Raw genomic sequence first — 72089 nt, 5'->3', positions numbered from 1 at the left:
TTACTTGCTCGAGCTTCTCTAATGTGAGGATTTGCTGCTTATTTCTGTTTTGTATCATCGTAAACTGAATATCTTTGGTGTTTGGATCGTTGCCCGGACAGAACAAGCTATCTGAAGACATCACCTGGGAACTTGTGATGCATTTTTATCACTTTTAAAGACTAAAAGACTGGCAGGAAAACAAATTACCATATAAATCGATAATGTAAATATAGCAATAATACATTTTTCTATGTTTTAGTTCCTTTGGGGTAGAGGTGGGGCGTCTGTGGGTGGTTAAAGTAATAATCTCAAACATTTTTATTTAAATAAACGTCTGTTGAGTCACTATCTATCACTGAATGATGTAACACATTGGTGACTGAGCCTTTGGCCCACTGAGGAAAGCCTTTGCATTTGCAGTATTATGCGTATTAAGAACTTGGTGTCTGTGGTGACATTCCCGCCATGCATTCAAAATCACAAGCACGCAGTTAGTGACGTGTTTTCCGTCTCACCCAGTGGTGGTCAATCCACCAGAGGGGGTAGGCGGAGCTAACTCAACAGCGTTTTTTTTCTGGTCTCTGCTGGCGTGACGTCACACAGGCGACACCTGCAATTACCGCTTATCGCCATAGGTGCCGCCAAAGAGATCGAACCTGAATCTTTGAGATTGTTACTTTAAGACACAACATATAACATTAAAGTTGTCAGTTTCCTTTATTGCAAAACAAAAGGACAAATCATTTTTAAAAAGTTTAGAGTCGGTGTTCTGCTGGATCAGGACTTGAAGTAGAATAAAAACAGCCTCCAAACATCATCTGGAGAAGCAGGAAGTGGTGCTTTGTGTCATGATGATGACAGTAAACGTGTGTGCTCACGACAACCTGCCAGAGTTGTAGAAGACGAAGTTGTGAGATCACAAGATGTCACAAAGCCAGGAGAGAAGAAGAGTCTGTGGAGTCGAGGAGTTCAGGGTTCAGGTCAGTCACCTGTTCATGACAATAAATACACTATTTATTTATTTTATCTTACAAATTCTTGGCTTTCTCTTTAGAGCACCAATGTTTTCCTGTTAGATCTCTACTCTGATTGGATATCTGACTCCCTCTACACTGTGACAACCTCACTTTATTGTTTTGTATTGATTATAAAAGAGAGAAGAAGTAAATCAGTGATGCTACAATTCCAGGGTTTGCCAACTGAAGTCAGTGAAGGTAACATGATATTTACAATCAGGGAAAAAATAGATTTTCTTACATATTATTTTGTGTTTTTTGAACAGAGTGAAGAATGAGACAAACTGAAAATCTAAAATTATCAATATTAGAAATCTGCTCCTTAAAAAACTACAAAAACCATCATCATAGCTGACTGACAGAGAATGAATTGAAAGCTATTTTGATCAATTTGATTGTTTTGAGACATTTTTTAAGAAAAAAAAATGCCCAAATTCTCTGGTTTCAGCTTCTTAAATGTGAATATTATCTAGTTTATTTAGTCTTCTACGACAGTAAACTGAATATCTTTGAGTTGTGGACTGTTAGTGAGGACAAAAAAAGACATCTCAGGTTGCATCTTGGGCTTTGGGAAACAGTGATCAACATTTTTTACCAACTTCTGACATTTTGTAGAGCAAACAACTAATCAATTAATTCAAAAAATAATCAACAGATTAATCGATAATAAAAATAATTGTTAGTTGCAGCTCTAAATGTGTAAAATGTGTTTCGGTAGATGAAGTCTTGTAGTTGTTCAGGAGTTCTTATGATAGTTATGAACATTTTGAGCGATTTGTATAAATTTAGTTCTGTCTTGTTCATGTAAAACCCTGATATTGATTTTCTGTGATCTTCAGTCAATCAACCTTTGATTCATGTTTTCTGTCAGCAGTCAAATTACACAACACACCCACACATCCAGCCCACAGTTCTGCTCTGTTCTGTCTGATGAGGCTCAACAGGCGTTTGATGGAGACGGACGTCATTTCAAACTGGCTGCACAACAAACGCCTGACAACTGCTGCATTCTGAAGACACGCCGACGCATCGCTCGCCGAGCTGTCACTGCCTGTACTTCCGATTTTAAACCGTCAAACACATGGCTTTTGTTCTGCAAACTTCTATCAAATTTAGCTCACAATAATTGATTATTGAGTGCGTATCAAACCTCAATACTTTACTGGTACTGACCGAAATGTGCAGTATAGAAAGTACCAAAAAGATGTCATCAAATGTCTGATCATATTCAACGTCTTGTTTACTTTTTTGATCAGACATGAATTTGAATTTTGCCAATTGTAGACTTGTATTTTATTTAGGAATAATACAAACCAAACCACAACCGTAACCAGCCCTGTTGACTGAAGCAAAACCTCCATGCAGTAGCATCAAGAGGCGGCAAAGTTACTGATTATCTAAACCGCTGTGCAAAACTGATTGATTGGTCCAATTTCTTCTCAATCGATTCTTGCTGAATAGTTTCTGAACTAAAATCTCAGATCTTGCATGAACAGAATTTTTTTGGCCACTAGTTTTCAGCAGAAACAAGTAGTGAACACAACACTGACTCATCATCAGCTTTTAAGCAAATATGTTTAACTTGTTAGCAAACAGTTGCTTTATTTCCACATCCAGCTGTTACGGAGCAACATTATCATTCATGTGGAGTCGTGTTTCTGTCCAGCTGGTGAATGTGAGTCCAATATTCACTCTCTTTTAGCTCTGTTTTTACTCTCTACCAACTCCTGAGGGAAATATCTGGCTCTTTAGCTGCTAAATGCTCCACTATGTTCACCAGCTAGTCTACAGCTAACTGTGTCTGTTTGGTGCTGAGCAGGTAGTGTACAGCAGCTTTTTACAGCTTTTTCTCTGAAAACGACGCTATGAGAGCACTGAGAGTGAACCAGAACAGTAAAGTTGCAGCCGGACAGATAAACAACGAGCTGAAACTCACTATAAAGCTCCGTAAAGCTGAGAGGAGCTGCAGAGTCTCTGATAATTCTCTGTAGGTTCATCACTACGAGCCAAACACATCACACACTGACAGATCAGACATTGTTACTATGAAAAATATTGATTATAGTCGCTTTAAAGCTTCAAAAGTTTTATAATCCACAGTTGTTAAATTCAAAATTTTTATCTATATAAATAAATCTTGTGATCCACTGAGCATCACCTATAAGAACCAGTAGAGAACCAGCGTTTCACATACATTCATTTGTGGCGGCCCACCACAACATCAGCATTGCCCACCACATACTGATTTTCTATTTTTGGAGCTGCGTGACCCGCTCTCCCGCTCTCATCCTCTCACAAAGAAATGACAACAGACCCATCTGTGAATAGCATGATATTACAGACTCCGGTGCAGTAGGTGGTGGCGTGCATCTTTAATGTTGGTTTGTAGTCCGCAGTAAAACCAAAAAAGAAGAAGAGGGGTCTGAAAAGTGAAGCCAATGCGAAAGTGACTTAAATCTGCATTCTCTATAATGGCCAGCAGGGGGCGACTCTACTGGCTGCAAAAAGAAGTCCGATTGTATGGAAGTCTGAGAAAATGACCCTACTTCTCTCTTGATTTATTACCTCAGTAAACTGTTTCCTGATGAGTTTATGGTCTCAATCAATAGTTTCAAGTCTTCTTCAATGCAGCATGATGTCCATTTTGTATATTATGGTCCCATTTAGAGTGAAATAGATGATAAAGCAGGATATGCTTTAGGGCGTGGCTATGTTGTGATTGACAAGTTGCTACCACGGCAACAACGCTGGTTAGGTAAAGTAACCATGGCATAATCCCAGAGTACAGCCGTAGCCGTTGCACATTTTGGTCACCTGAAAAAGTTTTGTGCAGTGTTTGGTTGAACTAAAAGACCCTCTAAGGAGTCGGATGTTCAGTTTTTCCAGTAAGTACATTTTGTTTTAATGGTTTTAAGCCTGTTTTTCTCTAGTGAAAATTAGCATTAGCATTACCACAGTTAAACATAGACTGTAAATGCACTGTGCTAACCAAGCTAGCGGCTAGCGTTCGGGTTAGCTCCAACCCCTGTCCAAATATGGTCACTTCTGGCTCCAAAAATCAAAGATGGTGACGTTCAAAATGCCAAACTTGAGGCTGAAAAGTCAGAAAATAGTGACAAATCAGAATTCCCCAGATTCAAAAGTAAGAGCACAAAATTATTCAATTTTTATGTCACTGACAACGACATAAAACTGTGAAAAGCAGTAAATCCTCACATTCCAGAAACTGAACTCAGCTTTAAGGTTATACTACCGCTAAAACATCTCATTTATAAATCAAGAGACGTTCACCTCGCTGGAAATTTGCCTCCAAAAACACAGCAGCTTTATAATCACTTTGTTTCATTCACTGATCAACTGTAAGTACACAACATAGAATAATTAATCATGGATTATTCATGAACACCCCTTGTAAAGATGGTAATTTTGCAGTGTGATGCACTGCAGATACAGAAAAACAAGCCTACACTGACCCTGAATGCACCGCTTTAGGGCACAGATGCACATTGTTGTTGTTTGTATGCACACACACAAACACAAACACACACACACAGAAACCTTAGCTGCACTGCTAATGGAGAAAATATAGAAACTGCAATATGGCATTTTCCAAAATCCCCAAATCCGCAAGAATCTAGAGGTGAAACACATTTCTCCCTCACTGACTCAAATAAATATTCAATACAAAAAAAGCAAGATTTGATACGATGTGAAATATTTAGCAGAGGAGAAACTGTGCCGTCACTTTTACACCTGAGCAGCACTTTGTTGATTAAATATGCATGTGTGGACATTCCTTCATTTTAAATCAGTTTCTCTTTGTTTGTCCTGGTCAGACAGTTTAATATTTAACACCTTCCGACTGATCCCACGAGGTTTTAGCAAAAAAACCAGTCCACACAAAAATCTCCCAAAGACATCAAACACACCAAAAGACTATTTTACAGCTTCATCATATGAAGACTTTAATGGTTACTTTGGGGTCTGCAGGACATCTCAGCGCTGATGTTTGCTGCCTCTTGCTGTTTCTCAACCCCGTAGAGCAGCTTTGAAGTCGACGCAACCATCCTGTAACAGAAAGCTCGCCGGTTCCCTCCCGTCAACATCCAACAAGTCCATGGACATCTCAGTTTGTCTCGTCTGCTTTCTCTGCTCGCTGCAAGTCACTGTGCATATGAGCGCCAGCTAAATGCTCCCAAACGCTGGAGAACGGCGCCTTAATGCCTAGAGGTCACGGTAATACGGCAGAGATGAACTAAGCGAGGGAGAGGCTTATCTGCTTCAGCTCGGCTGATTGCTGAGTTTATCTAATAAACAGGTGGAGCACCGGCTCGTCTTCTCAAAGACGAAGAATAAAAAGTTTCATCCCGCAGCCATACACATCAAATCTGACAGGAAATTGTTGCCCGAGGTTCGTTTCTCTGCTTCTCAATAACAGTAATGTTGATGTCCTGTAACACTTATTGGAGAGCAATGAAAACTTTCTTAATCCAGCAGAAGACTTGTTTTACTTTCATGCCAGCAGGCGTTTGGTAGAAGGTCTCAATTTTGCTGAACTGTGACGTGTTTTAGCTCTAATGAGTGACGGCACTGCTGCTGAAATAATAAGTCAATTATTAATCACTGGACAACAATTTTGAACATCAGTTAATGTCATTTATAAGGCAAAAACGTGAGACTTTTTCTGATTCTAACTTCCCAAATGTATGAATTTGCTGCTTTTCTGTTGACAGTTTCTGTTCTTAAACTCTTTCTGAGTTTCAGGATATTCTTGAAATTAATGCCAGCATCCTAATCTTCATCTGGCAGGATTTCAAGATGTTTTATTTAATTCAAGAAAAACACCAAAATTGGGGCAATAAAGTTATGATTTTTCAAGCAAAAATGACAAACATTCTCTTATTCCAGCTTCTTAGATGTGAGGACTTGTCGCTTTTCTATGTGTCATATTAGTTTAAATTGAATTAGGACTGTAACTAACAATTATTTTCATGATTGATGTATCTGCGGATTATTTTATCGATTAAAATGTCAGTAAATAGTGATAAATGCCCAATATAATTTCAAAGAGCCTAAGGTGACGTCTCTAAATAGCTTATTTTGTTCAGTGAACAATACAAAACCTAAAGATATTCAGTTTATTGTAACAGAAAACTCAGAAAACCAGCAAACATCCACATCTGAGAAGCTGATGCATTTTTGACATTTGTTGCTGTCAGTTGACTGATCTATTACTTGACTAATTCAACTCTAAATTCAATATCTTTGTTTCCTTTGTAAGACAAAAAAGAAGAGCTGCAACAATTAGTTGACTAATTGATTAATCATTCAATAGCAAATTAACCACCAACTATTTTGATCACTGATTAATCATTATGAGTAACTTTTTAAAGGGGACCGATTACGCTCATTTCCAGGTCTATATTTTTATTCTGAGGCTCCGCTAGAGTAGATTTGTATGATTCACAGTTCAAAAAAAACTCCTTATTTATCTTATACTGGCCCTTTATGCAGCCTCTGTCTGAAACAGGCTGTTTCAGTTCCTGTCTCTTTAAGGCCACTCTGTTCTGATTGGCCAGCTTCATGAAGCCTGCCCAGGAGCAGCCGTATCAGAGTCGTGTTAAGTTACTGCCGATGCAAACCCAACATTTCCTGCTTTACTGCCTCATATTAAAGGGTCTATATGTAAGACTTTTGAAGCAATTTACATGTATTAATCTCTTTTTATTGCCAAAGAGAGAACAGGTTGTAACGTAACTTAAAAAATTACACCTTCCTTGACTTTCTCGGTTGTCTATAACAGCCTATGGACTGATTTCTATGTGAAGGCCCCGGGCTGGATTTTCCAAAACGTTTTTGCGCCCTCCCAAGTGCTTTGCCTCTCTCCCACTAACGTCAACAAACGGCCGGCATAACGATACAACAACACAACAAGAACGGAGTGAGAGATGCTTTGCTGAAACATGGTGCAAAACACAACATTAGAAACCTTCTATGTTATTATGAGAGGTGTAAGCGAGGAAAAAGACAGCACCTGCAATAGACTCGAACACAAGCAACAGGATGTTGACTGCAACAGCCACCGGTGTCACTAATGAGAAGGAACTTCTGATTCTTACAAATAGAACCTTCAAAATCTCTTAAATGACAAAATAATGGGAGACTTTTATTGTGAAGAACTTACAGGAAATGAAACGTGTTCCTCACCGAATTGGCGGAGCTTCATTAGCGGCGCTAAAAACCGGGTGACACAACAACATATGGAGATATTTGGAGCTCTTTGTTCAGCGGATCAGTAAGAGATTATGTAGGGAGGACTAGTACAAGCAGAAAAAGCCACAGCGATGATGATGTTTGATGAAGAGCTGCAGACGACCAGCACACCTCCAACAGGTAATGGAGTCATGGCTAGGCGTGACTACCCGCAAAACAATGGAAAAACACCATGATGTTAGCATAGCGGAGCAGATGACCATATAAAGAAATCCACCACCTCACTTTTACATATGTTTACCTCATTATTTGACACTTTGGCCACATTTAATATGAACATTGTAACATTACATATATATGATTTAAAAAATAAGGAAAAGTATAACAGGTCCCCTTTAAAGTAAAAAATACTAAACTTCTCTGGTTCCAACTTCTTAAAATATAAATATTTTCTGGTTTCTTTAGTCTTTTATGATGGTGAATTGAATATCTTTGGGTTATGAACTGTTGGTCAGGACAAAACAAGACATCTTAGGTTGCATCTTGGGCTTTTGGAAACAGCAGTCGACATTTTTCAACATTCTGACATTTTAAAGATTAGACGACTGATAGAAATAACAGCCCTTTGAAAAAAGCAACCTGGAGACATCAACCTGAGCTCTGGAAGCTTCTGATGGGCATCTTTCACTGTTTTCAGATTTTTTTTGAGTATACGATGAATCATTTATTTTTTTAAAGCTCTATACAAATGAAAAGGCAAGTTAAAAACTGAAAATAAGAGACTGTTTTTCTTTCCCTCCCGATTTTAAGCCTCTTTGAAAATATGCCATCCATTTACACGGACTCATTTGCAACCGGCCGTGACCGCACACACCATCAACACACAAACCAGTAGCCGACACCTTCTCAGCCTCTGTTTTGGTGATCGCCAGTGACAGACACACACACTGACACGTCCATCACACTATCAGGAGGCCCGTCAGGCTTCTTCTCACTGTGATCCACCAATAACCCTGTCAGTCCCACACACACACACACACACACACACACACACACACACACCTGAATGTTTGGAGTATTTCATGCGGGTTTGACGTTCGGCCATGACGTTTCCACTTCCTCCCACCGTTTCCATCATTAATAACATCTGCCAGCAGCAGGTTCTGCTCTGATAAACACTCTCGGCAGGATTAGGAGCTCCTATCGGCCTGCAGCTGCCTCGGTGTGTGTGTGTGTGTGTCTATGTGTGTGTGTGTCACTGCAGTGAGAGAAAATAAAAGCTTTTATGAATGATGAGGCTGATCAGAAGGAAACGGGACAGTTTGATGTATAGAGGTTTGACTAGTTTCAGGGATTTCAAAGGCTGGGGCTGATGTTTTTGGATTAAAGCTGCGGATTCTTGATTGACTGTGCGCCTGAACGTATAAATTTGACCCTTTTCATGTTAAATTATGCAGCATTTGCCCCAGAATTTACACCCCGAAACCCGGCATCTATTCTACAGACACCGTGGTGTTATTTTCAGCCGCACATCACCGCAGGAGAGGCTGGTTTACACTGCAGGTTTTTGCAGACCTGACAAAAGTGACAGACGGGTAAAAAAAAACTGAATCTCCGTCACCTTCAGCCGCCCAGTATTTCATTTTTACTGCAAAGCAAAAGCAACACACAATTAACTCCAGTCTGAGTGTGACAAACCGCAGTTAACACAAATCTGTATGTGACTCACACACACACACGCGCACACACACACGTTTATCCACAGGAAAATGCACATTTCAGGCAACAAGGTGGCTCACATCCAGCATGTATCTAGGCTTCCTCTCTCACAATGTAGGCCTTCCCGAGCCGGTATGAATAAAATATGCCATCCCCATTATATAAGGGAGAAATACCCTGTTCCTATCCGAGATGGGATGTATTGCAATAACGGCAGGGTGGATTGCTGTGATTGAGATTCAATGGCCCACAGAGAGAAATAGAGAAAGAGAGAGAGTGTTTGTTGTATCTGTGTATGGAAAGAGAGGAAGGGGAGGTGGAGGTGGGGGGTGGGGTTGGAGGGGTGTGTGTGTGAGGAGAGGGGTGGGGGGTGGGGGGGGGGGTGAAAAATATTCCCAAGCATCCCTCCTCATCCTCAGCTGCTCTGCAGGCCCAAAAAACACAGAAGCAGGAGGCTGAGATCACGGGCATCAAACGCCAAACTGTCCCTGTGTGCTGCTCTGTCACGCAGCGTTGCATCGCAATGCTATTATTAAACCCGACCACACACACACACACACAAACACACACACATAAACACATGCATGCATGCAGGTAGGCTCCCCCCCCGATTATGTCAACATCTCAAGGTCAAACAACGGGCTGCTTTTCGGACCCAAAACGGGCGAACGTGCCGGTTGGGTGTTGTTTTTTTTGACTGCACCGCCGCTGAGACAAAGAGCAGCGGCCGAATCCCGCAGTGTGTTCCCGCTCTGCCCTCATCCTCTCCCGGCTACAGAGAGCTGGCCAGGCCGGTCCCTGGCTGACAAACATCTGGATGGGAGGAGCGGGAGGGGACGAGAGGAGGAGGAGGAGGAGAAGGAGGAGGAGGAGGAGGGGGTCGCAGGAATGAACGGTTAGATTCCGTTAGTAGGTAGGCTCCCGGTGTGGACGGTGATGATGATGATGATGATGATGATGATGGTGGCGGTGGTGATGAGATAACGGGATAACGAGGGGAAAGAGGAGGAGGAGGAGGAGGAGAGGGAGGGAGGAGGGGGGGAAGAGGCTTTTTTTCGCACCCGTTTTATTAATTTCTTACCCTCTGACAGCTCCAGCTCCAGCTCCGCCAGCCGGGCTCGGATCTCCAACGGTATCGGCGACGCCTCACGGTCCGCCATTCGGCTTGTACCGTAGAAAACACCTCCCCGGTTTAACTACCGCCGCCGCCGCCGCTGCTGCTCCTGCTGCTGCCTCCTCCTCCTCCTCCTCCTCTCGGAAAAGGGAGAGCTTCTCCTCGGCGGCCCCTCCTCGGCGAAGACTACGAGGCGTCGAGGGAGAACAAAGAGGATAAATCTGGGTCTCGTCTTTTAACGGGGGCCCGCCATGGCGCCCGGCTCCTCGAAATCGGTAAAGACCCGGCGGTTTGCTCGGTCGGCTCTCTACGCTGCCGTTGCGGTGGTTGTGTCGGGCGGTAGTGATGATGATGATGAGGCTCGCGCAGACCCCGAGTCAGCGCCGTTTGCAGCTTCTTGCCGCTGGGGTCACGTGACTGTACGGAGGAGGGCGGGAGGAGGCGGTGCCGCTCATCACCGGCAGGGGGCGCAGCGAGCAACCACACCTACAGTTACCGCATTAACTACACCTGAGTCAACTGTTTATACGTTTAATTACAGTTTTAATTAGAATTTAACTTATTTTAATGTGCTGCACAGTCTGTTCTCTACTTACTGTTTACCTTTTTATATTGATGTAATTTTATTTAGATTTTTGGGTAGTTTTCGCCATTTTTATAATTTTATTCCCTTGCTTGCTCAAATCTCTGAGTACCTGTTGTCTCTTCTGTATCACCTAAGGAAAGGATGGGTTCACAATTTTTCAAATCTGTTTTAAAACAACAGTCAGGTGTCTAAATGAGCATTAAAACATGTTTTTCTTGCTGTAATCATTCCTCCTGTTCATACTGACCATTAGAAGATCCTTTCATAATGCACTTACAATGGAAGTGATGGAGGACAAAATCCACAGTCCTCCTTCTGTGCAAAAATGTATTTAAAAGTTTATCTGAAGCTAATATGAAGCAGTGTTTTTAGTGTCAAAGTTCCTCTTTTTGTTACTATACTTCCACTGCAGCTCAACAGGGAAACACAAAGAGGGAATTTGATGCTAAAAAGACTGTAAATGTGTCAGATATCCACTTGATATGACTAACTCAGACTGCTGAAGACTCATATAAGCTTCACATCAACTTTTAAATGCATTTTTTGCACAAAACTGTGGATTTTGGCCTCCATCACTTACAATGAAAGCACATTTGAAGGGGATCTTTTAATAGCCAGTATGAACAGGAGGAATGATTACAGCAGGGAAAACCTCTTTCACTGTTCATATGGACACCTGACTGCTGGTTTAAGACACACTTTTTAAGACACAAAAATTGTGAAACTGTCATTATTATATTTTCATTTAAATAATATATAGGTCTAATAGGGATTACTCATTCAGTATATCACATACAGTATTTATGAATGTTTTAATAAACTCTTTTTTTGTTTTGTGTAATATGATTTTAAAATAGACCTTGGTGGCTTTGAAAAATGTATTTAAAAAATGTTCCCAAAAATGTTTTTCTTACACTCCAACTACACCTGTAGCACCTTTACTCCATCTGAAACTTCATCTCATTGTAGGGATTAAAACTCATGTCAATGCTTACACTTCAGTTTGAACTGTAGCTGTGATGGAAAAGCAAATTATTCACATTTTAAAACATTTTAACTTAATTAATTAATTTTTTTTACATAGTTTCAGAAGCTCCGTATATGTCAAGACAATTAAACTGCTTCAAACGTTCCAACTGCAAATTCTCAGCTGTGAGATCATCTACATTTTCTTCAGATAATTTAGCCTTTTCTAGTCTTTGATGAACATTTTTCATTTTAATCGTATATATGCTGCATTATTAATGCTGTATATTTATATACAGCATGTGCCGGTGAACTGTTTTGTGTTTTGTGACTATTTTTAAAAGCTGTTTAAAATAGGTGACACGTTTCTAGCTTTTCAAAATAAATATGTTAAATATGTTTTAATCATTATTTTATTAATTATTTATGATTTTCCAGACCACAAACTCACCAGTAACTTCTAATTGAGCTTAAACACAGCCAACAACATGTAAAAATATATATAAATAAATCTCACTGGAGATGTTCTACAAATAAAAATTGCTCACAAATTTCACTTTCCTACAGTTAACACGACTCATTGTTTATTCAACATCTGCATGTGGAACCTGAAATGCCTGATGTGATTAAAATTAAAAGTCAGACTGTGTTTAATTGAGTCCAGTATGACAAGCCTAATGTGACAGTGACACAAACTGTTACGTGTGCACCACTTTGTTCTTGTAATACTCCGTATTTCATTAGTAGTCTTCATCGCATTCATTAGGCCTATTGCCTACCAGGAATCAAATCTTCTTCATTCTAAACAAGTGGTGGGATCACATAATGGAGTTTATGAGCGCTGTGATGTGACACATGTGCCATCTGTTGGCTGTAAGAAGGAACCACAACCAGCAGCATGGACGTCATCTGTTATTTACTGAATGTATGATGCTTTTTCTATGTGAGAGGACGTTCAGTGCTTTGTGATGATCATGATGAAGAAGCATCCATGTGATGTTGGAAGAAGTATTCAGATCCTTTACTTAAGTAAAAGTACTAATACAGCACTGTAAAAATACTCCATTACAAGTAAAAGTCCTGCATGAAAAATCCCACTACAGTAAAAGTACATAAGTATTATGAGCTTGATATAGTTAAAGTATTGCAGTAAAAGTACATAAGTATTATGAGCTTGATGTAGTTAAAGTATTGCAGTAAAAGTAGTGGTTTGGTCCCTCTGACTGATATATTATTATATATGACATCATTAGATTATTAATAGTGAAGCATCAGTGTTAGAGCAGCATGTTACTGTTGTAGCTGCTGGAGGTGGAGCTAGTTTACACTACTTTATATACAGTTAGCTAGTTTAGTCCAGTGGTTCCCAACCTAGGGGTCATGGCCCCTCCAAAGGGTCAGCAGATAAATCTGAGGGGTCGTGAGATGATTAATGGGAGAGGAAAGAAGAAAAAACAAAGTTCTGATACACAAATCTGTTTTCAGTTTTTGGACTTTTTCTCTAATCTTTGATTTTTGCTGAAATATTGGATCATTTGAACATTTATTGAAATGAAAGCATGTGAGAAGTTTAGAGGGAAAAATCACTATTTGGTGGAGCTGTTAACAACTCAGACATGTGAAATGTGACCCCGACTACACACTGCTTTTTGTAAGACGTCAAAAGACAAAAAGGTTGGAAACCACTGGTTTCATCTTTAACAATGTGTTGTATTTTAAAAGCTTGTTATATTATCCATTGTGTCAAATCTTCATCTGAAAAGTAACTAAAGCTGTCAAATAAATGTAGTGGAGTAGAAAGTACAATATTTCCCTCTGAAATGAAGTGGAGTGGAAGTATAAAGTAGTATCAAAGTATCAAGTTACTTCCCACCACTGATGTTCAAAACAACATAAACACAAAACATATTTAACTTCAAAGGCACTTCTTTAATATTTGCTCAATATTATATACATCTGTACAGACAAAGTAACATGTGCCACAACCATAGCTGCTGTCTTTCTCCATGACAACTGTTTTACATTTAAAATTTTATATTTTAAACAAAAGAACATTGGACTCAATACAATCAAATTCAAGTTCTCAAATACAATTCTTAGTGCGGAATCAGCGCTTGCTTACAGACACTAACTAACCTGCCCAGCCAGAAAAAAGCATGCTTCCCTTTATGTGGCGACCTGAAATGAGCCCACCTGTGTCCAAAATCCAGCTCAGTGTCACCTGAGCAGACGGAGACTGGGAGACTAAATGGTGACATCAGCTGGACTTAATTTGTCAACACAGGTACAGATGTTTACAATCGATAAAGCCTAAACACACAAAAGCACTCATCTATCATAAATAAAAATATCACATAAATTAAATCCTAAAATGAAATTTAAAAAAAAAAAAAAAGAAAATCATGCAGAGATAAAGGATTGATGTACAGTGCTTTTCAAATCAATACAGAGATCTGATCCTTCCGATACTCACTAATACATATTGGACCTTGGTTCATTACAGGCCTTGACGTCTCACCAGCATTTGAAAGACTAATAGAAACAAACTGGGTGACTCCTCTGGTACTAATATTTAGAGAAAAAGCATCATGTGTGCCCACAGCCGCTCTGTAGACGAAAGAATAACACAGATGTATGAAAAAAAAAAAAAAACATCAAAACAAGTTCAGAATCATGTCGGAACATCCTGTACAGCGAGAAAAACATCCAACGCACACAAACAGCAGGAAAAGAAGTGCCGCTGCCACCAGCTAAAGAAACGAGGCTGAATCGAGATGGAACCTGGTTCTCTAAACTGATCTGAACTATGAACCCATAAATAAAACTAAACAGAAAGTAGCAGATCAAACTGAAACGTTGGGCTTCGATGTCCTGAGTGGTTAAGCGACCCGGGGACCCGCATCAGCCCATCCTGTCCTGAACCAGCCAGCAGTCAGACCCACCCAGTTCACAGCAGTACATGTCAGCAGTATTTATCTGGGGTTCAAGATTCAGACCGAAATTTAGTCGATTTAAAGTTGATGTTCAGTTCAATAAATCCCGACAATCTGCCCTGATTATTACACCACATGTTAACAGGCAGCCCGTTTGTATGATTGGACATTACAACAATACATTCTAAGCTTATACAACACTCATAAAGAAGTTCATAAGTGTCTTTTTCTTCGTCCTATGTCATCACCGTGACAACAGAGCGGGGTCAGAGGCGTTCCCCGGATAGGTCGGGATATGCTCTGTCTCGGAGGAGGCGTGGTCGGTGGGCGGAGCCGGCTCAGCGGGCGGTGCCGGCTCACTGGGCGACGCTCTCTGGCAGATCTCGGCGTAGCTCGGCTTCTTGGACTCCTGGCCAATCAGAGCACAAGGTGGGGTCAGTCTGTGTCACACCTGTCTTCTTCTGCACGTTAATGGCTTTCAAGCAGAGAGCTCAAGCTGATCTAACATCTCCTCTATCCTTCTAATTTTATTTACCTTATCGCCTTGGTTTCTGAGCAACAAGACCAAAACACGTGCATGTTAACGATCATGTGATTTAATATCTGTCTTTTGTTGCTAGTGGCCTTCAAGTGTCAGACGCTGCTGCAGGTCTGTGCATCCTACTTCAAGTCATGTAATCATGTACTACATGTTCTCAAAAGAGTTGTGGATTATTAGTCTTTTTAGCTCTGAATGGTTCATACAATTTTGGTAATTAAGTTTGGCGATCTGATGGTTTGATGCCCATATCCATTATAACAGTATATCACATATTACTACTAGTACTAAAACTGGATACTTTTCACTGAGGTCAAAAAAAGCAGTTTTGTTACACAGAGCCATCGGAGAAGTCGAACTTGGAAATTTGGAAAATACGTGGCAGGTGATTGGATGATCCATCTGTCAATCACCGTCTAACCTCGTGAGGCAGCTGGTTTCATGAGATCATGTGAGAACGCTCGTAGGATGCTGATCGGTCCGAACCGCTGGTGGTTCAGACACAAGCGCCTAACTTGAAGCTTCACAAGAAGGATTCTCACATGATCTTGTGATGTCGTGACCTCGTGAATCCAGCTGCCTCACGAGGTGACGGACGGATGGTATCGAACGCTACGGAGTTGTTGAAAGTGATGCTGAGAAGTCTTACTGTGACTGGTTCCTGTATGAGCGGAGCTGGTTTGGCCTCGTTGGTCGTCTCTGTTCTCTCCTTCACATTCCTGCGGAGACAAAGATCCAAATAAAAAAAAAACACTTTCACACCTCTGCAACAACATCACATGTACATCACAAACCTCATGGCAACTGAAAAACTGCCACATGTCCACATATGAAGGACGAATAAGGAAGATAAGTGGGGGAAGCTTGTTGTGCTGTGAACTAACCTTGAGGGATATTAGAGAATGAATCATGACAGTTAATGCAGCAAACTGCTCTGCTGGTAAATCATCATCCAGCTGCTCTCTCAGATACTTACTGCTGGGAGACTGGCTCAGGCTCTCGTGACATCACTGGTACTGGTGTGCAGAGGCTGCTGCTTTTGATTGGACTCTGATGGAATAAAGTCAGTTTAACCATTAATGCTTGTTTGTGTGTGTGTTTGTGACCAATGTTAAGGCTTTATACAGTGAGGTTTTCAGGACTGTGAGTATGAAAGCTCGAGAGAGAGAGAGAGAGAGAGAGAGAGAGAGAGAGAGAGAGAGCTGGTTACCTTGACGCTGCCGTTTGCTGCAGGTAGCGTTGCTATGGCAGTGTTTGCCGGAGGAAGAGGAGGGAAGCTCGTCAGTCCAAGTTCGAGAGGAGGAGACGGCTGACGAGGAGGTGACTGATTTGGTGCATTCTACACACACACACACACACACACACACACACACACACACACACACACACACACACACACACACACAGAGAGAGTCAATGCACAGTTTCAGCAAAGTGAATATTACAAACAAATGTTCACTGGCTGCTTACACGATTGTTTCCAGCAGATCTGTCCCATGACCTCATGTTCTCTCTCCTCCTCTGGCTGAAGTTTCCTCTCCTTCAGAGCAGAGATAAAGCAGAGGGGTGATATTACTGCAGCTCCAAGTAAATACTGATTTATATTTCTGCGCTAAAGCATCACTCAACCTACTGTATGCTGGAGGGTTTTTCTGTAGGTACAGCTGACTTAAAGAAATACAACTTATGTAGGTTCGTCTTCTCATATAACTCTGTAGACGATACATCACTCTATACTGCAGCACCCACGGCTGTAACTACGGCAACACCTCCATGATGAAGTACAATTCAGGCTTAAATCAAATTCACCAGCTGTACTGAAAACTTTTACTGCCTCTATCATGGGTTCTACATTTTTCCTGCTTATTTTGGTTTCTATTTGCATGTTTACAGTTCGTTTGCTGAATCCTATTATTACCTTTGATGCTGCTTTGGCCTAATCAGATATCACAATGTGCTTTGTTTTTAACAGCCACAGGTTTCTGCATTGACACTCATGTCCCAACCTTCTGAGAAATGAGTTGATGTTTCGCTACCTTCCTCTATCGGAAGTCGGTGGCACGAGTTGCTTGTGGGGCTCCGTCCTTCCACCTCTGGTCTGACGGCGCATGTTGCCCCGTGACCTCCCTCGACCCGACTTCGGAGAAGAGGAGCGTTCCTCTGGCGTTTGCTCAGACGGGTGAGAGGAGTCGTTCTGATGGACCTGCCAGCGTTCTCCAGAGTTCGACCATCTCGAGCCTCTTCTGCAAGAGATGAATTATGAATGCCAGCCGGCGCATGTTCACACCCACATTAAGACATTTTAACAGCTAATAAAAGAGGAGGCGTGCAACTAGTTTCTTTCCTGGCAATTATTTAAACAACAGAGACAAGACAGAATGACAAGTAGCTACCTCTGCCTGTGTGGGTTGCGAGGTTTGAAGTTAGAAGCTGCTGGGAACCCATTCATGAAGTCATTCATCATCTGTGGATGCTACAGACAAAAAAAAACAACAGCTTGATGGAAACTGAATCACACTGCTTATGAACTATTAGCCAAAACAAGGTGAGAAGGGACCACAGAGTTACTGTTCACACATTAAATGAGCCATAAGCAGCAACAGTATCCACAAATCAAAGAAAACAAAGATGGAGGAGCAGAAAATCATTCTTTCTAAGCATGTTTCTATATAATAAGCTCTTCTTATAAAGACAAATCGTTAAACTATTATCCTACAAAAGAAAGTCAACATAAGAACAAACCTCAGCACACTCAGAGTATTGTGATGCAGCTGAAGGCCACACCTCGTTGGTGAAATCATACAGCTGTTGTGTTGGCATATGAAAAGATGTCGGGGGAAAGTAGGAGCCGTAAGGATTGCTGCAGTTGTCCAGCTGGGCGGGTCTGTAGCCGTTTTTTGGAGCATAGGAAGCGACTGCCATGGTTTTGGCCTTTATCCTCGCCATGATCGGCTTTCCCTGGAACACCCGAACCTCCTCTCGCAGGTATTTGTAGGCCTGAGGACAAACACAGAGCACTGCTAACAGGTGCTTACAAACATTCATATGAAGTTCTGATGCTCTTCTGATATATTCTTCATATATGTTATTAATGTATCTAATAGGGCTGGGTTAAAAAAAATAAATAAATAAAAACGGCCACGACATCTCTCCTGTTGCACAAACGCTTTGTGAGACAATGACAGCAGAGTTTATGTTTTCCAGAGGTATTAGTGATGTTTACAGCCGCCTCATTGACACTGACTGCCTGGTGATTCAATTTAAAATAGAAGTTGTTGTTTATAAGCTGCAACTAAAGAAAGCACTGATCAGGTGACTCAATACTCACTAACTATAGAGTCTGATGAGTTGCACTATATTCTGTTGGCTGTTGTGTGTTCATGTTTAAAAAAATTACTTTAATGTAACTGCTTTGGGGTCAATTCTTAATGTAAACATTCATATTTTTAATTATGCACCAGGTAGAAGGTTCCCTGTACAATTTACAGCATTAGTTCTCATATTCAAGCAAAGTTGGTATTGTAACTGATCCCCGACCCAATCACTATTGAATGGAGTCAGGAATCAAATCAGGACCTTGTGAATAGGAATGAAATTGATTTGGGAATTCCGAATCGATACCCAGCCCTAGTATCTACAGATATTCATCTGTAACATCATGATTTTATATATTTGCAGTTTGCTATCTGGTTTATTCTGTACAAACATCTATTTGTCCAGGAGGCTCTTCCTGAAGTTTCCTCCATTTTTTACCTGTTCAAGGTATTTTGGGGAGTTTTTCCTTATTTAAATCAAGGGTCTAACGTTAGAGGATGCTGTACAGACTGTAGAGCCTCCTGAGGCAAATTTGTGATTTGTGATATTGGTCTATATAAATAAAAATCAAACTTCTAAAGCACAAACTGACAATTTTTTTTTTTTTAAAAAGGTGGACAATTTGAACATTTCATTCTAAAATGATCATTTTGTTCCAGATGAGAAATACTTTGTCGGTATTCCAACGAACCTGTTAATTTACACTCAAACTTATGTATTTCGATTGTCCTGATAGTCCAAGAGACACAAATACATGTCTGAAATAAAGCTGCTCATCTTCACAGAATTATGTTCTTGTCTCACACCAAATATTATCAAAGTTTTATCTTTAACTATAAGGAATATTAATTAGAAAAAGTATGTTTAATAGTCTCTGTTGTTGTCTACTCTGATGAAAATTTCTAAACATTAAAGCATAACTGCAGTGATATACAGTACATAAACAATAAGATGACAACATGGTCAGCTGTATTTTACCTGTTGTGCGTCGGCTTCTGATTTAAAGGTGACAAACCAGTTATCGTTGCTCACAAACTCACAGCTCAGGAACTTGGGCAGGTTCTCTCCATCAAAAAGAGCCTCCACCTCCTGCACAACAACAGAAGTTAATATTCCACAAACTGACAAGTGTCAGTCTGTTGTAAAAACAGCAGCTGAATAAAGACTGAGAGGAGAGGAGTCTGGTTGTGTTGGTGTGGTGGACGGGCTCTTGCCTCACGAGGTGTGGTGTCAGGGATCTCACGCAGGATGACGACACATCGACTCTGGCTGGGTCGGACCTTCTCACCGCACGGAGCCACCTGGACCAGCGGCAGAGCTGCCAGGCAGAGAAAGAGAAACAATATGTCAGAGACAACAATAAACCTACAAATAATTCATTTACAGTTTGTGCTGTGTAGAGCAAGAAAAAATCTCTTTAATACTAATAGTCCTGATTAATTAATAAAACAAATACATTTGAATAAAACAATAAATGTAAACACTGACATTTCAGAATGTCAGAGATGAGGTTCAGGTCCGTGCTGAGACTCTTGATCTTGTCGAGGCTGGCCAGCGTTGAGATTGAAATGTACTGGTCACTGTCCATCTGAGATTTGAGGTACAGGTCGCTGCCAAGGTGCTCTCTGTGGAGGGACACAACAGCTGGTCAGAAGAATCCTCTAAGCAGAAATGTTTGAAGAGGTTACTAAAGGTTATGACAGGTACACAAACATGTTGGACGGCCAAACAAAAGAAAAGACAAGGAAATGGGGTCAAATAATGCTGCACGAAGGGAAAAGACAACCAGATCAGACATAGCATCAAGTATTTTTTGTAGTTTTATCAAAGCTTTTATTATGTTTTTATGCCTCTGATATCACATTGTGTCCCGAATGAAAACTGTCAGTCATCATCTAAATATCTGATGATATGACTTCTTCAACAGGACAAACAGAGATGATGTTCAGAGTTCTTACCTGGTCAAGCAGGACTCCAAAACGGTCCTCAGCTGTTGTGTGATCTCATCTAAAAATCACAGGAAGTCATTACTACATCTGATCTGACAGTCAGTGCTCCTGATTTGAAAACTTTTTTTTTTTTACTGTGGTATAATCTGGGGAAAAAAAACACCTAAACCGGACAGATACCTGTGACAGGTGGGTCACTGGGCTCTCCGTTAACTAAGGGAGCTTCAGCAGCCAGCGTCTGGTACTCTGTTGTGCTGGGATCAGTCTCAGTCAGGCCCATGTTCTCCAGCTGAAACTCTGGCACGTATCCTAAAAATGAACTCATCAGTATCTTATCACCACAGCAGTACCACAATCTGCAAACACTGTTAGATTAATGAAAATCTAACATTGAAGACAGGATTTATCCTGGTTCAGGATGAAAGTAAAAGAGTAAGTTGAGTCTACCTTCATGATTGATCTGATCGCTGGGGAACTGCAGCCACGGCTGCTGAGCCTGTGGGAAAACTGGGCCAGCGACGTCCAAATTAAAGTTGTGATTGGTCCATACCTCAGCGTCAGGGTTAAGGCTGGGGGCTGCAACGGGTTCCTGAAATGAAAAGACACAGTGTGCATAATATTAATCTAATATGAAACATTAAGTCGGATATATACAGAACATTTTGACATGAGAAATTCAGAGAACGGAGCAAATGAATATAACTGTTAACAACAGATGTGCAGGTGATTCAAGTCAAGAACAGACTGAAAATGTCTATTAGCAACTCTCACTGAACCTGATCAATCCAAAAAAAGAGTAAAATACACAGAACTAAATGATATTCAGTCTCACTCTAAACTGAAACAGTAATTGCTGTTTTTTCTTCTTCTTCTTCTCTCATTGTTACAAAACTGTGAAAATCATCTCTGTATAAAAGGTCTTGCAGATGTCTGTGTGAATGATCACTTGTTATGTATCATCTTTGTAACAAAGAGTATAAAAGACTGTCTGCTAACATCCAGTAGAAGATATTTAGCTGTTCAGTGCTTGTCTCTGCTCTATTCATCAGTGTATTAATTAACTGTGTCATCTATTGAGTAGAGGTGCGGACGTGGACGATTCAGCATCGATGCAGTGACAGAACATAATCTGGATAATGAGGCCTACATGAAAAACAAAAACACCCCCAACCCTTCTGTTAATTTCTAATTAACAGATTTCACTGTGACAATAAAGTTGTAAAGTTTCCTTCCAGGAGTAACGTCGCTCTCTTGCATTGAACTGTGGGTGAACGTTAGGCTAACGTTAGTTTTATATATTGGGAGATATGACAGGATGAGGCAAAGATCAGAAGCCAGTGATAAAAAATACACCAAGTATTTTGAAAGCAGACATCTGGGCACATTTCGATAAAGAATACAGCGAACCCAACTAATCAGCCAAGAATTGAGGAGGCCCTGTCAACTCTGACGTACAACTGGTCCAAACTGGGTCACACAGATACTGGTATTGAAGGGATGCAGCTTATTATATTATAGACTGGAGTAGTCTGTTTTTTGAAAGCACTTTCTAAATAAAAAGGGAGCTAAGATTTATCTGACTGCTTGTATGCATCATGAATCATTGACAGGTGAATCGTAATCGAATCGTGAGGCCGCTGAAGATTCACACCTCTACCACTGAGACACCCTGAACCTCAAGTAAAGTCTGTCTTTCCTCAACAGTATCACATAAAAACAAAGACAGCAAACTGACTTCACTCAAGCTGTCTCATGTGTTGAGTGAACACTTACAGACTGAGTGCAGTCTGTGTGCCAGTCCCACACACAGGATCCCTGAGGCATCACAGTACTGTAGGGATAAGCTCCCAGCAGAGCCATGGAGGGCTGGAGCTCTGAGACCGAGGCCGGGATCAGCTCCGCGTCGGCGCCCGTCTCGCTCTCACCCTGGCCGGGCTCGGCATCGGACGTCCCCTGGGCCCACCCCCCGCAGCTGTCCCCCAGACCCAGCTTGATCCAGGGGTGGGGATAGAGGCGGCAGACGGAGGAGTCCGCGTCCTCTCCCAGCAGTTCGGACACCATCTCCCTCATCCCTCCTTCTCTCTCTCCGTCCTCAGCGGCCGCTGGCGGCTCGTGACCCAGGAAGTGAATCACGTAAGACGGAGTTGAGGCGTGCACGTCGATCTGACCTGGATCCACCGTGATTATGTTGAGGTCCTCCTGGCAGTCTGAAATCGGAGCTCTGTCGTCCTCATAGATAATATCATTAGGAATCATGTAAGAGTCACAGATGCTGGTGTCAACGCAGACCTCCATGCTTTTGGGCAGCGTCTGAGTTACTGTAAAATTCTCTGGAGCAATATCGCTGTCAAGTGCAGGTTGCTCCTCTGGTGACATCTTCATCTTGTTAATTTCATCCAAGAGATTTCCATTTGATGAATCTGAAGGTTCAGACAAACTATTAGAGGCTTCGTGCTGTAGGATGAGGTCGACATCTGGCTTCAGACAGTCAGAGGAAACACTGGAGGGAAATATTTCAGAGGTTGGCTGATTGTGGGAAAGTTCTTCTACTGTATCTGCAGATTCAAGCTCGACAGGCAATGAAAAGTGTTGATCAATCTCCTGTGCAACTGCTGCTTCTTCTTCTCTTCCCTCACATACTGGTGGATTTACCTTCAGTTGGATTTGGCTGCATCCACTCTCAGTAGTAACTTCAGTCTCTGAATTAAACCTCTGCTCACTTTCCTCAAAAGATGTGCAGGAGGAAGACGGAGGCCGAGAAGAGGAGGTGGTAACAGAATGCTCACTTTCAGCAGCAGGAGGTTGTGAAAGAGGACTGTGACACGAGTCCTCAGTGCTGCTCTCGTGGTCCTGAGGAGAGATGCTTGTATTTACAGCTGTGCAGTCATCACAGTGCTCAAACGTCATGTTACATTTTTCATCACTCGTCTCCGGGTGAGGGCTGTTTTGTGCTGTTTCCGGTAAACCAACTGTAACATCACCACTCTCAACATGTTTGCTGTCCTGACACATTTCAGGTTGGGGCTTTTTGGTGACCTGTCTGTCATCTCCGCTCATGAGGACGTCCTGAAAAGCCTCATTTTTAAGAGAAACCAGCTCACCGTCAGTTTTTACATCACCGCCGTCAAACTGTTTGTCACAGTCGTCCAACCTGGAGTCGCTTTGCTCAGCGGATTCGACGTCTCGACCGGGAGGCTTAACGCTGCTCAATTCAAACGTTGGATCGTTGAAATTAAAATCTAATTTGTCAGATGTGGTTTTAGTGAAGTCTGAGAGAGGCGTCGGATCTGGGTGGCAGGAGAAGGCGGTCAGCTCAGTGGGCAGTGATGACACGGCGGAGATGGTGGAGATTGACGACACCTCGGTGAGGCTCGTATCTGCTGTGCTGCTGTGACCGACGTCCTCTCCCTCGCTTCGGCTTCTGCAGATACTCACAGAGATGGCCTCGCTCTGCGGGGAGGGTTTATCCGGCTCGATCTGTCCTCCAGGCGGAGGCAAACTGTCCTCCTCCTCCTCCTCCTTGTGCGGCGCTTTGAAGTCAAGCTTTGAAGAACTGAGGCTCTGACTGGAAGTATCCGACTCAGAAGTTTCAGTGGCTGGCTGTGAACTTTGGATGTGCTTCTCTGGTATGAGGTCGGACTCATGCAGACAACTGTCCGGAGGATTAAAGCCAGAATCTACAATCTGATCCGATTCTTTCTCCTGGAAGCTGACTGATGTTTCCTTTGTGGCATTAAAGACGTCGTCTGCAGCTCTGCGGTCCTCCAAGAACACACTCTGCTCCTCTGAACACACACAATCCTCTGTAACTATCTTTTCTTCTGACCTCTTCACACTCTCGGCCTCCGCACATTCATTCTTCTTATCCACACATGTATTTTCATCTGTGTTTGACGTCATTAAAGTGTCACTCGTGGATTCATCTGTATCCTTTGCAGCTGTCAGACAGTTCAAATCTCCAGTATTATCAGGGCTGTCCGGTTCAATCACCTGAGGGTCCTCGCTGGTTATGGGACTGCTGGTCAGGGGCAGCGGGTCGACTAGCTGTGGGGATACAACAGGAAGTGGTACGGTGGTCTTTGACAGGACAGTGGAGGCCTGTTCTGCGGCATGTGACTGTGTAGCTGGTTTCTCATCATGTGACAGTCTGGTCATTTTAGATTCTGTGGCATGCTTCTGGTCGCAGGCTGTGGATGCCTCTGTGTGTGATTGGCTGAGGACCGGAGACTCCACTATGCAGGGCAGAGCAGCTGTTTCTACTTCAGCTGTGTGCAGTGAGTGTGTTGCTCCAGCTGTTTGGGATTGGCTGTGATCATGGTCGTGGTCAAGGTCATCGGCGTCAATGGAGCATATGCTGTAGAAGCTCTGGGTCCTTGTTTTGAAACCCTGACCCAGCGTTGTCGTGACGACACAGACTTCCTCGCCGTCTTCATCCTTGTGGTCAGCTCTGGGGGAATCCCGCTGCGTCTCCCAACGCGTGCTGACCTGCGGCAGTGGTTGGTCACCTGACACCTCGCTCACTCCGATGTTGCTCTGCCAGCTAGCAGAGGGTAACCTGGCGGGAGCTGACCAAGAGCCTGCTGGCTTCTCCTGCCCATCTGGGAGCTGATTGAACCATAGAGCTCTGAGTGTGGCATTCTCCAAAATCCTCTGTCTGGCTGGACTCTGTGTGGGCACCTCCATATAGGGAGCCGGTTCACAGCTGGGCCTGGCAGTGTGTGTCACGCCTGCTGCCGTGTCCGTGTTTGTATGTATGTTTGTGCTGGTTGTGATAATAATAGCCTGCTCCTCCTTGTGAGTGCTCCCTGGTTTGAGATCTCTCTCGCTCCGCTTGGTTTTGTCGCTGCCGACCGAGGCCTCCTCTGTGTAAACTTTGCTGTCCGGTTCTAGAGGTCTCTCCTCATCTTGCGGCGGCTTACACTTGGCCGGTCCGTCTGCCACGCGTGTCTCCTCTTCCTCCATGCACACATGTTGAGCTACAGCCGCAGCGTGTTGCCTGACCTGCTCTGTCACCTCATTCAGCCCATCGTGGAGTGGGGGCTGTAACAGACCTCTCCTCTCATTCTGCAGGCCGGGGTTGAGCTCCTTACTAAAGCAGCACCCCATCTTCTCCGGCCTAGAGTGGGAATAAAACAAACAAGACTGCTATGGCCACACACAGTAAGAGCCTAAACAACACAAGACAAAATCATGCGCAGCTCCTCACGATGGCTCAGCCACATGCAGAAAGAGGAAAGACCCTCTACTCCCTCCTGCTTCGCCCCCTCCCCTTCCGTCCCCGTTTTCCCCTCCCCTGCCCAGAATAGTAAATGTGAAGGGGCTCACATGTCCCTGCCACTCAACAGAGGGCTGCACACCACTGTGTGTGTGTGTGTGTGTGTGTGTGTGTGTGTGTGTGTGTGTGTGTGTGTGTGTGTGTGTGTGTGTGTGAGAGAGAATGTATGTGGGAGCCCTAGTTAGGCTACAGTTAGAGAGGGGTCAGCACATGGCCCAGTGGCCACCAATCACAGAGCAGGACTGCGGCAGTGTCCACTCCTCCTTCCTCTCATCCCACCATTCACTTCTCTCTCCCTCCCACTGACATCTTTCCTTTTCACTTACATCAGTTTCAGCTTCAGCTCCCCCCCTCCCAGCCTCCCTCCCTGTCTCCCCTGACAAGGCCACTAGGCCCCCCCCCCCCCCGGGCCCCAGGCATGCATGAGTGGTTGTCCGGGCCCCAACAATCAATCAGATTACTCAGTGGTAGTTTTTTTTTCAATAATACATTTCTATAATGATGCTTTTTTTAAAGCATAATTTGGTTTCCAGACTGAAATCTGACAGTGATTCCAAACAAGTTCTTCTATCTGGATCAAGGACCAGATCAGAGTGCTGTGAAGTTATGATGCTTTAGGTAGATGAATATTAATGATTAATATCAAACTACCTGGTAGCAGTAGTATCCAGGAACCAGCGCTCCGAGCGTTAACTGCACCTGTAGATCAGCTGGACACAGTGGATTCTGGTCTGACGTCATGTGACACGGGCTGTTGGGCAACTTCACGGGACGAGTGCTGCCGCTGTCGATGGTCACCACGGAGACTGGCAGGGGGGAGGAGGAGGAGAGAAGGAAATGAGTCACAACACCAGCTGGCATGATGGAAACACTTGCAACAACTAGATCACTCAATATGGACTAAAAGTGAAAGTGTCCTGGTGAAAACTGCAGGCTGAAGAGCAGCAGAGCAAGAGAGTCATCATCTCATATTTAAGCAGAGATCTACGGTGTGTGTGTGTGTGTATAAGTAACAACTATTTAAATTCTAATTACATACTACTGTATAACTTTTTTAAAATCAATTAATACTTTACTTAAGTATAAAACACTGTCAGAAATACAGACAGAATAGAGACAGATGACCAGCAGGAGTCACCAGAGCCAAAAATTATAGCTGAACAACCTAAAATAAACTATTTAATTTATGATCATATGAAAAGCAAGCAGTTCACATCTGTCAAACTAACCAGTAAATTATTGTCATTTTAGCTTGACCAGTGATTTAAAGGATGGAGCATTTATCATAATAGTGATCAATTGATTTCAGGTGATCCACAAACACATTAACTGATTCATTTCATTATAATTTCAGCAATAATTTCACACTGATCCTGTTTGAATCACCAGTGTGTACATCTATAACAAGTGTGTTGAATAGAGATGAAGCACGGTTTGGATAATCAATCAGTTGTCATTCTCTAAAGCAAAAGTGTCAAATACTTCCTGTTTCCAGCTTCTTAGTTGTGAGGATTTGCTGCTTTTATTTTAAATTGAATATCTTTGAGTTTTGGATTGTTTGTTGGACAAAAAAACAGACATCTGATGACATCACTTTGACTTTTCACAACTTGTGATGAGCATCTTTTACAGATGTAAGATTAAATGAAAAAATAATCAACAGATTAGTCGACAATGATGATGTGTGTTAGTTGCAGCCCTAGTCACAATATTGTTTATAGTGCTTATTATTCACAGAGTGACTACAGGCCTGTCTAAATAAAATAATCATATAAAAGCAATTTTTTCAACAAATCTAAACTTTCTTTTAGAAATGACATCAGATGGACACCAAGCAGCGCATTCAGAAGAGATAAAGATCACAAACTATCAGCTATGAAAACAACAGAAACTAAAATGATTACTGAGTTTTTTCTGCAACACGACTAAATCAGCAGCTCAACACTTCACAAGCCAGCGTTACAAAGAACACAGTAAGTCTAGGGCTGCAACTAACAATCAATTTCATTATCAATTAAGCTGTTGATTATTTTTTCAATTCATGGATTTGTCGTTGGATCTATAAAATGTCAGAAAAGAGTAAAAAATGTGGATTACTGTTACCTAAAACCCAAGATGTGTTAATCGTTGGCAACTAATCAATTAATCATTGCAGCTCTAAGTATTTCCATACTGGCACATCTGATTTAAACAGACACTGTGACCAAGCCTTCGTCCATATATTGGAAGATTAAAACACTTTATATTTGTTGATAAAGAGCTGACATTAACCTTTATGGGATGTTTACATGTTTGACACCACAAATTAACTCCTCATTAGTTTCTGGTCAGCCTCATCTTAACTGACACCAACTGTTATTAAGAATTACATTTCCAAAGCCTCTGGTTAACAAACTTTCCAAACTGTCTTTGAAAATGTTCAAAATATGTTTTTTCTACAACAAGATTAAAACTGCGGCTAAACATCTATCACACAAGTATATTAAAAATAGAGAGTGTGACCAAAGCTTTTATCCACGCAGTTATTAAAGGGTTGAATCGCTTTTTATAATTCTAGGTTAAGATAACCTTTTACTTATCTTTCAATAGTTAATTATAACCTTAAAGAGTTGCTGCATATAATTTCACTTCACTTTTTATCAGAATTAATAAAATTCTGATAAAAAAGGATCTTTTAATGATTTTTAATATAAAAACATGTTAAAAAAAATTACATTTCTCACAACTTCATTGACACTTTGCTTACTGTTATTAACTGACAGATTTCCCCTCTGATTAACACACTTTTCTACACTTTTTTGCAGCTAAATATGCTCAAAATTTGTTTCCCATTTAGAACTGATTAAAGCAGACACTGTGACTGAGGCTTTATCCATGTATTGGAGGGTTAAACACTTTGTATTTGTTTTGGTTAACTGGTTGACATTAACCTTTATGAGATGTTTACATGTTTGACACCACAAATAAATGAGTCATTAGTTGTTTAACTTACACTAACTTATTGTTCCAAAGCATCTGGTTGACAAACTTTCCAAACTGTCTTTGAAAATGTTCAAAACCATGTTTTTTCTACATCAAGAAGACTGACTCAGCAGCATAACATCTACTGTACACGTATGATATAAGTGTGACCAACGCTTTTATACACGCAGTTATTAAAGGGTTCAACCACTTTTTACAATTTTAAGGTGAGTTAACATTTTATCTTTTATCTTTCAGTTGCTGAAAAGAAAAGTTATGAGCTGCGGCATGTCGTCTCACTTCATCATTTTAAATCAGAATTAATTAAGGATTATGTTTAATGTGAAAATGTGTTGACAATAATAATAATAATACATTTCTCATTAACTTTTGGACGATTCCAACTCCACTGACACGTTGCTAACTGTTATTAACTGCCACATTTCCCCTCTCATTAACAAACTTTTCTGAACTTTTTCAGCTAAATATGCCCAAAACATGATTCCCAAACAAAACGACTAAAAAGATTTGCAGCTGAGTTTTGAAGCCAAACGTCCATCTAAGTTTCTAAGTAAAATCTTTCATTAGCTTACTTCGATGCTGTTTCGGTGACGGTCTTCTCGGCTAACAACCTCAATTAACCCTTGTTAGCTTTTAGCTGGAGGGAGTTAAATGAAGGAAAAAACAACACGCTTTTTGTGAAAAAGTGTAAGTCAAGTTAACCGAGCTAATAACCTTTTAACTTCCTTCATTTAAACGGCATTTGAGGCGAAAAGCAGCAGCTAACCGAATCGCTTTAACCTGCCGTTAACGTTAGCTGGTTAACGTCCATAAATCGAACAGTAACAATAACGTTAAACGATGCTAACGGTTACCGCCAGCTAAAGTTAATGTTGTGCTAATATAGCTTAACTTTCTTGAAAAACAGCGGAATCAATCTCAGTATTTTAGTACTCACCTGTCACCTTTCCTCTGCTGTGTTGAAGTCAAGCTTGATTTCTTGCTCTCTTGTGGTGTGTTTGTGTGACTTTCTGTTTGTCTGCTTCCATAAACCGCCTGTTTAGTTCACCTCCACAAACCACACACAAACTCTCCAGTTGCCATGGAAACTGTACGTTGCAATAAAGTCTGAAAATTAAAATATAATAATAATTAATAATAATAATCATAATCATAATAATAATTTCTGCACACCTGCAGGGCTGTGATCAGGATTTTAGAAATACTGAGGTCATGTGTCAGTTCCACAGGGTATGGAAGTTTAGGAAGGTCAAAATAGTTTATTTTTTATTTTTTTTAAGCAACTGAATATATGACAATATATGAAACTGAACCACTACAGAATACTTGATGTTGAATTTAACATCAATTTATCATTGAAATATTTTACCTTGAAAACCACTTATTTACATGTATGTGGTTTTAATTATAGTAATTAACTTAATTACCATAGCAAATTCACGCATCAATTAATCTGCTTCAATTAATTAATTATTCGTTGGATCTATAATATGTCAGAAAAGGGTGAAAAATGACACTTACTGTTACCCAAAGCCCAAGATGTAACTTTTAGAAGAGAGATATTTAGAAGAGATTTAGATTTAGAAGAGATAAAGATCACAAACTATAAGCTATGAAAACAACAAACATAAAAATGATTACTGACAACAAGACTAAATCAGCAGTTCAACATACACTGCACAAGCCAGTGTTACGAAGAATAAAGATTATCATTATCAATTAATTTGTTGATTATTTTCTCAATTCATGGATTAGTTATTGGGTCTATAAGATGTCAGAAAAGAGTGAAAAATGTGGATTACTGTTACCAAAAACCCAAGATCTGACCTAAATGTCTTGATTTGTCCTGACCAACAGTCCACAACTCAAAGATAGATTTTTTATTCCACCTGGGTTCACAAATTCAGATAGAAAATTTAAGTGTCTGTTGCATGTCATCAAGCATTAAACTTCCATTTCTTGGATTACATGAGTAATTTAGGACAGAGGTCTAATCTAATCGACTCTTTGTAGACTAGATTTGGTATCTTTGTTAACCTGCACTGTAAAAAAAAAAAAAAAAAAAGTTATTTCACAGAAATTTACTGTATTATTTTACAGTTGTTTTTGTTATTTCTACATTAAGTGTAAACACAGTAAGTTATTTTTATTAAAAATATTCCCCAATAAAATAAAGGCTGTAATCTGTAAATTAATATAATGGAATATTATAGTTTTTTTTAACAGGATTTTTCAATTATTTAATGGTCTTGAATGTTACGTTACATTGAATTCTATGTAAAAATACAAATAATACACATCCTATTACTGAATGTAATGTAATGTAAAATTAATTTTTTACTTTAAATTTAATGTGTAAAAAATTTTTTCTAAAAAGTTAAAAAAGTGAAAAAACAATTACCGACAAATATTGGTAAAAAAAAAAAAAAAAAAAACCTTTAGTTATTCTACAAAGAATTCTTTTTAAAAATACAGATATTTACTGTAGGCATTATCTGCATTTTTACTGTTGTAAAATAAAAACAAAAAAAATATAAAATATTGGTAGAATGCTAAATAAATGTATAAATGTGCACAAAAAATTAAAAACATTGCAGAAATACCTAATTTAAATAATGGCTTGTTTTATACAGTATTCTTTTGTAAATTCATAGAATTATCCAATTTATCCTTAAGACTGCCCCATCAAAACACAAATTTCTGGATGTAAAACACAAAAAAATTATGTAAAATTATATTCAAATTATCCTCCTTTAACACCCATTAATGGTATCTTGAGAGCTTTAGGCTTTAATTGTATGTGATTATCTCATCTATTTACAGTAATTTCCTGGTAAAAAATATTGGTTTGATACTGTACAAAAAAATAGGATCATGCGAAAATGGCTTACAAAAACATAATTTTAATAATCATTAACTTATATAAACATCATCTGAAAGTAATTACAAGCAACTATCCAATATGAGATTTACTGTATATAAATAGTATTTCACAGTAATTACAAGCAACTATCCAATATATCCATCTGACACTCTTCTTCAGAGGGATATTTTTTGTAGCTCCCTCAATTTGTTTTGTGCATTGCATTGTGGGAGAATATTATCCATCAATAGCACACACAAAAATAAATCAAAAGTCAATTTTGTCACTTTTTCCATTATGAACACACTAAACATTTAAACCTGCTGTATACTGAATGAGTGATCCAACTGTAGTTCTGCAATCTTTTTCATTTTTTGTGCAGATTTATACATTTGTTTAACATTCTAGCAATGTTTTATAATGAGATTTTCTTTTTATTTTATTATGGTTGGACTGTAAAAATGTAGACAATGTCCAAAGTAAATATCCATATTTTTAAAATAAATCTCTGTAGAATAACTAAAGGTTTTTTACTGTTATTTGACGGTAAGTGTTTGGCAACTTTTGCTGCCAGACTTTTTACGATTTTTTTTACGATTTTTTTTTTTTTACAGTGTGGATGTTCCGATGGATGATCCAATTAGAATCCTGAGCATTTTTCCAAAAAAAACCAAAAAACAACTGAATTTGATCAACTTGAATGTAGTTCGTTAAATGTTGGACACTATAACTCATGTGGGTTAAGGTTTGGAGAAACACATTTATATTCTTCCAGAAACTTAGTCCACCAGCTAATTGACTTCAAGCTTATTCACGGGACTTACCAACAACTCCAAATGAAGAAGACTGATAACTTGTACCGCCACATCTGCAATATCAGAGCTGTGGGGACAGTGTCACTTTGGGACTGCCTTTTTCCAGATTTTGGACGGAGGTTTTCAGATCCACTGCTTTAAACACTATAATCATACCCTCACCAACCCTATTTCTTCTTAATGACAGTTCCCTACTGCAGGCAGCTATCAGTCCCCCAGCGCAGACTCCTTCTAGCCCATCTTACAGCGGCAAAGAAATCTGTTCTCCAGCTGTGGTGCTTTCCCACACTTCCACTTTAGCATATGGTTGGATAACATTGTACATATTGCTATGAAAAATCATATGTCAGGTTACAGGGAGCACAAACTCATACTATAAGGGCACAGTTGGACTGATATGACTATATCTTTCTTTTCTAATCCAGGTACACATCCTTTTATGTTTTATAGCTAACCTGTACATATACCACATGTAAAATCCTTATTTTTGTATTTTAGTGTTATTGCCCAGCTGTCTTTGTTCCTCTTTTGTTCAATATTAAATGGTTCACAACAGAAATATTGGACACTCAGATTTTTACTTAAAAAGAAGAAAAAATACTTAAAATTGAGTTTATGACATTGCACCATGTGAAATTACCTTCTAAAATCCACAATAAGAAGAGTGACCTCAGTGTCCTTAGTGGTGCAGCAACTACGACACATAATGTCACTTTTACATGAACAAGATAAAAATTGAATGAGAAAAAAATAATTATGTGTACAGTTGACTCCACTGATATCATTCATCAGAAGAGAAAGGTATTTTTCAAAAAGCACATTTTTATTAGATTTTATCCAAATTCAGTACTTCCCTTTGGTTTATGGGAAAAGATACAGGTATAAACAAAAGTGTACTAACCTTCTATTAGATGAACAGAAAGAAGATTCACATGTACATATTATTAAAAAACAAGAGATTAGATTCCATTCATATAATCTCAGACTCGACCAACTCCTGTGAGACAAGGGTTAGGGGGAAACTGTGCACAAGTACAGAGTTCCTACTCAGGCTGAGTGACTCTAGTGCTTTTATCTGAATCTCTCTTGCAAATAATTACTGATATATCTGGAGCTGCATGTGTGATCAAGAGTTAATTCACTGAAGTGTCTGGAGCCCCCTGTGGAGAGGAGGAATCCTCTCTGTTACAAGTTGATGGAGAGTTTGTAGTGCTGGATCAGGAGTACAGGCTCCAGTAGATGATGTTGAAGAGCAGGTAGGACAGAGGGAAGGCCAGGCGGGAGTACGAGTCGATCATGTAGCTGTGGCTTAGCAGCAGGTCTACGTTTTCACGCACAGACCGCTGCCGGCGGAGGCGGGTTCCCTCCAAGGGACGGATGTCTTGGTTTTGGGTCGGTGTGGTGAGGGGTTCAGAGGTCGGGGTCGCTGCCATCCGAGGGAATGGAGTCAGCTCAATGTCGTTGTCATGGAAACAGCCGTCGAAGGCCATCGCCTGGCTGGCATTGAAGGTGGATGGGAGCTGAAAAGGTACAGAAAGCTGTATTCAGCAGAGGCAGATAACATGATGTTCGATATTCTAATACAGAGTGTGTTATTATAGTCACGTGTGCCTCCCTGCCAGTAAGGATTTGATTAAAGGGGACATATCATGAAAATTTCCAGATCTATATTTTTAATCTGGGGCTCAACTGGAATATTTTTGTATTATTTACAGTTTAAAAAACTCCTTATTTATTTTATACTGGCTCTTTGTGCAGCCCCTCAGTTCAGCCTCTGTCTGAAACAAGCCGTTTCAGCTCCTGTCTCTTTAAGGCCCCCCTCCTGATGGCCCCCACTCTGTTCTGATTGGTTTATTTCCTGGAAGCATCCTCTGGTTCTGGAGGCTACATAAACAAACAGTAGTAGCAAGATTTCACTTCTTTTTCTCATACTTTACTAACAAATGTCAACTTCTAAAATACATCCGTACATGTTTGAGCTGAAATCTGAAATATGGGAGTAGACAACTCAAGCAACACATGGAAAACCCTCAGCAACAACCTTAGCAACCAAGGCTACAGAACAGATGGTTGTTTATGGGCATTTGCTCGTCGGAAAGGTAGAAAAAAAACATCACAAACGGAGCCTTCAGAGCAGGTTTTTGATTTTTGACATTTTGCATTTCTACATACGTTAACCTCAAGTTTTAGAACTTTGACCATGTGTAGTATATATAATTGACATGATCATAACAGTTTATAAATGACAGAAAACCTGAAAAAAAGCATAATATGCCCCCTTTAAAGCTAAGATTGGAAGTGTAGACCAACAGGTATCCTCTACTTTACACTCCCACAACTCCTGCATCTACCAAATCTCAAACACACCTCTGAAATTTATTTATGCATCTTACACATCCTCAGATGAGATTCTAATCATGTTTATTACTATTGGTCACTTTGTACTCACGTTATTTAGGTCCTGAATAAATTAATCAAATTAAGTGCAAGTGACCATGTGTGGATCTTTTTTTAATTAATGTATTAATTGTTTTACCTGTAAAATATCAGAAAATAGATTTCATTTTAACCGACCAACAGCCCAAATCCTAAAGATGCTCAATTTCTTATTATATGAGACAAGGAAAATTCTCAAATCCTCACATTTGGGAAGCTGAAACCAGCAAATGTTTGGTGTTTTGCTTGGAATAATGACTGAGACAATTAATCTGTTCATAAGCAATCAAAATAGCTGCAGATTAATATTCTGTCGACTCACTAATAACTAATTGTCTCACCTCTAAAGTATTTCATTACAATTCTGCTTCAGAATCAGAGCAGTGATGTGAAATAAAAGTATAAAGTAATTAGAAATGTGAAGTTTACTGGAGGGCAGCATTTAAAGTGCTCCATAGTTTGACCTGATGTAATGCCTCTGATTGGCCACTAGAGTGAGACGTTGTGTAAGTATGAGCTGATTTCCTTCTCTGTGTTGATGTGAGGTGTAGTAGTCTCTCCTGTCTCCTGTGCTGACCTTCCCCCTCTTCATCTTCCTCATCTCCTCCAGAGTGGTGCAGTAGTTCACGGCCGCGTACTCGATCACAGACAGGAAGACAAACAGGAAGCTGGTCCACAGGTAGATGTCCACCGCTTTCACATACGACACCTGCAAGCACATACATGAACAAAGTCATGGGTGGAAAAAAAATCTGTAAATATTCGCAATAATAAGTGAAAAGGGAGTAAACTTTGTGGATGTTGCACATTTCAGCTGATTATAGTTAATTAAAATTACAAAAAGAAACAATCCTACTGTAAAAAACACGGGGAGGTTATATGTACAGTACAATGCAGTATACATCAAATTAAGTTCACAGAGCAGCTTCTTAGGGCCCCTCAGCCTCCTGGGAATCCCAGACAAATTCAAAATGTGGACTCCCTTTGGTTGCAGGTCTTGAAAAGTCTTTAAAAGTATTGAATTAAGTTCCAAAAAAGGCCTGAGACAGTATTTAAAAGCTTAAAATTTCATTTACAAACATCTTGAATATTGTTTTCTTGCATGGTGCAGACAGTAAAATTAGTTTTATGTGTTTGTGGGCTGCATGGAGACCACAAGTGAGACTGGTGCGACAGCGGATTGAGCTGCAGGAAGCCGTTAAATCTTTTTTTGTTGGAGTCTCAGTCGGCATCATCAGACCTGCAGCAAACACTGTTACTGCTGCAGCTACAGGAGCAGGAAGCTCATCTACTCACTGGGGACAAGTGTCGACTGCAGCAGAAACTTAAATTAATAAAACATTATAAAATTTGTTAATCTATCCATCAATTTTCTGCCACTTATTAGGGTCCAAGTCATGTTATTTGATTGCTGATATTACTAGGAATTATTGTTGTATGCAGCTGCAAACTGCTGACAAAAATGTGATATAAATGCCAATAAACACAATTAATTGTCTTATTGTTTCTACTGAATTGATTGACTGTGAAAAATGTATTGAATTGTATTATATGTGCTATTTGAAAAGTCTTATATTTAATTTCATATCACTGCAGAAACTCTGGTTGATTTTACATCATAATTTAAGTATTTACAGATAGATCTCTTGATTAGCTTCATGATGGTATCCATTATTATAACAGATAACACATTTTGGAGGTGCTCCACTAAATTGAGGTAATCCATCATATAATGTCCAATTCTTATTATTTTTTTGTACTTCTTACCGTAAATTGTTTCCACTTTCTATAAGAATGACTCTGCACAGGACAGATGTTATTGAAGTTATAGCAGCTGATTTTTCAAATTGTAGTTTATATTTGCTGTGTGCATTTACATATTTTTCTAATTATCAAATTATAATCTTATAATCAGAGCTCTACATAAATAAACAATAATAAGAGCAAATTGTAAAATCTGTGGGTGAACAAAAGATGGTAAACTTTAACAGATGAATGAAATGACATAAAACTAAAATTCAAGTGAAGGCAAGTAAACAAACTCATGAAGTTACACTCACATACTGTAAAAACAGGATGAGTCATTTAAAAATTGATTTAAAAGATGTTTATGACCTCATTTCCCTGAACAGGTCGTTCCAGAGCTTCAGGGCCCTGAATACAAAGACTCTGTCTGCTCTGGTTTTAAGACAAAAGACATCTGAGGATCTCTAGCTACATACAGGCTCACGGGAGGGGGGGTTAAATGTCTGAAATACAGTATGAAGTGCTTTAAATGTAATCAGTTAGATCTTAAAAACAAACAGGTCAAGCCTTGAGAGCCCACATAAGCATGCAGACATGCACTGAGGGCTTCCTTAAGGCCTCCTGCACCCACACAAACACACAAACACACAAACACACACACGCACACACAGCTGTTACCTGCGGCATGGAGGACGACACTCCTGTAATGATGGTGGACATTGTGAGCACTGTGGTTATACCTGCAGGAGGAGAAAGCAGAGGTGTGTTTCACATCACAGCACGCTTGTTTTCAGACATAACATCACCTCTGACATTTGGTGGGTGAGTTTTGTGAAGACTGGTCAACTGGTCAGCTTATCTGTCCAGTAACGAGAATGTAGATACCGATGTCAGTCAGAACGCTTCACACACTGATGTCCTGTAGAAGTTATAAAGATTATCTGACTGATCTGACTTAAAAATATTATTCATGTCAGCTTTCAACAACCAGGAAGTTTGTATTTTTCTGACAATCCCAATATTTCTAGCTGAGCAGTAAAATATCACATTTAAAGTGTCTTTAGAACATACAGACATGGATTTCTCAACCTCAAGGCAGCCAAAGATTCCTGTTTAAGGTATCTAACCCTAATTTAATGCTGTTGTGATCATTTAGAACAGAAGTAAGATTTACTCTCTGCAAAAACACTTGTTGGTTAGAAATTAACTGTATGATCTGTCAGTGTGTAATGTGTTGGTCGTGACTCGTAGTGATGAACCTACAGAGAATTATCAGTGACTCTGCAGCTCCTCTCGGCTTTACGGAGCTTTATAGTGAGTTTCAGCTCATTGTTTATCTGTCCGGTTGCAACTTTACTGTTTTGGTTCACTCTCAGCGCTCTCATAGCGTCGTTTTCAGAGAAAAAAGCTGTAAAAAGCCGCTGTACACTACCTGCTCAGCACCAAACTGCAAACATACACAGTTAGCTGTAGACTAGCTGGTGAACATAGTGGAGCATTTAGCAGCTAAAGAGCCAGATATTTCCCTCAGGAGTTGGTAGAGACTAAAAACAGAACTAAAAGAGAGTGAATATTGGACTGTTTGCTAACAAGTTCAAAATATCAACTTAAAAGGTGATGGTATGTCAGTGTTGTGTTCACTACTTGTTTCTTATGACCCCAAAATCTGTATCTGTGTATATGTGTGTATATTCACGTATGCGTTACCCAGAGAGACTCGAGCGGGAACGGCCCTCCTGTCGATCCAGAAGGAGACCCAGGACAGAACGACCATCAACATGGTGGGAAAGTACGTCTGCAGCATGAAGAAGAAGATGTGCCTCCGCAGGATGAAGTTGATGAACAGACGATTGTACCAACCTGACGGAGACACACAGGCTGTTAAGTGTTTTTTTAACTGTAAACCATACAAAAATATTCCAGTAGAGCGTATGATTAAAAATATAGGCCTGGAAATGTGCGTGAACCATCCTCTTTAAATGTGCTCTATAAATAAATAAATTGACGACTATGATTTTCTGTGAGTGAACCTCAAGATTAAAACTTAATTCAGCTTTCACTGTGATTTATTTCAACAGTCAACCGCTTCCTGCATCTTCCTGAAGACAGAAAACTCGGCCCTTTCAGTGTGAATACAGGTTAGTCCACACACACACACACACACACACACACACACACACACACACACACACACACACACACAAACAAAAACCTGTGCTACTGTAGAAAGCCAGGCCACTGGAGGGTTGGAAATGCTCGATGAAGAACTGAGACAAGACGATCTCATCCGTCCTCAGAGAGTCGTTCCCATTCTTCCAGTAAAGCATCAGGTCGTTCTCATTATACGCGTCTGTTTGGAAAAAGAGAGAAGGAGGTTTTCAGTTTCACGGAAAACAGGAAAGATGAGGTTATCCTTCCGCTCACTCATTTGTTTCTGCGAATTACTTCATGATTTAATAAAACTGATGACAGTATGATGTGTTGTGTGTGTGTGTGTGTGTGTGTGTGTGTGTGTGTGTGTGTGTGTGTGTGTGTCTCTCACAGCTCTCCAGCTCCAGCGAGCAGTTCTGCGTGTCCAGAGGGAAGCTACTGAAGTCCATCGAGCAGAGAGCCGTCACAGTGACCCTAAAACACACACACAAACACACACAAAATACAGCTTTCATAACAGTTACACCTGCAGACTTCATCCATTGTGTCCTGGATAGACCTTTCTTGCTGTTGCCATGGAAACCTGAACATAACCGTCCTCTCCTCTCTCTCTCTCTCTCTGTCTTATTTTCTCAATTTATTCAGTTTCAGTTACTGTTTATAAGTCTTACATGTGAATTATATTTTTGTTTTTGTTATTAAGCTTTGGCTCAATGCTTGGTGAGTGTTGACAGTTAATTATGGGTGTTTTAAACCTGTAGTTTGTTTGCTCTGGTCTGAATCTTGGTTCCGTTTCTTTTTCAAGCGAACAAAAAAGCATCACTACAAGCCAGATGAGAACGTTCTCTCCTCTCATTGGTCAGATGTGTCCGAGGTGGGAGTGAGAACGTAAAAACGCACATGAAAACTGATCCTGAAGACGCTTCAAACTGCACAAATATCAAGAGGGCAACATTCTTTATTGTTAGTTCAGGTTGGATCTTGATTCATTCTCCAGATACAAAACACACGAGTACACCTTGTACTCGGTCAGATGGAGATCGGATCATGTTCCCACCACAAATAAACCGCTCCGGAATTTGTTTGCGACCGTACAGAGACCACTTCCTCTAAAGGGTCTCAGGAGGGGAGGGGGGGAGAGGGAGAGGGAGAGTGGGGGAGGGTGGGGGGCGACAAACCAGAGTCAGATTCAACTGGACTTAACAACACAGGTTTGAAAACACCCTTACTTAACTAGTGCTAATTTACAGTTTGGATGTTGACAAGAACACGATTTACAGGTTGGAAACTCTTAATTACATGAACTCTGATATGACATGAACGCAGCATAAGCTAACGCTAATACATGTCTATAAGGCAGAAAGCTAAAGTTGCCTGAAGGGCTGAATATGAGACTATGGGATGGATACATTTTGCAGTTCATAACATTACAACTACTGATAGTCAACTGTCACTTTTGTTCAGATAACACAACAAAGGGTTAAATTACTGTAAGAGGACACCTGATAAAACATCCTTTTGTGCCTGTAAGTTCTTATTTATATTTCATTGGCAGAATCTTTGCCTTCCAGACTGTCTGTTTTCATCAGTAGCCTACCTCCATCACCTCCATATTTTAACCTCCACCCACACCTGTCCTGTACCTGACGCTGTAGAGGATGTTTCCGTCGGGGTAGACCCGCAGCATGATGTTCTCCATGGTGGTGTCGTGGATGAAGGAGCGTTTGGAGTGGACGAAGAACACGTCAGGAACCCAGATCTTCTTCACCAGCCGTGAGTCAAACGTCCTGCTCTGGTTGTTACGAGATGGAAACGCCAGCCGCTCGTCTTTCCAGTAGTGACGCAGGTATAGAGTCATGGTGAAATCCTTTAGGAAACATAATACCAGACAACTGAATCATTTTCAAATCTCCTTATTTATGGAAACATAGGGGAGAACGGGGTAACATGAGCCACTTTTTACATTTAATGATTTTACTGCAAAATGAAAGTATATTTTTTTCAAATAATACTTCCTATATATACCTCAGATTGTTGTCTACCCATGGAAATTAAAACAAGTTATCTAATTATTATGGTTTTAGAACAATGACCCATCAAAAAAAGTTAGTCCAATGGCACAATTTGCCCCAAGGTAGGAGTAAATTGAGCGCTCTATGGGTAAATGGTGTTACCATTAAATACTGATATAAAAATGACACAAAATCAAACAAATTTGAGTAAAGATTAAACTGTGATCTTTGTGTTAGCTACAGAAAGAATATGTGTGTAAATGTGCTTTTTTGTATACAGACAGGTGACAAATTAAAGGAAAAACTGGTCCAGGTCTGAATGTTTGACCCCTACAGTAAGAAGGTCTGGTGGCTCTGTTATGCTGTGGGGGGCATTTTACTGGCATGGTTTGGGTCCACTTGTCCCCTTAGAGGGAAGAGTCACTGCTAATCAATACAAAGGTGTTCTGCGTGATCACTTTTATCCTATGATGAAACATTTCTACCTTGATGGGAGTTGTTTCTTCCAGGATGACTGTAGTGGTAATTTAAGATGAATTCACAGAGAGCAAGTTGTCTTTCAGAGTTTTATTGCAATATCCAGAATACATATTTGCAAGTCCAGATCTCCCAGTTTGCTAGGCTGAAGAGATATTGAATGAAGTTCAGTGTTGGTACTTGTATATACAGCCACATGCATCACAATCATCACATATTCATCACCCTAACAGTTACTTTTAGTTAATTCACCGTATCTCTAGGGAGTTTCTTTCAGTCTCTGCTGAGAATGAAGAGTTGAAGGCCAAATCCTTATCTGCCTTTCCTCCCTGCACATTCCCTCTAAAGTTACAGTGTTTAGAGTTAGGAACATTATCACACAGGAAGCAGAGATCAGAAAGTCTTACAGTGTAACATAATCTTAAGACAATAACATAAGTGTATATATTTCCATTTCAATGACAATGCCCCCATTCACAGGGCACGAGGGGTCACTGAATGGTTTGATGAGTATGAAAATGATGTGAATCATATGCTATGACCTTCACAGTCACCAGATCTCAACCCAACTGAACACCTATGGGAGATTTAGGACTGATGTGTTAGACAGCGTTCTCCACCACCATCATCAAAACATCGAATGCTGTTCTGGTGGTCCAACACCTTACTAAGACACTTTATGTTGGCTTCTCCTTTAATTTGTCACCCGTCTGTATGTACAGCTTGTTTGTGTGTGGCTTAAACTTAACATTAGTTAACAATTAGGTATTTATTCATCAACACTATAGCACTTGTAACAGTGATCAAACATTAACATGAACAGGGTCTCTGGTCTCTAGAATATCAGAAAATAATTTTGGGGGTAAATTGATCCATTGACTGAATTGCCCCAACATCATTGGCACATTTTACCCCCCAACCTCCATTTTGACAAAACTGTTTCACACAGTGGTTCAGAGCTACAGTTATGCTGAGTTTATGACCTTGTTTTGTAGCTTACACTGACTTAAATTAACATGTAATAATGTCCATAACTTATCTTTTTTAATTACGATACAAGACTGATAACTTTAGTAACATGATGAATTCACTTGCTCTCCATGTGCTTGAGTCCAAGATGGATTGATTAAGATGAACTATACTATCTTAAATTGTGGTCACATGATTACTTTTGCTGGTGGTTACCTAGATAAACGGGGTGGCTCTATTTACCCCGTTCTCTCCTACTATAAAAGCTTTTCAAACCTTATAAACCTTCTCTTTGTAACAGGATCTGTAACATGGTGTCACTGTTATTTTGGGAGTATTTGGAGCTTAAAAGATTTAGAATCTGGTGTGAGATGGATGAGATGGACGTTTTTCTGCAGTCTGCCTGAAGAGAAAATATTACTGAAGCCTAAAGTGGGGGACGGACCACATGCAGATTTTTACCATTCCAGTCCTGGCTGCTATAACAATGCCTTCCCCTCCACCATTTATCTCTCTTGGTTGGAGTAAATCACTTGTAAGTGGCCAGTCGAGTTGAAAGCAGAGCCATCACGGGGTCAGAGCCCAGATAAAGCGAACCGACAGGAAGTGATGTCAGGCTGGCCTTCACCTTAATTCAGAAGAAGACGCCACAACCTTTTTGAAACCCTCTGAAATCTTTAAGTGGACAAAACCTGCCAGAGGTGCAGATTTTGACCCTTTGAAGGCAGGTTTAAATATGTAAGAACACAACTGTTGTGTCTTAATTTTTACCAAAAATTCAATGAACATTCAAACTTATTTTTAATACTAAAAGTTTAAGATCTAAAATAAAGAAGTGAAAAAATGACCAGTCATAGAATCATACTGTTAATGTTAACAGATATATGAACATACCGTACATGTTATGACATGTTTTTTTCACACAGGTTAACTTACTTATATTAATTAACCGTTAATTGATTGAATTGTGTACATTTTCTGCCATTAAACTACACAGAGCATTCACTAGTAGATAGAAAAGGTGTAAAAAGTCATGATGTGAATGTTTTTCATGTCATCAAAGCTGCATGAAACCACTAGTTTGGAAATAAATTTAGAATAATGTGACAAACTGAGTCCTCACCATGTTGACCTCTGAGATGCTGTCGATGCTCTCCACCTGCACATCAATGCCTACTGGGATGGCTGCACCTAAAACAGCAACAGAAGAAGAACATCATTACCATACTGGCCTGAATATAAGACAATGTTTTATTCCAAAAATTACATTTAAAAAAGTGGGGTTCATCTATTATTCGAGCACTAAACAATTATGTGTTGATCAGATCAGATATTCTTTTTGAATGGAGAGAATACTGCTGTAACACCACCTCCTACCGTGAGTGTTGCATTATGGGTTGTTTGTAGCCTTAAAGGGAAACTTAGGTATTTTTCAACCTGGACCCTATTTCCCATCTTTTTGTGTCTAAGTGACTGATGGGGACAACAACTGTTGAACTTGATTGAATATTTAGCTGATTTTTACAAGTCAAATCTCACGAGATTTCAGAACGAGACTTCTCCTTGAGCGAGACTTTGTCTGGATTACATTGTCCTCTCCTCTGTGTCTCACACAGACACACACACACACACATAGAAACACAGAGCAGACAGCAGAGGAGGAGGACAGAGTTGACTCAGTGAACCAGGTGAAGTGAAAGATAATGTTTTACTCGAGTTGACGACAACTACGCTCGTTACTGTACTTTATCAAACCACCTGTTCAACAAGCATAAACATGTAGAAAAGCGATATTTTCACCTGCTTTGCCAGCAGTGTCCCATCCACCGCCGCTATGTTTTACACAACCACAGCGTGCTGTTTAAGCTAATAACACAAACGCTGTCAGTATGCAGCCTAACTGTTTATGTGAGTTTGCCATGTATCTTAAAATCTGGCAAATTCTTGTAAACTTAGCTGCTGGCTGAGACAAACCACCCAATACACATAATTCACAAGGACTGCAACAACACACTAAGAATACAACATGAAGAAAGACAAGGAAACATATGGCTCTGCTCATCCCTGTATAAAGGTAAGCCTGTTTTTAATTCAGATTGTATTGGCTGCATTACATATTGTTCATCATGGGATGACAAATTAGTCGACAGAATTACTTCATGATTAGTGCAGCTCTCTGATAGACTGTCCTGCCAGTGCGGCACCCATGAAATAAATAGTACAAGTGAAGTGAAGAACACTGATGTATGTATATATTGTGTGGTTATGTGTAGATTTGACTATGTGTGTGTGTGTGTTCATGTATGTGTCTGGAGTAGGATAACTTGTGTTCTTGTGTTCTTTTGTTTTGTTTTCTTTCTAAACTTGTGAACATTCAATAAAACACTGTAGTTTTGATATTGGAAACAACACATTAGGAGTTATGGGGGATATGACAATATTAGATCGTGAACGATTCAAATGTCTCAACAATCTGCCCTTCCAGAGAGATCGTTTGTATCGTGCTACAGTGCATGTTATCAGTTCAGCTCCGTGATGGAGCGCAGTCTGCTAGCAGGAGGCTAACGGGTAACAGCACCGACATGGCGAGCACTTCATACCACATCTCCAATCTGCTGGTGAAATCTACAGCAGTTTAATGTCCTGCTAGGAAGCTCACCTGCTGCACATCATGTTAAACTGAAAGCTGGGATGCAAGTAAACGCCATCGTTTGGCAGTTAGCTCGCTTGCTAACTGGTAGCACTAACTTCTGTCATGCCGCAAGCTAGCATGATGTCAGCTCAGGTGTACTGTGTTGGTGCCTTTTTTTAACACATGCTGCTAATTATTCAAAACGAAATACTAACGCTTCTACGCAACATCAACTGTTTGCTTTTCAGCTGTGAAATGAGTTTGGTTGTACAGTTAGTTTGGTTTCCCGCTGCGATAGCCATTAAACACTATGGCTGTCACTACTTTTTTAATGCAGCTGTGCATGCCTTCTTTTATTTATTTATAGAATTGTTTGCGTTCTAATGTAATTTTATCTCTTTCATGGATGTTTTATGTTACATATGTTGGGGCAACCTGTTGGCCACGGGGCCTTTTGCCACCACAAAGCTCGCTTATTGGCTCAGCCTGCTCAGCATGTTCTATGAAATTTGATTGAAACCCAACCATGTTAGTGTCTAAAGCAACAACCAAAAAAATACCATGGCCATGCTAGTCTGAAACCACCTGACCAGTTACACCAGTATGGCCATGCTGGTCTGAAACCACCTGACCAGTTACACCAGCACTACCAACCTGGCTGCTCCACCTCTCAACCAGCTACACAAAACTGGTCTACCAGCTGATCACCAGTTAAATCAGCTTGAACAAACTGGCCCACCAGGTAAATCCAGCAAGACCAGCTAATGACCAGCTAAAGTTTGAAGCTGGTTCTAGCTGGATTTTACAGCAGGGTGATTTGGCATAAATATTTTCCCCGGAGAGCACAGGAAGCTGCAGTTTATTTCAACTACTGGTATGTGTATTTTTAACATTTTGACACCACTACAGAAACTCCAGGGAACAGCTAGAGTACGATAAGGCTGTCTGATGTTCACTGCTGTTAGTTATTGGTTTGATTAATGGTTTACAGCCTAATAATGTGTGTTTGTATTGATTACTGATGGTGGCTGATTGTACTCAGTTTCTAATTGCAGTATGCAGTAAATGATTGACCTTTGTGTGTTTGTGTGTGTGTGTGTTTAAACTACTTTCCTAACATGATGGTTTTATTAATGACTCCTAATGAAACTTCAAAGCTCAGCATTCTTGTGGCCATTTATCTTCCCTTTCTATAAGTCACACAAACATTTATTCACCCTTCATTTTTCTGTATAACATGACTTCCTCTTTTATTTACTGGTTTTTCACATGTGATTCAGACTTCAAGTTAAACCTGTGAATTTCTGCCTTTGTTTAATTATCCAGGCTGCTGCTGTTGTTTTTATACTGTATTTCATGCAGTTTGCAGGTTTCCAAACAGAAATACTCCAACATCCAGCAGCTGAAAGTGCTGTGTCCAGATAGTTGGTGGTTGAAGGTGGTTGATGTGGGGCAGCTGTATAAACTGTGTAGCTGTTTTAAGTTGTAAAAATACAAGTACAGGAGGACACCTTTTTTGTAAATAGTGATGCTGCAAGATCTCCAGTCTTTGCAAGATCTTTTTCCATCCTAAAAGAATACAAATCTGGAGAAAATACTGAATATTTGTTAATATTTGGTATAAAATGATATGAAAATTCAGTAGCTTCGATAGCATCTCTTCAATCCTATCATCGGTGTTGGCTCTCAAACCTCATTTTGGTCAAACACTGGTAACAACATCCTTTGTCCTCACCACCAGCTCACCGCAGCCACCCACATCTGTCTTCCACGCTCCCCCACTGCATCCGCCTCATTAGCAGATTAAGCTTGTTTAACCGCTAAACCTGAACAACCTGATTTGTGCACACAAACAGAGCAGAAATAGCTAAACAGCTCAAATCCCCCCTCCCCAAAAAAACCCACACTTCAATCACAGCTACTCAATCCCTGTTTGCTGCTCTGCCTCCACAAAGTAATCATGACTTAACAAACTTTGGGAAGTTTCAGGACATTTATCCACCCCGTAACAATGTTTGATGGTCCTGTTCTTTTCCAAAAATCTACTTGGCTAATTTTAACCCGCATTCCTGCCTCGACCACAAACATGAGGAATGATTTCATAGTCGTCTTAAACTCATAAACACTTCCAGGCTGTTCATTGGAATCAATGTTAAAAGCTTAACAATGAAAGGAATGCACTGCAAGAGTGGCTGACTGTCAGGTTACAGAACTGCAAAACCAGTTCTGTCAAATTTAAATTTTCACCTCATTCACTGAGCTTGCTTCTAATGGGAAAGATCTAGGCTTCACAAAGTTGTTGTTCAAACAGCATTAAAATGACTATTTTAAATGTAAAGTAGGTCCTAACTACTTGTTGAAATATAGTCATTTTAATGCTAAATGAACTGTTAAATGTAACCCAGACAGCTAAACAGGTGTACAGCGATGCCAGCTGCTCTGTCGAGGCTGTACTTTGGCACAGGAGACTCTTGCCTTGGTGAGAATTATTTGTGGTAAATTGACCCACTCGACCTCTCTCTGGCCTTATGAACCAACATCTTTTCCATATGTGTGTGCTTAGTACAGTATGTAGGCTATGTGTGTGCGTGGATAAGTACGTATGTGCACAGGCGCCTGGTTATGTTTTATAATGAGGAAGCAAACATGGAAAGATACATAATTGGTGGATGCGGACCACGGTCCTGCCCTAGGAAAAAATTTGTAATTTGGAACAAATTTTCTGCATTTCTACACCACATCACCTCTTGGATTAAGTCAAGAAACAGCCATCTGCACTAGTTGGTCACTGGTCAGTGTCCTCTTTTCACACCACAACATTATCAGTTATGAATTTGTTTTTCATTGTGTGAGAAAATGGACGTTTGGCGTGTGAAAAGGCTCATGGTCAGTGTGTGAGAATTGGAAGCCCTGGACTGACCACTGTGTGAGCCAATACGTTAGTCTAATAGAGCACAGTGACTGTGGGTTTGCCAATATTGATTTATGAGTTTTAAATTAAAAATGTTACAACAGACACATTTTGGCAGGAACTTATTGTTATGTTTTTACTTCATTGACATTGAGCTGTGCCCTTGTTATTATGTTCTTATTATGTTATTATTTCTCTGAGCAGACATTCTGATCAGAGGTGGTGGAAATGTTTTGCTTGGCAAAAGATCCACACATTCAAGAATTTGAAGGAAAATTATGTTAATAAATCTATGATGCAGAGACTGGAAAGTAACCGAAGAATCCTTAAATGTGATTTTCAAAATCTGATAAATTAGGTGAAAAAATAAAGAAATACAGCAGGTTGATTCACAAACTTAACTATGTTTTCCTCTTTACAGTACAGTTTTACTCATTTTCCAGTGACAGTTGTGTTTTGTTCTTCTTCACTTTGCCCTCTTTTATAGTACAACTAGACAAGCTAGCAAGGCAATCGAAAACTAGCCTACTGACACCTCCGACTGTCTCCGTTGTCCATTGAGAGTCTCCCTCTTTATTGCAGCAATGATTTTAGCTACAGTAAATGCTAACATCAGTTTGCTACAATGCTCATAATGGCTGTTATCATACTAATGTTTTGCAGGTATAATGTTTGCCCTTGTCACTATCTTAGTTTAGTGTGTTAGCATAATAGCATTTGCTAATTAGCACTATGATTTACAGTTTAAAAACTCCTTATTTATCTTATACTGGCCCTTTATGCAGCCCCTCAGTTCAGCCTCTGTCTGAAACAGGCAGTTTTATCTCCTGTCTCTTTAAGGCCCGCCTCCCAATGGGCCCACTCTGTTCTGATTGGTCAGCTTCAAGAGGCTTCCTCTGACTCCAGAGGCTACACAAATAAACAATAGTAGCAGGATTTTACTATTTTTTCTCATTCTTTACTCGTGAAGGCAACTTCTCAAATACATCTGTACCCATTCGAGCCCAAATTCAATCTGAAATATGAGAGTGGGCAACATGGGCAGCCCATGAAACAACCTTAGCAACCACCTTAGCAACCTACAATAGCTACAGAGTGGACGGCCCTTTAATGGCAAAGGTATAAAAAAAAAGAAGCTGTAAACAAAGTGTTCAAAGCAGGTTGAAGCCCTGGTTTTTGACTTGTAGGGAGCATTTCTACATATGTTAACCTCAAGTTCTGTAACTTTAGCATAGACATCCAACATCATAACAGTATATAACTAACAGAAAATCATAAAAAGCATGTTATGTCCCCTTTAAGGGATCACTAGAGTTACTGTAGTTCATTGTGAGGAGAATATGAATGTGTGTACCAAATTACATGTCAATCCATCGAATAGTTGTTAATACATATCACTCAAAACCCTAAAATATCAACCTCGTGGTAGCACCAGGCAGCAGGCTTCATTATCTGATGACTGTTAATGTTTGTGGGAAATGTCATGGCAATCCAGCTAATAGTTGTTTTGATATATTTTAGAGTGGACAAAAAATGACACTGGCTTGATTTAAAAGTGTCATTGTTCTGTCAGATTTAACCCACTTTTTTTTTAACCTACATGGCTAGTAAGGATTATCTGTGGCTTGTTCATACATTTTGTTAATTCTGGTATTGCTGTAATCACAGGTAGTCATTGGCATATTAGAAATTGATTTATTATCTGTGGTTGTGAGTGTGCGCACACTTCTGTTTTCAGGTTTTTTATAAATTATTTTAGTTTATTAAACTCAAATACAAAAGAGAAAAAAGTAAAAATCAAGACAATGCCGGTGTCTTTTGAACTGTGAATCTCCAAAACCATGTCTGCTGGTTTAGTATGCATAGACACACACACACAGCCTCACTCTCACTGGTTTTGGGTTTTGTCTGCGACCTCTGTCTGGACGTGGTTTACCAGGTTACATTCCTGCTTTCAACCTCAAAGACAGCAAGAAAAAAAAAAGACATTCTTGAAAGTATGTATGTGTGTATTTTCTTGCGTGTACCTGGATGTAAAGTGTGTTAATTCCACTTGAATGTTAGCAGGACCGGCAGCTCAATAAACACTTTATTTAATGAAGTTTATCTGACAGCCAGGACCATAAAGCTCCTGCCATAGCCCGGCTTTGTCCTGGAGTGACTCGTAAAACCACCAGCAGTGCAGACTCAACATTTAGCGTAGCCCCGACAACGACTGCTGTTGGTGAGAAAAACCTGGAACAGAAGGTCACTTGCTCTCACTTTTTTACTTCTTTCCTTTTCCCATGTCGCACCCAGTTAGTGTATGTTTAAGACGTGAGGCAGGACTTTTATAGAGAGACTAGTAAAAGGAGGTCAAGTTCAACTCTCAAGGTTCAGTATTTTTAAAGTCCCTGTCCTCTCAAAAATAAGTTTTCCTTCTTGTTCCTTCAGTTGGATGTGTGTTGTGTGTGTTGTGCTCGCTTTACATCTGATTTTAACACGTGTACCTACCCGCAGGATTTGTGACATCACAACTAGTTTGGTGCCAATCGTGGTCCAGTATGCAACTTAGACGTGTGTGATATGGAAGCTTGAAACCTGCAGTGCACAAACACTGAGAATGGACTTACAGTGAAGTAGTTAGGACTGTAATGGGGTAATTTAACCTTTTTTGTGGTATTAAAGGACGGGTTCACAATTTTTCAAGTATGTCTTACAACAGCAGTCAGGTGTCCATATGTAACGTCCATATGTTATATATAGTAACAAAAAGAGGGACTTTGGCTCTAAAAAGACTGTAACGTTGAAAGATATCTACTTGATTTGACTCATTTGGATGCTGAAGCTTCATATTAGCTTCAGATAAACTTTTAAATACATTTGTTGCACAGAAGGAGGACTGTGGATTTTGTCCCCCATCACTTCCATTGTAAGTGCATTATGAAGGGATCTTCTAATGGTCAGTATGAACAGGAGGAATGATTACAGCAAGCAAAAAACATGTTTCAATGTTCATTTGGGCTCCTGACTGTTATTTTATGATAGACTTGAAAAATTGTGAACCTAGGTGTAGGTGTCAAGGCTCGTGTTTACCTGTGGACTATCGTGCATACAGGTAAAAAACACAATTTATTACTGTACAATTTATTAGGGATGGAAAACTTTTAAAAATTGTCTTAGTGCTTCTGCTGTCTTATCAACATTTGTTCAGCATCAGCGTTCATGGATCTGTCATTATGTGTGGATTTAACCCTTGGAGGCAAATCAAATTTGTGCTGTGCTTTCATGTAGGGTTCAAATTTGGTGAAATCTGAAACGTGTAAATTCGCATCATTGACCAAATAGACAGAATTGACTGATTTACACTGAATTGCCATTTTGTTTTCAGAAGGAGAGAAAGTTGGAAGTAATGTACCTGTTCCACCAATGTCACTTTTTTTTATACTAGCGGTTGCAAAAAGCATTTAACATCTGTCATGTAGACTGAAGACATATGTTGGTGTAAGGGTAACCACCCTGAAAAAACAAATTGAGATCACATCTGGGCTACAAGAAAACTTAAAAATGTAATTACTCTCAGGCAAGTTCTGAGGTTATAAGTCTGTTTTCTAATTATTTCTAAGCAGATTTATGGACATGCAGTATATCTGTGATCAACATTGTGGTAATGAGATAATAATATGCTAGAAAGTGCCACTGAATCTAAAAATATGTTTATCATGTCTGTGTGTTCAGACAAGTTTGTCTCTCATTTGTTCTGAGGAAAAAGAAAAACACTTACTGAACCTGTTTCACCATGACAGAAAATCACAGCCTCGGGATTTAAGTGTCAGGACTGAAATGGATGGTGAGATTTTTCTTATTGACTTAGCTCATACCATTAACCAATTAAGTGACTGACAGCTACCTCTTGTCTCTACAAGTTTTACATAATTGAAGTAAAGGAGGTGCAGTTTGCATTTCCAGAGCGTGACCTGGAATTTGTTTTTTCTGCACATGACCCCGTATGGCAGCAGAAGGTTTCTGTTTAATTTCTTGTCTGTTGCACAGATTGTCACCAAATCCAGCTCTGGTGACATTCTCAGTTTACCCCAATAACATAAAAATCTTGCCTGATGCAGCTTTAAGGCCATTATTTTTTTGTCCCAAAATGTTTGTGTGCTCAGCGTTTTAGACTGAGTCGTTTAATCCCTGAACACAACGCTGCAGATGGATCAATTCATGCAGTCATAAGCAGCATAATGCAGCTTTAAGGTCTCAGGATGTTTCTGTCCAGCCCCCGTCGAGTGTTTTCATTCGAGTTTCCATCCCCACCAATCAAAGGAGGGGGAAAGGAGAGAGGTGGAGATGGATTAAGAGGTGATTCTCTGGGCAGCTTTTGGAGAACATAAACAGACATAAACAGTCAGACTTCCACACAATCCAACCTGACTCCGCCCAACCATGCGTAACACTGAAAAACTGTAATGTAATCAAAGCTGTGCTCACAGCTGCCTGAATCTGTAGATTTTTAGCCTACACACACATACACACACACACACATATATAGCCTTTATTTACTAAACCTATAAAGGACCAAACCAGTGATTGTACATGTTAAAGCTCACTTACTACAGTAAAAATAACATATGCTTCACATCACGGCTGACCATTTTGGAAACTTTAGGATGTATTTTCCCTGCAGTTCCAGACAGCCATTGTGTTCATTTAATTACATTACATTACATTAAACTACACCCACCCACACACATGCATACACATCAGAGGCACTTCCACACATAGACAGAAGAAGCTGAGGGTAACAAAACCAAAGTTGTCAGGGTTATAATATTGTTAATTGATTTGAAAAGTCTCCTCTGTATTATCATACATCATTTGTCTTGCATTTTGGCTCCGTTTTCAGACTGCCACTAACTAGAACCAACAGATACAAATACTCTTTTTTTACTCTCTGCTACTACTCTGGCAAATGCAATTCAATTTTAAAATTGAATTGCAGTTAAGAAGCTGAATCTTGCAGAACGCTTTGTTATGGTCCTTTTAACTAAAAATACAGTATGTCTAGATAATTAGATGTGCATGTCATGAAAAGTACTATTTGGCCTGTGAAAACGTGCTCTGGAAGGAGCACTCCAAAGTTTAAAACTTAACCTTGATGATGTCATAGAGATGTCATCGGGGTTATCTCATGTTGGACTTGGAGACCACAAACCATTAACAGAAAGCCACAGTTGACTCACCGGCTCCAGGACTCTTGTCGGACTATTGTTGCAATATTTGAGTTTATTGTTACTTGATTATGATACCTGGCCTGTTAGAACAATGTAGCTAAAGTAGCCAACTTTACCCCAAGTGTGCAGCGCCCAGCAAGCTAGTGTTAGCTTCGAGGCAATACCCTGCACCCTGTCAAATTTTCCAAAATGTACGGACAGTTAGGCATGTTTTTCCTGTCAACCACAGTAGCAAAAAACTCTCCCTCAAGAGCAACTTTTTAAACCTTTTCATGCTGCCAATCCTCTTTTTTTATGACAGGAATGAATCTTGCAATTAGACCTAAGGTTGATTACCTGGAACTGCAGCGAGGCGAGGTCACATACTGTAACAATAAGAGATGCAGCAAAAATATGGCAGCCTCTGGCAAGCCACCAGGATCTGCTTGTAAATCAATTACAGGCATTTGGTGTCATGATGTGTAACGTGGAAGGAATGAGGTGGTCTGATGTGGAGTTATAGCACAAGTTTGTGGGGATTCATTTAAGTTTATAGACATCCTTTAAAGGTCAACCTAGATATAGATATACTACAAGCCCATAACACGTGCAAGAAATAACATAAAAATGTCACATGGAGTATTTCTGGATCTGAGGAGGGAATGGTTTTGATTCTTCAGCTTCTTGAGTGACTCACACACACACACACACACACACACACACACACGGGGCTATAGGCTTATCGGAGGCAGAAAAAGCTGAGATTTCCCTCCTTTTCAGGGTAAAATTATAGTCCATGGAAATGCCACAGGGCCGTGGGGCAGACAGTGGTGCTTTTGTTGTCCCCAGCCTGAGCGACAGGCAGGACCACAGACGCATGCAGGACACCAACCAACCATATAGACCAAAGAGGAGAGGAAGAGGGAGATATGATGACAACAAGGAGGCTGTGTGGTATGTATCAGGGTCAGAAAGGCACAAAAAACACTGAGACAAGCTCATAAAAGTCCTGGAATTAAACAAGAGAGTCAAAATGTGCTTGATAGGACGGGAACCAGCGGTAGAAGAAGCACTGAAAACCTTTACTTGAGCACAAGTAGCAACACCACAGTGAAAAAATATTCCATTAGCAGCTCAAGACTTGCGTTCAGATCTCTACTTTAGCTAAACAAATATTAGCAGTAAAATCTACAAAGAGTAAAGGTTACAGTAGTTTTAATAAAAACCTTGTAGATCATTTCTTTGTTGGGATTATCCTGCTTTCAAATCATTTAAAGAATGAAAGGAAGAGACTGTTGTCACAAGAAAAATGACACCATTGTCCTTTGTTCAAAAACTTAAAAAGACTTATGTTTACATTTTGGTGATGTGCTGCCTCTTTTGGTCATTCTTACAATGACTGTAAAACCACTTAGGTGGGAATGATTGATTGGGGACACAAAGTTCCCCAGGCTGACACTGGAAACCACAGTTAGCATCCTGACTCCTACCATGAAATTTTATACAGACATTCATGTTTCTCAGAGGACAGATCTTACTGACTTTGGTGAACCTCTGACTATTCCTATAGTGCCACCAGCGGATTAAAGTATTCGGTTATCCTGTGAAATATTGAGACTGTCCTCCCATGAAAAACGACACGATAGGTCATAATATCAGGCGCCCAAAAACGAGATATAGTTACGTTTGAGTGACAGATGCCAGTGGTGCAATGGAGATGACATCTATATACACAAATTTCCTCATTTGGAGGTGGCGCATTGGGTGGATGGAGGCTTTAACCCAACAGTGGACTTTGCCACAGGAGAGAGTTGTTTGTTTCCTGTTTTCAATCGCGAGTTGAGATATTTTTTTAAAAAAAAAGCATAACTACAATCGTCCCCTAACATTAACCCTGTGGTTATTATTGTAGCCATGACGACAAAGGCCACCTAAGTTTCAGGAAGTATAAACTTTAGCCTGCACCACATGTTTCTCTAACCTTAACAAAGTGATAATTTTAACCCAAACCATGATCTCTCCCTAAACCGAACCACAGCGGTGTCACATCATAAAACATTATTATTTCCTAACAGTGATGTGTAATGGTTTCGGAAAGCACAGACAATTTGTTTGATGTTGTCCTGCCAATATGTCCTTCTGGAAACACATGGTTGAGCCAGGTATTCGGTCATTAAATTTGGAGGACTGGTTGGAAATATTGCAACATCAACAACATGGATTGGTACAGAATTTTGCTCATGGCTCTTAAAAATCTTCTAAGGGAGCTGTCATTTGACTATAGCAATATTTGTCTCATCTTGGATGTAACATCTGAAACTGCAAAATAACTCCAGCCATTAGATAAATGTAGTGGGGTAAAATGTACAATATTTCCCTCTCAAATGCAGTGGAGGAAAATTAGAAAGCCTCCCAAAAATGGAAATATATGTGTAAAAAGGTGTACTTGTGTGAGTAAATGTACTTAATTTCTCACCTATGTATGCTAACAATGAATATCTCTTGATAGCGCCTTTATATATATACACAAAGAGTAACTTATAGAGTTACAAAGTACATCTTCCCAAGAGCTTTTAGTTCATATATCAGTATAATTTTCACCCATAATCCCTCTTATGAACTACCAGCCCCAGTAAATGTCCTCTGATTCTTCTTATACATGAAATCATGTGGCATTTTGCGTCATGTGCTTGCACGGAATATGTTTCTTTATGCATGGATTGTTGTGTGTTTGATAGTGATGATCTTCATTGCAGACAGCAGTTTGTTTCCCACCCCTCCATCTGCTCCAGACTTGGAATATAATCCAGATTAATGCACACGAATCCCCCCGACCCACACAGTGCCCCCCACCCCACCCCCCACCCCCCCACACACACATAGAGGCACTCATTATATTGCAGAAACACACACAGGAACACACAATCCCATTTTAGTGAGCACACAGAGTCCTACTGTATTTCAAATGCTCAGACACACACACACGCACACACACTCGTGCTGCCACACAATGTAGTGTAATCTGGGTCAGAGCTGGCGATTTTGGATTGACACATCCGTTGTCTGGGTGACCCAGTGCCCATCCTCACATCATCAAACCACTGCCTACACATCATCATCATCATCAGCGTGGGACAAGAAGTGCTTTTTTTTCTGTTAGACGATGTGTGAGTGAGTGGATTAAATTATCTGGGATCTGAGATGAAATGAGGTGTGTGTGTGAAGCATCTAGTGCAGTAGTGCAGAAGTGTAGTAGTGCTTGTAGTTAGTGAATGCTGCATGCCGCCTTGTGGTTATTATTGGCCCTGGGGAGACACTGCAGGAGTCTTGGTGGTAGAGAGGGTCTGTACTGGCAGAAGGAGGCTTACACACCAGGCTCCTCTTTTCACCCTCTATTAAGGAGGCTGTTTGTTACTCTCTGCTTACAGCTATTGCCGCTGGCTAGCCTCGTTAACAGAGGGTGAAAAGAGGAGCCGAGTGTGTACTGTACAGTACAGTACAGAGCCTCTCCACAACCAAGAGTCCTGCAGTGCCTCCCCAGGGCCACACATGGAAACTGGGTATCTCAGTGTGCAGACCCGCCACTGTGTGGACATGCCCCAGCACCCTTCAACCACTGTCCCAGCTATAGGCAAATAGCCCCACTGCCATGTGGTAAGTCTGTTGAGACAAAGGCTAAGGGAGCACACCCTGACAGAAAAGCAATGTGCTGGGGGAGCGCAATAGGCTGGCCTGGATAGACAAAGGACCCGGCAGCCTCCTGCAGCCAAGATTTGCGATTGGTTGTCCTGGGACCATCCTTACCATCGGGATCTACCTCATCATGGTGAGGACAGTGCTAATTGCTTGTGCAGGTCTCCACATTTAACCACAGTGAACAATACCTGGTCCTTACATATGGTTGAACTCTGATGGCGATGGGGTATCTGGCAACAGGAGCAGGTATGAACGGACCGGGAGCTGTTAGTCAGAACCCTGCATGGTAGAGGCACAGGGTATTTGGTCACTAATAACTGGGACTGAGTTCCAGCTGTTTTCAGCAGACCCCCGTGTGACGGAGCAGCCCTATTTAGGGGCTGCACTGCTAACCCCAACTGGAGAAGGGCCTAGAAAAGGTGGCCTAAAAATTGCCAATTCAATCACTCACCTGGATAGGTTACTGTGCCTATCGGGTCATTCCACTACTGTGGTCGCAATAGAAATAATTCAACCTAAAACTGGCAACATGGAATGTGAGGACTCTCCTGGACTTGTATGGCATCTCTGACAGATTTCACTGCAGAACAGCCCTTATCACTGCTGAGCTGAGGGGCTACAACATGAACATTACTGCCTTGAGTAAGACCAGGCTCCTGGATGAAGGAGGATGGGGTACACCTTCTTCTGGAAAGGTTTCCCCCCAGGTGGACGACATCTCCATGGAGTGGGACTGGCCATCAAAAGCACCTATCTACCAAGTCTCACAGAGACACCTGTTGGCATAATGAAAGGCTAATGACCCTTCGTATCCCCCTGGCAAAGAAACGTTATTCCACACTATGCTCCAACTTTGCCATCTGAGAATGAGGCCAAGGAATGCTGTTATCAGGCACTGGATGAAGAGTGACAAGATCCTCTTGCTTGGGGACTTCAATGCCAGAGTGGGACAGAACAACAGGGTATGGAGTGGAGTGCTAGGTAGGCATGGTATTGGCAAGGTGAATGCAAATGGCATGAGGCTACTTACTCTTTGTTCTGAGCATAACCTTACCATAACCAACACCAGCATCCAGCAGAAGGCAAATATAAGACCTTGCGGATGAACACTCTCTATAAGCATTGGCACATGATTGACTTCATCAGTATGAAACGCAGTGACATCAAGGATGTTCTCATCACCCGTGTCATGAGAGGTGCAGACTGCTGGACTGACCTTTGTATGATTGTGGTTAAGCTCCATATGAAAGTGCTTCACCTCTTGTAACTGAAAAATCCCAACAGAAAGTGGGTGATCTGTGTCAATGCTGCCTAAATTGCAGTGTGGATTTAGGAAGAAGAAAGCTTCAGGGAAAGTGCCGGGAGGAACATCAGGACCTGTTTATGGCCTTTGTTGACCTCCCCAAAGCATTTGACACTGAGCAAAGAGAGCTCTTAAGGGATGTCCTCCTCAGGTTTGGCTGTCCCAAAAAAAAAAACATCCTCCGCCAGTTTGGGTGACCATAGGAGGACAAGAGTCCAAGTCCTTCCTTGTACAAACAGGGGTGAGGCAGGGGTGTGTGCTAGTGCCATTAACATTTTCCTCCTGTGTGTCACCAAGACAGCAGCAGTGACTGTGCTCTTGTGGCCCATACTCTGGAGGATCTTCAGAATGTCCTTGCTGTGGCAGCACAGCAGGATGGGGCTGACTGTCGATACCACCAAGACAGAAGTGGTCTGCCAATGGAGCATCCAATGGAGTGTCCCACCCAGTCTACCTGCCTTCACTGTTGGTGATGAACAGCTGTCAATAGTGCCATCTTTCAAATATGTAGGGAGCATTCTCTCTGAGGATAGCAACACTGACAATGACATCCAGAGCCACATTAAACAGGCATCAGCTGCCTTTGGGAGACTTTGGCGCAGGGTCTTCCAGAACAAGAACCGTCATCCCTCCACAAAGGTTGCTGTATATCAAGCGGTCTGTGTCACCCCCCTCCTCTTTAGCTGCAAAGCTTGGTTAACCCACAGCTGTCACATCAAGTCCATAAAATGCTTCCACATAAGCTGCTTCCAGCACATCCAGGGAATTACCTGGCATGAGCATGAGCATAAGGAGGACCTGGGGGATGTTGCTGCTGACTGTATCACTTGGCAACAGCTGTGTAGGGATGGGGTTCATATGCTGGAGATAGAGAGGACAACCAGAAGACAGTAGAACAGAGCCAGGAAAAATACAGGCATGGTTGCCACCACGACCACCACATATACATGTCCCACCTGCAATAGAACTATGTGGTCCAGGATAGAACTGTTCAGATGTCAAAGATTTCACCTTTAAAGGAGTGGATGTCGTCATTGGATTTCAATGGACAACTGAAGAAGAGGAAGAAGTGTGTGTGTGTGTGTGTGTGTGTGTGTGTGTGTGTGTGTGTGTGTGTGTGTATGTCTGACCTCCGAAGCCTGGTCTCATAGCGAAGTCATGCTCCTCAATCCTCAGCAGCTGTTCACTCTTTATAAGGAGTGTTTTGGTGCTGTCCTGCTTCTTCAGTTTGTAGTCAATGCGCCTGCAGAAACAACACACACACACACACACACACACACACACACACACACACAACACACACACACACACACATTCACAGAGACAGTGTGTTAAGGGATTAGTTGGTTTATTAAGGCTGCAACAAAACACAGTTTGTGGTTTTCCTCCCTTCTCTCCCTCTCTCCACCTCCCTGCTGCTCGCTCATTCGCTCGCTCTCATCCTGCCAAAAACCATAGCCTAAATCAAAGGTGAGGCACATCTCCATGAACAAATCAACACACATGCAAGTGTACACACGTTTTCTGACACTCAAAGAGTTTTATTATGTTCACAATACAAAACATTCCTCAGTGCCATAGTGCCAGCAGCTGCTGAGAGTGTATCACTCAAGTATCGTTAATAAGCAATTTACATTACATTTACCATGAGTCCTCTCCTCCTGAAGCTGTATATAGAGAGCCAAAGTCAAACCAGAACTTCCAACTTCTCTTCAAGAAGAGGAAAAACCTCATTAAAAATCCCATTAGCGTGCAACCATGCCAATAGCTGAAAATCCATCCTTGGAACAGAACCTTTCTTTATAGTATGTTGTACGGCTCGCTTCATATGTTTAGATGAAGGACTAGAGTTTTCTGAAAAACTAAGAACTTTAATCAATATTTATTTTTTTAGCGGCCTTTAAAGAACCTCATTCCCTACAAGTCCTAGACGTGTGAAGCTGCACGTAATAGCTCAATAGAGGAGGCGAGTCCATGAGTGAGTCAGGAGGTCACGGCGAGTTCAGACACGTCTGTAACAACAGTAGGACAGAGAGGAGTCTTTACACAACACGGATTACAACTAGAAAGATGCATTAGACTGACTTTAGCAAAAAGAGTTGGGGAGTTTTATGGATATGGACAAAACCAACAGTGACGTAAGTACCCGCACTTGTAGTTCTTTTAATGGGAGCTGTAGTTTTTCTTTGTGCACAATGAAAACTTAACAAAGGTTTAAATTTCTGATAGCAGCTGCTGTAGTGGATGCAGAGCAGTCTGAGTCTGCATTGAATTACAGAAGCTAGACAGGAAGTGGTGTCATGACTTTGGCTCTCTATTAAAGTTAGAGTAAAAAAAAAATGGCATCTGACATTTGTTAGCTATCCTTCTATAATATAACACACACACATGTTTCCAATAAGTGACACAGATTTACAAATTTAAATCAAAATGATTAAGATTATTAATTATGATTATGTACGTTTGCAACAGCAAAACAAACCATGAAATGCCAAGTACATTTCTTCTTGTCAACAGTGTTTGAGTGTTTTGAAGTGCTGCTGTCCTCACACAACATAAAATAAACATGTTTTCACTGTTATATAAACTATAAACTACTATATATGTCACATTCAACCAGGAAAACCCCAACGAGACGACATTCAGACGTTCAGAATATAAAAGGTGTAATTATGGCCTGAGAACGGCTGCCTCACAGCTGTGATACATGCTGCAATCTGTGTGTGTGTGTGTGTGTGTGTGTGTGTGTGTGTGTGTGTGTGTGTGTTCCGAGAGGGGGTAAACATACACACACGTGCGGCACACAGGTGAGCACACAGCGGTAAAAGCGATAAAAGCTGTTTGAGATTTTCTTTGCTGACAGATGAAAAGCCTTTTTGAAAGTCACACACCTTGACCCAAACAAACAGGAACACACGCACACACGTGTTCTTCGATTATTGTCAGAAAATGTATTTGAGCCAAATCCCATTTCCATAATCCCTTAAATTAACAATACAATCCCCCAAAACAAACCCAATTTAACCCTCATCACAGTAATTCAATTATGTCGACATGTTTTTTTAAAATGTATTTTTAACAGTTTGTTGTTCTTAGAATGAAAGAAAAAAGGTCTTTGGAAATATCATAAATGCTCTGTTTTGTTGGCTTGATAGCAGCTGGCAGGCTACCAGTTTTACACTGTACAGAACATGGTCAGACAGTGTGTCACTGACAGGGATTTTTAAAGGACTAGTGTGTAAGATTTAGTTACTATTACTGTAGCAGACAAAAAAAAGCTATTTAATTTCAGCTGACCGCTTTTCCCAGAGTGAACTTGGACAAAAGTGAGGATCAAAGAAAGGAAAAGTCCTTTTTTTTTTTTACCACTCAGAGAAAGCCTCAGAGCCATAGATGATGAGGATAGCCTGGCTGCTACTGTCGACATCAGCATTCAAGTATAACCACTGCTGTAACACTATACTGAATACACACTCACACACACACTCACACACACACACACACACACACTTAGTCATTCAAGTCCAATTTAGTCATTTAGTGTTCTCCTTTTGGACTACAGAGCATTATCAGTGATCTCGCAGTTACTCTAAATGAACTGAAATTAAACATTTGGAAATGTACCAATTGGTATTTTATGATGAAAGATATTTTGACAAGTCACAGAAAGAAAAGCACAGGTGTAAATAATCAAATTAATGATGTTTGTATTCCATTTAGATGCTTGTCAAGACGGTATTCAAGTTCCATGAATTTATGATTACATGCTGTACACTTTCTGGAGCAATAATAATAACAGGCAGTAAAAATGACTTTTATGGCAGCGGTTGAGGTGAAGTGAGCTTTGTGCATGAAGGTGTGTGTGTGTGCGTGTGTGTAATGTGTAATAAAATGCAGGGGTATTAACATTATTACAACACCTTAGTCAAAAGCTTCCTTGTCTCCAACAGTGCATTGAGTTTTGCAACCTGCAGTTAGTCACTTAATCTGAATATTTTCCACTGACGATAGAAACTTTACATGAATGGTTTCACTAATGCAATCAGTGGTGGGAGAAGTATTCAGATCCTTTACTTTAGTAAAAGTACATAAGTATTATGAGCTTGATGTAGTTAAAGTATTGCAGTAAAAGTACATAAGTATTATGAGCTTGATGTAGTTAAAGTATTGCAGTAAAAGTACATAAGTATTATGAGCTTCATGTAGTTAAAGTATTGCAGTAAAAGTACATAAGTATTATGAGCTTCATGTAGTTAAAGTATTGCAGTAAAAGTAGTGGTTTGGTCCCTCTGGCTGATATATTATTATATATGACATCATTAGATTATTAATACTGAAGCATCAGTGTTAGAGCAGCATGTTACTGTTGTAGCTGCTGGAGGTGGAGCTAGTTTACACTACTTTATATACAGTTAGCTAGTTTAGTCCAGTGGTTCCCAACCTAGGGGTCGGGCCCCTCCAAAGGGTCAGCAGATAAATCTGAGGGGTGGTGAGATGATTAATGGGAGAGGAAAGAAGAAAAAACAAAGTTCTGATACACAAATCTGTTTTCAGTTTTTGGACTTTTTCTCTAATCTTTGATTTTTGCTGAAATATTGGATCATTTGAACATTTATTGAAATGAAAGCATGTGAGAAGTTTAGAGGGAAAAATCACTATTTGGTGGAGCTGTTAACAACTCATAGACATGTGAAATGTGACCCCGACTACACACTGCTTTTTGTAAGACGTCAAAAGACAAAAAGGTTGGAAACCACTGGTTTCATCTTTAACAATATGTTGTATTTTAAAAGCTTGTTATATTATCCATTGTGTCAAATCTTCATCTGAAAAGTAACTGAAGCTGTCAAATAAATGTAGTGGAGTAGAAAGTACAATATTTCCCTCTGAAATATAGTGGAGTGGAAGAATAAAGTAGCATCACATGGAAATACTCAAATAAAGCACAAGTACCTCACAATTGTACTTAAGTACAGTACTTGAGTAAATGTACTCAGTTACTTTCTGCAACTGAATACAACTGCAGAAGTTGCACAGAACTCAACCTGTATTCATTCATTCATTCTAACAGAAGCTTCAGGAAAGCTGTCTGTTGCTCTTCTCTACTAGAGAAATAAAACCTGTTTTTAAGAACACGCTTTTGCTGAAAGTTCCTGGTAAGAGCAATAAAAACAGCACAGTCAGTATTTTCATTTTTTAGGCAAACCAGAAATGTGTAGAAGTGAAATTCACATAAGGGAAGTGAAAATGATTAAACTATGGGAACCTCAGTGTAAAAGTGAAATCACAGCTTCCTGCACCTCCCAAAGAGTGACTGAATAAACTGTTGTAAGTTAATGGAGTTACTAAAATGGCTACCATTAGCTCATGCTAAGCTGCATACAAACTGTGAGGATTTTCACTCCACAGGCAACAAGTTGTTTAAATAGCTAGTGTCAAAATGTGGTTGTTGTTATTTAGTCCTCCCATAAAAGACAGTATTGACACAGAACTGAGGTATTTTAAAATAATGCATGTTTTCAGGCCTCCAGCGTTCCTGAAGTGAAAGTCAGATTCATTTTCTCATAGAAAATGTGACAGTTGGAGCAGGTCAAGTCTGGGATGGACATCTTCAGTACAAAATATGAACAACTGTGTGAAAGTATCGGGTTCTTTCACTAAAAGTCAACTGTACTAATCCGTGGACATAAAAACTGGCTGCCAAAGTGCATTTCAGTAAGAAACATCCAATCACAGAGCTTCAAATTTAGTTTATTTAGTGGTTAACTGCGAGCTGAGACTAAAAATTACACATAATAGAAACATGATTATATATAAGTAGTTAAAAACTGCTCACTGTCAGATTCTCGGTCAATTTTGGAAGAATGCAACAACTACTGTGCAGTGTTTTGTTCCCAGTTGCAACAACGAAGTATTTTAAATTTGATGCAGCTCTGACCAGCTTCGTCGTGGGAGGAGCTATTTTGGGCACTGCTGGTTCCCGAGGTAATAGCCCCAATTATTTTTCCCACAGACATTGTTACGTGACTCTCAGTTTGGGCTCTTTTACAGCTTGGTTGAGTCATCAGTACAAACTCTTCAAGTTGAAACTCTACAAGTTGAATCATCAGTACAAAAGAGGAACAACTGTGCTAGAAAATATTTGGTTCTTTGATAAAAAAAAAAACTCAATGGTACAAGACTGTGTGCATAAAAAAATTCTGGGAAGAAGTCAACTATGACTTCCAAGGTGCATTTTGGCAAGAAACATCAAATCACCAACTTAAAATTGGGTCATGTGCGCTGCCAACTGTGGGCCGATTACGCTGTTGAGAAAACTGATTTTACATTAGCCTACTTTAAACCAATTTAATTTAATGTTCTGGGTTAATTTTGAAAGAATTCAACCACCACAGTGCAGCGTTTTGTTCTCAGTTGCAACAACAAAGTCTTTTGAATGTGCTGCAGCTCTTACTGGCTTCTTCCTCAAAGCAACGTCAGCTGAGACTCACGGATATTGTAGTATTCAGAGCCATCCACCAAACTGACAATAAAGAAGAATGAACAATATCCTCAATATTAGTTAACATTCAACTCAGGACTCTTTCCCGGATAGTGTAACGATCCTATAGGTTTATATTTTGAACACTAGTTTCAATTATTTCAAATTAATTTCTGAGAAATCAAGTTTTGTCCGTGATTTTCAAGGACAAAACTCAGAGTAGAGGTGTGAATCAGAATTAAACACTTTTAAAAAATTAAAAGTAAACTGATCCAAACTGAGGATTGTAAAATCAGTTTTCTGAACACCGCAATGGCACTGTTAGCTGTGTTTCTCAGAAGCGTGTAGCTCCGGCTCTGATAAGCAAAGAAAATGCAGAAGTGCCTTAAACCTGCGTTCTCTCTAATGGCCAGCAGGGGGCGACTCCACTAGCTGCAAAAAGAAGTCTGATTGTTTGGAAGTCTGAAAATGACCCAACTACTCAATTGATTTATTACCTCAGTAAACAGTTTCCTAATGAGTTTATGGTCTCTGTTGCTGGTTTCAAGTCTTCCTCAATACATCATGATGTTCAGTTTGTAAATTATGGCCCCATTTAGAGTGAAATAGATGATAAAGCAGGTGATTGACATGACACTGCCACAGCGACAACGTTGGTTAGGTAACGTAACCATGGTGTAACCACAGATTCACAGGGTATAGCCGTTATTTCTGTGTTTTCAGTTCATGAAAGTTAATTGTAACATTTTGGTCGCCTAAAACAATCTTGTTCAGCGTTTGGTTGAACTAAAAGAAGGCGGATGTTCGGTTTTTCCAGTGAGTGCATTTCAATTTAATGGTTTTAAGCCTTTTTTTTTGCTTGCAAAAATTAGCATTACCATTATAGTTAAGCAAAGACTGTAAATGGACTGTGCTAACCAAGCTAGCAGCTAGCGTTAGAGACAGCTCCACCCTCTCGTCCAAATACGGTCAATTCTGCCGCTAAAAATCCAAAATGGTGACGGTCAAAATGCCGAACTCGAAGCTTCAAAATGGCGGTCCGTAAACCAAAGGGTTTTTTTTTTTACAGTCTATGGTTTCTCGCTGTTTCTTGCCAAAATGCACCTTGGGAGTTGTAGTTAACCTCCACCCTGAAGATTCTTGCTGATCCAAGCCGTAGAAGAGTTCGAACTGAGAGTCGCAAAACGTTGTCTGTTGGAAAAAAGAATCGGATTTTTACGCCCAAAACAGCTCTTCCTACTATGCAACTAAACAACTCTTTTACAAACATGCAGTTGTACTCCTTAACACCTGCAAACATACTTTGATGTGGGAAATTTGAAATGACACTTTACATCAGCTCCCCTGACTTCCAGTTCTAAACTTTCTGAGAGAAACACCAAAGAAATATTCTGCTCCTAAGCTGTGAATACAGAGTGAGTGTGTCTCTGTGCGTCTCACCCTCCAAACTTGAACTTGCTGTTTTCCCCGAGAAAGACCTCTTTGTGCTTCCTGCGCCCGGAGCTGCGACCGCCGGTCACCATGGCAACAAGGCTGGCCGCGGCAAGGGCCAAGCAAGTCAGCACGTCCACCTTCATGTTTCACAGGTTTCCCTGCCACAGTGGACACAGCGCCAGCATCCCGGCTGCAGTGACCCCCACCACCACCACGTCTCTGCAGTCAACCGTCCACACCGTCCGGCTGACTAATGCTGCTGGTTGTGATGAAACATCCCACAGTGGCTGGAAGTTTCCTCAGCCAGAGAGCTCCAGAATGAAGGCAAATACATGAGATTCCTCTCGCATGCATGTATTTGTGTTTATTTATGTATCTTTACATCCATGCATGCAGCTCTTCACTCTCCAGCTGAACATACTGAGCCTGCAGGTTGATGATCTCCGGGAATCTTTGCCTTCTGGTGTCGCCGCTCGCTTTCTGGCACTCACTCCTCTGCCGCAGTCTGTCTCGGTCTGTTTTATCTGTGGTTTTGTGGATCTTTCTATCTCTGATTAAAATCGATATGAATCTATTCCTCGCAGCGATAGAGGAATGACACTAATTCCACTCTAATCCTCTTATCTACAGCCACAGCAATCTTTCACTAACCTACAAACTGAAACACACACACACACACACACACACACACCATCAGTAATCAGGATTTTCTCAGCAGGACAATGAAAAACTGGCACCTGGTGTGATTATATGAGGTTAGCACACACCTCCACCTTGTGTGTGTGTGTGTGTGTGTGTGTGTGTGTGTGTGTGTGTGTGTGTGTGTGTGTGTGTGTGTAGAAGGGTTTTTGTGCGAGAAAATGAATCACAGGTTTGGAAGCAGCTCAAACAACAAAAGGTCGTCAAGATCGGCCGAGGTTTAATCCGAGCTGGAGTAGAGCGAACTGCGTCTAATCCGGCCTCACCTCGCGCCTTCCTCAGTTTACACCTCTGGAAGACATAATCCAACACACACACACACACACACACACACAGACAGACACACACACACACAAATAAATATCACATGCACAAAAATACAGACGATACACATGAACACGCAATAAGCAGCCTGACATGTCATACAGCTACAAACACATAAATGCAAAATAATGTTTGCAGTAAGAAATGTTGCTGAAATAATTTTCTGAACAATTTTTAGGTATTACGATAATATTTAATGTGTTTTTTAAAGAAATGTTTTCTGATCTGACGCCCCTAGGCCAACATTTGTCTGTTGTCTGTCTCCTCCAAATCACTGTTGAGGAATAACTACGTTTTATGATGGGACAACACTGTGGTTAAAGGGGACATAACATGCTTTTTGTGATTTTCTGTTGTTTTGGTGTTAGATGTTAAACATGGTCAAAGGTCCAAAACTTGAGGTGAACGTATGTAAAAATGCTCCCTGAAAGTCAAAAGCCAGAGCTTCAACCTGCTGTGAATGCTCCGTTTGTAAAGTTTTCCCAGTTACTGATTTTAAATATCTTGGTGTGACTCTGGATCCAAATTTAAACTTTAAGAAACATATAAAAAAACCCAAAAAAAAACGGTTAAAACCATAAAGTACAACTTAGAAAATTTTAGACATATTAGAAACTGTCTCTCTTTGGACACAGCCAAGATATTTATGCAGCTATGATTCTTTCCCATTTGTCTTATTGCATCACATGTTGGCGGCAGGCTGGAGAAACAGCCGTAAAACCTCTTGAGTCCTTATACAAACAAACTCTAAAAACTCTGGACAAAAAGCCAATGCACTTCCGTCACTGTAGGGTACTGGAGAAATATAATTTACTGACCTTTGACAATTTTAGATTATTCTCAAATTTGTGCCTAGTTTATAAAGTTTTAAATGGTTTGGCCTCCTCCACTATGTGACTTTGTGTTCACTCGCTCAGTAAGTTCTATTAGATCCTCCAGAATACCCTCTAGACAAAATTGTACCAGAACATTTCGTCGCACTGCATTCGGGCAGTCAGCTTTCTCTGTGAAAGCCACAACTCAGTGGAAAGTCCTGCCTGATGATATAAAGAGCTGCAGTTCAATCAGTACATTCAGAACCAGGTTGAAGAATCTGCTGAAGGCTGCTCAGCTCTGTGGCTGCTGAGTCTGGATTTGATCTCATGGTCTTCTCAAATAATCTTGCTTTTGATTTGACATGCTTTCATTGTTGATTTCTGGTTGACATTGTGGGTGTATGTGATGTGCTGTTGTGTGTAGCTTTGTATTTTGTACAATGAGTCCTGTGTGTTTTTTGCTTTGTACTGTTTGTTACTGTGCTGTTACATGTTTTAATTGTAAGGGACTGCAGATGAAAATTAGCTTTAAAGCTAACTCTGGTGCAGTACATTAAATGTTAACATTTATGTTTAAAACTACGTTGTCCCAATAAATACAAAACTGACATCAGATTGTTCGCACATGTCCACAAATGTCTGTCTGTTCTGTAGTCTTTGTTGCTAAGTTTGTTCTATGTGTTGTTCACTCTCATATTTCAGATCAGATTTCAGCTTGAACATGTACGGATGTATTTGAGTAGTTTCCATTTTGAGTAAAGAACGAGAAAAAAAGTGAAATCCTAATGCTACTGTTTATTTACATAGCTTCCAGAGCTGGAGGAAGCTTCCTGAAGCTGACCAATCAGAACAGAGTGGGCTCATCAGGAGGCGGGCCTTAAAGAGACAGGAGCTAAAACGGCCTGTTACAGACAGAGGCTGAACTGAGGGGCTGCATAAAGGACCAGTAGAAGATAAATAAGGAGTTTTTAACTGTAAAACTGTAATAAATAAAGACCTGGAAATGTCTATAATACGTCCCATTTAAGGTTTGGTTAGGTGTAAGCACAAAAATAACTTGGTTAGGTTTAGGAAAAGATCATGTTTTCGGTTAAAAGTACTACTTTATTAGAGTTACCATACCAACCATGTAGATTAAGGTTTAAGTGGACCATTGTTTTTTGGGTTTTTTTTTTTTATGAAAATGAACAGCAATCTCCTGTGTTTAAGTCCGATGTGTTGTTGACCCATCCACCCATCCTATCCTCCTCCCTACGCAGCCTTTGTCGCTCTATTTTTACCTCACCTGATTTCCTCTTTTGGTCCCGTCAAAATTATAGGACGGTCTTGGTTTGGAGCAATGAGGAATATGGAGAATTTCTTTTTTTTATATCTATGGAGCCTCAGAGGGGCTGTGGAGAAAAAAATTAATAAATTCGTGCTCTTGATTTAATGGAATTCAACCTCATGCCATTCTCTCATCTGGTGTACAACCTCAGTATGAATCGCTTGGATTTAATAAGGTTTTACTATGATCTTGGACTAAGATGTGTGGATATACTTTAAGCACAACATGTATTATATCCTCTTAATACATCCATGGTGGTGGAGTGCCTCCTGGTTGCCTTGGTTTCAGCTTGGATCAGTAACTGAGGTTACAGGGGAAGCAACGTCAACAAACCATACAGTAAGTCGCTTTCTTCAAACGGCTGACTGAATGCATTTGGTGCCCCATAACAGAAAGGAACAGGCAAAGTAGATCAATCAAGAGCACAAATTATTAGACGGCATAAATTAGTTTTATTTTCTCTGCGGCACCTCCAGGGCTCAGAGAGTGGAGAGATGACAGGAGAGAGAACGACATACAACAACAAAGGCCCACGTTGCGGTTCATGATCAGCGTCTTAGCCCCTAAAGGCTTAACCAGGGCGCTCGTAACATAAACTGAAATAATACAGCTATTAACACTGAATTACTCACGGCTTGGTGAGATAATAAAACAGTGCTGATTCATTCATCAGTGCTGATCTGTATACTGGTAGTTGCTGCCTGAATGAAACTTTATTGTTGTGTTTCATTGCTGTTTTAAGCATCAGTCAAAAAGCAAGTCAGACACTTAGCACCCTCCCCTCCCTTATTATCTCTACTGGGCTCCCCCACGCACTCCACTGGAGCTGCTCAGTGGCTAAAAGGTCAAACTGGTTGTACTGGTGCAACGTGGCAGGGCTTTCCCAAAAAAGGGAACAATACACTCAGCACAACTTCCCAGGTTGCACATCTGCATCTTACATCTCCCCAGTTTTCTTTTCAATCGAACTGGACCATGTAATGACTAAATGATGACGTGAAGATGACTAAACCATGACTGCAAGGTGACTGACATGGAGCAGGAAGCAAATCCGGTAAGATAAAATATTTACCTTTGATGCTCATGTTATTTGGCAAGCTACGTGTGAAACTCAGAAATGTAAGCCAACCCTTTACTGTATCTTCAGTGTGTGTGTGTGTGTGTGTGAGTCTTTCCCAGCCTCCCTGTTGGCTGTTTGACATACATTTCATAGCACATAGTACACAGCACTCACTAAAACAGCTATGCACTTTGAAAACAAATCCCACTGACATTTGATGGTACTGCAGAGGAAACACTGTCCTATAGAGGGTCGTATGTGTGTGTGTGTGTGTTTATGTGTGTGTTTGTGACTGTGCCAATCACAACCAAACTCCACCCATTCAGAGGGTGTGTGAGTATGTGTGTGAGTGTGTGTGTGTGTGTGGACCGACCTTACTCTCCCTGCTGTGCCTTGTGCATGGTGAAATGTGTGTGTGAGTGCAGTCTATTCTCTAAATAACCTGTTGATCCAGTCAAGCTAACACTCAGTCTCAGGAGGCAGCAGGCTCGGCTCTTCACTTCTTCCTCTTTCTCCTGAATTTCATCTGAACTGCTGAACTGGAGCTGCTGCAGAGTCACGGTAAGTCTCAGCTTCTTCTTTTTTCTTTTTTTTTTTTTTTTTTTTGGTTTTCTCAGCTTTGACGTAGATTTCTCAGCACATCCTCACACTGTGACAGCCCTACGTGATATCACAGTTCTATAAAAAGTTGGTGTTGCGCTGGCTGTAATTAAGGGAATCTGTTTGGCTTTTACTGTTGATGTCCAGGAACGTCTGTAAGTTATTATACTCACAAAGTGTTTTCTATTAGTATTACAAGAAATACTATTACTACTACTGCTGCTGCTTATACTAATACTACTAATATTGCAGACATTTACAAAGTTGTTTAAGCCTGTCACAGAAGAAGAATCTGATCATTTTCCCGTGTCATTTATATCTTATGTAGGAGCACTTTGGTTCTGTGATGAGCTCTAAAGCTCCGCAGAAACTTGTAAAAACGTACTTTTCATTCATTCACAAACTTAAAGCAGTGAAGGTCTAATGAAAGCTGAACTGGTGTAGTTTTTAGATAAGCTGCGAGTGCACCTGAGGTCAGAGTCACTGCTAAGTCATTGCTGGGCTCAATAAACTGGTCATTAATACAACATGTCATCTCAGCGATATGTGTTCCCTCTTTAAAGGGAAGGACATAACACCTTGTGTAGTATTATAAAAACTGAAAGTGATTTTGTAAACATGAAAAAAGTTGGTTACTTTTTTAAAAAAAGGGCCTAAATCAGGATTAAATTCAGGTTTATAGCTTTTCTTTTCTGTCTCTTGCTATAATGTTGTTTATGATGTTTTTTATGTGTTATAAGGGAAGATGCATGTTATATATCTGTTCTGTGTAATACGTGACGGAGCAAATGTTTGGCTCGACATGAAAATATAACTACAGAACAAAGCGATTATATCTTGTTATGGTTTGTTTACGAAGCAGCAGAGTGACTGATTTTAATTGATTTAATGGTGCATTTTCTCGTATTTTCTTTATTATAGTTTTCTGTAAATGTGACTTTCACATTTCACATTCAGTTAAACACAAACTAGGACTGAGGTCAAAGACTTAATAATATCTAATTAACGTGTCTATTTATGCAGAATTAAGTGTTAAAAAAGTGTTATTGTATGTTTTAGAGGCGGCACAGTGTAAAGCATGTTCATATTCTTCTTCATATGTCACATGTTGCTTGTTTGAATTTTAATCTAAAGCACAATAAGTTTAAGATGAGCTGTTATAGCGTCTTAATATCGTTAATAAAGGTGTTGTTAATACTGAATAAGGTGTTTAAGATGCGGCAGTGAGTGTAGTGTGATCATTGACTTACTGTTGCATTTTCTTGTATTTCTTTTAATACATGTTACTTATTTAAAAGCACATTAAGTTATTCACTACATTTTGGACGTCAGATCAGCTGTTTTACTGCAACAAGGAAACATTCTCTCTATTAGTTAACTTATTTAGAACTGAGATCATTTATTTTTTGATTTTTTATTGGTTTTCTGTAGAATCTTACACATTTACACCTTTACTTTTACCTGAACTGTTTGCAGAGCAGGTTTTGTCTCTGCAGAACATAAAAAGTGACAAGCATCATCAATCAGCTCCTCAAGAGAAATAGACAAACTCGTTTGG

At 40.3% G+C, this 72089-nt stretch overlaps 3 protein-coding genes and 1 long non-coding RNA gene across 11 annotated transcripts in view; 1 reads left to right on the top strand and 3 right to left on the bottom strand.

Annotated features, from left to right (window-relative positions):
- LOC121887981 (disco-interacting protein 2 homolog C-like) overlaps nt 1-10489 on the bottom strand; it is a 69049-nt gene extending 58560 nt beyond the window's left edge. For all 3 annotated transcript variants that reach the window (XM_042399182.1, XM_042399185.1, XM_042399186.1), the window contains exon 1: nt 10012-10489. In XM_042399182.1, the coding sequence (XP_042255116.1) occupies nt 10012-10090 (79 nt within the window). In that variant the 5' untranslated portion in view covers nt 10091-10489. The remainder of the gene's footprint in view (nt 1-10011) is intronic.
- Nucleotides 10490-13504: 3015 nt separating this feature from the next.
- Nucleotides 13505-29720, bottom strand: LOC121888045 (la-related protein 4B-like). Of its 3 annotated transcripts, none has more exons than XM_042399305.1 (16): nt 29526-29720; nt 26258-26412; nt 20779-20920; nt 20512-20640; nt 20341-20389; nt 19871-20007; nt 19597-19700; nt 19361-19471; nt 17810-18064; nt 17461-17540; nt 17104-17310; nt 16538-16607; nt 16278-16406; nt 16044-16117; nt 15717-15786; nt 13505-14938 (listed from the first exon to the last, which is right to left on the bottom strand). In XM_042399305.1, the coding sequence occupies exons 2-16, from the start codon at nt 26345-26347 to the stop codon at nt 14774-14776; spliced, it is 1812 nt and encodes a 603-aa protein (XP_042255239.1). In that variant the 5' UTR covers nt 26348-26412; nt 29526-29720; the 3' UTR covers nt 13505-14773. The 3 variants fall into 3 exon arrangements, with proteins under 3 accessions (XP_042255239.1, XP_042255240.1, XP_042255238.1); XM_042399306.1 differs by lacking the exon at nt 29526-29720 and adding an exon at nt 29161-29397; XM_042399304.1 differs by lacking the exon at nt 29526-29720 and adding an exon at nt 22105-25447 and having other exon boundaries at nt 26258-26345.
- A 3153-nt stretch (nt 29721-32873) lies between these two features.
- LOC121888559 (gamma-aminobutyric acid receptor subunit rho-3-like) lies at nt 32874-66516 on the bottom strand. Of its 4 annotated transcripts, none has more exons than XM_042400164.1 (10): nt 65713-66516; nt 58922-59034; nt 43181-43248; nt 40243-40466; nt 38991-39073; nt 38661-38798; nt 38156-38308; nt 37127-37188; nt 35280-35411; nt 32874-33786 (listed from the first exon to the last, which is right to left on the bottom strand). In XM_042400164.1, exons 1-10 carry the CDS (start codon nt 65847-65849, stop codon nt 33484-33486), a joined length of 1413 nt encoding a protein of 470 aa, XP_042256098.1. In that variant the 5' UTR covers nt 65850-66516; the 3' UTR covers nt 32874-33483. The 4 variants fall into 4 exon arrangements, with proteins under 4 accessions (XP_042256098.1, XP_042256099.1, XP_042256101.1 ...); XM_042400165.1 differs by lacking the exon at nt 65713-66516 and adding an exon at nt 59437-59662; XM_042400166.1 differs by lacking the exon at nt 32874-33786 and adding an exon at nt 34065-34150.
- LOC121888561 lies at nt 38251-39703 on the top strand. The gene is made up of 3 exons (XR_006093272.1): nt 38251-38328; nt 38527-38586; nt 38993-39703. It is a non-coding gene; the product is annotated as an uncharacterized LOC121888561 (long non-coding RNA).
- Nucleotides 66517-72089: the final 5573 nt, after the last annotated feature.

Source organism: Thunnus maccoyii, chromosome 21, assembly GCF_910596095.1.
Source record: "Thunnus maccoyii chromosome 21, fThuMac1.1, whole genome shotgun sequence".
NCBI classification, from domain to species: domain Eukaryota; kingdom Metazoa; phylum Chordata; class Actinopteri; order Scombriformes; family Scombridae; genus Thunnus; species Thunnus maccoyii.
The sequence above is the reverse complement of the archived record's forward strand: the minus strand, read 5'-3'. Positions and strand labels throughout refer to the sequence as shown.

What these genes read in the sequence shown, in the direction of transcription:
- LOC121888045 (XM_042399304.1), bottom strand. Translation starts at nt 25,437, where the DNA reads ATGGGGTGCTGCTTTAGTAAGGAGCTCAACCCCGGCCTGCAGAATGAG. An exon ending in CGATCAGATCAATCATGAAG is followed by an intron (nt 20,641 to 20,778) that starts GTAGACTCAACT and finishes GTTCATTTTTAG; the next exon opens with GATACGTGCCAGAGTTTCAG. An exon ending in CAGCAAACGGCAGCGTCAAG is followed by an intron (nt 16,118 to 16,277) that starts GTAACCAGCTCT and finishes TTATTCCATCAG; the next exon opens with AGTCCAATCAAAAGCAGCAG.
- LOC121888559 (XM_042400164.1), bottom strand. Translation starts at nt 65,849, where the DNA reads ATGAAGGTGGACGTGCTGACTTGCTTGGCCCTTGCCGCGGCCAGCCTT. An exon ending in TATGAGACCAGGCTTCGGAG is followed by an intron (nt 43,249 to 58,921) that starts GTCAGACATACA and finishes TTGCTGTTTTAG; the next exon opens with GTGCAGCCATCCCAGTAGGC. An exon ending in TGTCGTCCTCCATGCCGCAG is followed by an intron (nt 35,412 to 37,126) that starts GTAACAGCTGTG and finishes ATGTGCTTGCAG; the next exon opens with GTGTCGTATGTGAAAGCGGT.